We start from the raw sequence: 72,089 nt of genomic DNA on the forward strand, positions 1-72,089 counted from the left end.
TTCCTTTGGAGCAATGTGGAAACCCAATAGGGAGCAGCTTACAAAACTCAGAACTAGCACTCGCCTTAATTTTAAAGCGCATGCATGTAAAATCTCAATATATCCAGTTTCTGACGTTCCATAACATATGACCAAAGAGAAATTATATTAGGCAGCACAGTGACGATTAAAAGAAATGCGGCTAGGAACACAAAGGAGAGCCCTGCTGGATGAAACCAGAGGCCTAGATTGGTGGCATCCGTCCATCTCAACAGACTGACCTAGATTGGTGGCATCCATCCATCTCAACAGAGTGTGCCTCTGGTTAAACTGCTGCATCAGCAGCACCAAAGTCAACTCCCCAGGGCGCAAGCCTGGGCAGTATGTATGGAGGTCCTGGGTGGCTCAGATAACAAGACACACACACCCCTCAGCCTCACTGATGTGGTCTGAAGGAAAACAGAGCAATATGTTTGGCACCAGCTTGGCTCCAGGAGTTGCCGGAAGGGTGCATACAAGGCATCATCCAGCTGTCTTAGGGCCTCCACTCTCAATTTCTTTGCCTTTTCTTCTCCTGAAGATGTCATGCAAGGCAGTGAAGGTTTAGGACCAGAGTTTTTCTTCTCCTAGGTGGGGTACCTTCCCAGGTTGACGAGCCTCATCTGCCCCTCACTTCCCTCTACTACAGCATGTGCACAAACCACCTTCTTGATGGTTGGACCCACTACTGGTCTTGCTCATTCGATCCACCAGACCCTGTCTTCCCATGCAGAGGATGCCCCTAACTTACTGAGCGTTTGAGACCGATGGACAACCATCACCTGATTTAGCTGGCCAGTTGAAGTCATTCCCAAGGTGTGGCTGCTGTTGCATGCAGACAGCTTCTAGGAGCCACAGGTGAGAGATAAGTGCAGGGTGGTGATCAAAGGTGGACAAACTACCCTAGAAGGAACACAGCATGTCCCCCACCAGAGGTTCTTATCAATTTGTCTCACCCATTTTAAAGCCATCTAAGATATTGTACCTCATCACATCTTTCGGCCGTGAGTTAGCACAATAGGAAGCTGCCTTACACTGGCCCATGATCCATCAGCTTAGCATGATCTGCACTGACTGGTAGAGGCTCTCCAGGATTTCAGATAGGAGACCTTCTCATCCTTCCCTGGAAATGCCAGGGATTGAACCTTCTACTACTGAATAATAATAGCTGACGATTTGTTGTGTTGGCTTGTAACCAATGCAGTGCTAAGTAAACATTGCATCAACACAAGGATTCCCAGTTCTGCAGTAGGAGAACTAACAATTACTCTGGCTCTTTTATGTATATGGCTGAAAACTTGATTTCTTGCTGGCTAAGACCACAAGGGACACCACACCAGAAAGCCCCTGAGATTCATTAGCAATCCAGGTAGACAACGCTGGGCTTGATCAACTATTAATCCAACTGCATCAGGCCACTCCTTATGCACTCTCTTCAGCAAGTTGCTCAATGGCATTTGTTCCTTTCCAACATGATAGAATTCTCCAATTCTTTGAAGCTATCCTTCCTCATCCTATGGGAGCAAGCCCTTTTTGAATGCCAACTGCCCCGGGGCAAGAGGCAAAGCTGTAAGCATCATTAATCTTCAAGCAGTTCGCCCATAGGCTAAATTCATCCTGGCTTGAAAGAACAGGGAGGTCATTCAAGCCGCTCTTCATCCTGCTTTGACAAGGGCAAGAAGCAGGAAGACTGAACTCTAACCTGCCTGAAGTTTGATGCTCAAAAACCATACCAAGGAGCCAAGTTGGAGCTGTGAAGCATCTCCATGTGGAATCTCTTTTGGCTTCCTTCAAAAACCCGCTGGTTTTATTTCTGTCCAAAGCATTTATATCCCACTTCTTTTTTTATTGTCTGCAGCAGCTCATTAAGTGTTTACTTGTGCCATTTCTTTCCTCCACTGAACTTTGGAAGGGATGTAGCTCGCTGGCTTTGCATGCAAGAAGTCCCAAGTTCAATCCCCAACATCTCCAGGCAGGCCTGGGAGAAACCCCTGCCAATGTTGGCTGGTGCTTATTGGGACTCACTGGGAAGAAGGCAGGGAAAGCTACAGTAGAGGGAGGCAGAATGATGACAAGCAGAGCCACCCACTGATTGTTGTTGTTTAGTCGTTTAGTCGTTTCCGACTCTTCATGACCCCATGGACCAGAGCACGCCAGGCACTCCTGTCTTCCACTGCCTCCTGCAGTTTGGTCAAACTCATGCTGGTAGCTTTGAGAACACTGTCCAACCATCTTGTCCTCTGTTGTCCCCTTCTCCTTGTGCCCTCAATCTTTCCCAGCATCAGGATCTGTTCCAGGGAGTCTTCTCTTCTCATGAGGTGGCCAAAGTATTGGAGCCTCAGCTTCAGGATCTGTCTTCCAGTGAGCACTCAGGGCTGAATTCCTTCAGAATGGAGAGGTTTGATCTTCTTGCAGTCCATGGGACTCTCAAGAGTCTCCTCCAGCACCATAATTCAAACGCATCCATTCTTCGGCGATCAGCCTTCTTTATGGTCCAGCTCTCACTTCCATACATCACTACTGGGAAAACCATAGCTTTAACTATACGGACCTTTGTTGGCAAGGTGATGTCTCTGCTTTTTAGGATGCTGTCCCACTGATCGGTTATAGGTAAAAAAAAGTAGGTGGGACCTGGCTAAGATTCTGGAGGCCTTTCATCTGAATGGACCAGCCTCCTCTGCCTCCAACACTACAGCTCCCATTATCCCTGACTATTGGCTGTGCTAGGTGGAACTAATGGGAGTTGGAGTCCAACCATATCCTGTGTGGAAATCTGGGCTAGACACCTTAGCGTAGGGCATTCTGTTCATAACTCCAACTGCTGCTCTCCCAAAATTATTTCTGAGATCTGTTTACAGCTTAGCCCATTGTGTGTTTTGTTTTGTTCGATTATTACATTTATATACCTTCTTTTCCTCCAACGAGCTCCTGTGAGGTACAAAAAGCCTGAGAAACAGCAAGTAGTCCAAAGTCAGCTAGCGAGCTTCATGGCCAGGTAGGGATTCGAACCCTGATCTCTCAGGTCACATTTCAACACTCTAACCTAATAGGCTCTCTGGCTTACAGTGGTGCCTCGCAAGACGAAAAGAATCCGTTCTGTGATTCTCTTCGTCTAGCGGTTTTTTCGTCTTGCGAAGCAAGCCCATTGACGGATTAGCGGATTAGCGCTATTAGCGCTATTAGCGGCTTTTATCGGCTTATCTGCTGATCGGATCAGCTGATAAGCGGCTTAGCGGCTTAGAAAAAGGGGGGAAGGAAAAAAAACAGCAGGAACTCGCAAGACATTGTCATCTTGCGAAGCAAGCCCATAGGAGATTCGTTTTGCGAAGCACCTCCAAAACGGAAAACTCTTTCATCTAGCGAGTTTTCCATCTTGCGAGGCATTCGTCTTGCGGGGCACCACTGTATTCTGCTGCATTTATTAAAATAAATAAACAAGCAACTGTTTAATACCAGTAGAGTTAGCCAAACCCCATTGGCGTTAAGGGGATAATGGCTGTTGTTTTTAACCTGCATAAAGTTACACCGTTTACAATACAGGCACTCAATATAGCTGAAGTGTCAAAGTCAGGCCTTCCGTGGCCACCAAAATGAATGCCAATAGCGCTAGGAGCTTCAAACAAGCACCCAGAGTGTGAAGAAAGGTGCATCTCGTCTTGCTCCACAAAATCTCCATTGAACCTTTTGACTCCTCACTTTCGATTGATGCTGTGCCGTTGGCAGCATAAAAATGGAGGTCATCCCGATTTCACTGGAGCTTCTTGACATTTCAGCTCATGGCGGGGTGTCTTACTTTCAAACTCACTCCCCCCACCCTCTCTCTCTCTCTCTTTCTTTTGCATCACACACAAATCTCTTTTTACATAATGTAGAAGTACAAAGAAATCGAAGCTTGAAATGGATAGAAGGCAGGGTGCTGATCTCTGCACGGTGACAGTTTGGATACAGGCTGGCTTAGACATTGCCCACCAAGCCACTTAGTGATGGCTGAACGCTCCTCCGCTGGGTTCAGAATCGGCTCAGTAATTCCAAACTTTTTCAGAGAACCTTCAGAATAAGAAGGGAAAATTCTGTTTTCAGAGAGTTCCCTCCCAACTCGCAACGTTCATCATCCAGTGCTTTTCCAGCTGCACTGGCTCCCAGTGATGTACAGGGTCAGGTTTAAGGTGCTGGTTTTGACCTTTAAAGCCCTATGTGGCCTAGGACCCACGTACCTACGGGACCGCCTCTCCTGGTATGCCCCGTGGAGGACCTTAAGGTCCACAAATGACAACATTTTTTAGGTCCCAGGTTGCAAGGTGGTTAGATTGGTCTCAACTAGGGCCAGGGCCTTTTCAGTACTGGCCCCGACTTGGTGGAACGCTCTGTCACAAGAGACTAGGGCCCTGCAGTATTTGCCATCTTTCTGCAGGGCCTGCAAGACAGAGCTGTTCCGCCTGGCCTTTGGTTTGGACTCAGTCTGACCCTTATGTTTTCCCTCCCCTTATGGTTTTGATCTATGGGCTACTTTTAAAAAGAGGCTGCATTTTCAATTACATTTTAACCTGTATTTTAAATTGGTTGGGTTTTTTCCCCTATTATGATTTTACTGTAATTTTACTGGTGTTAGCCGCCCTGAGCCCAGCTCTGGCTGGAAAGGGTGGGATATAAATAAAAATTATTATTAGCCTTTGGCCGGGGAGGGCGGGATATAAATAAAAATTATTATTATTATTATTATTATTATTATTATTATTATTATTATTATTATTATTATTAACGTTGGAGCCTGCGTCCTGCTGGTGCTGCGTGCAGGTGTCTTACCCTGTTGCCTTCTGGGAAATCTAGTTTCCAGTACCAGTATCACCTGTAGTCTGATGAGCTGTCGGAGAACCCAAGTAGTCAGGACTGAAGAGTAAGGCTGCTTCCAAACCTAGACTGTTTAGACCTGCCCTCTCATTGGTCTCATACGGTGAGCTGCGTAATTTTCTGCACTCAGCAGATAAATAGAAACATAGCATTGCAAAGTTGAAAGGGACCCAAAAGATAATCTGGTCCAACTCCCTGCAGTGCAGAAATCAACACATTCTCCTCTCCTGTGATACCAATTTTCACTCACTTTTTATGGGGCAAAGAGTGGGGTTTTCACCTTACCTCATTGGTGCCAAGGGTGTATATGTTGAGAATTCCATTCCACCTTGAGAGACAGACGTGTGGAATTGTTGCATGTCACATGTCTGTTTACATTCCAGCACAGCTTGCTGGGAACTTCCGTTTGTGTATAGTTTGCTGTCTTTGCTTTGGACACGAAGGAGATCAGACATGTTTTCCTTTTGTCCTAATCTACGCTGAATAAACCTGCTTGTCAATATGCTCACACAACCTCTCGTGCCACTTCTGTTTGCGCAGTGTTTTCTCTGCTGAATAGCGCGCTCAGTCTTCCGAAGCCTGGGCCGCAGATTTATGCTGCACCCAGGACAGTGGGCTGGAGCCAGCTGGGGGCCTGCCACTTGCTCCCATTTCCTTGGGTAGATGCCAACAGTATATGCATGCATGTTGCAATGACATCTGTAAGCCGCCCAGAGTAGCTGGGGAAACTCAGCCAGGTGGGTGGGGTATATATATTAAAATTATGATTATTATCATCATCACAGCACATGGTGCAAAATGTATTTGTGCATGTGTAGTAAGGTCTACTGCATCTAGAATGAGAATTCAACAATGTGGGGCCCCGGTGCATTTTTGTGTACTGTGGTTCAGTTCTTACATGGATGGACTCACATCTTCATCACCATATCCTACCTCTGCTGGATTTTCTCTGGACAGATACATTTAGAGCACATCCAACATCCATGACTCCCCCTCCCTCAAGAACTCTGGGACTGCTGTTTCCTATCATAGAGCTACAACTACCAGCACCCTTCACAAACTACAGTTCCCAGGATTCTAGGGGGGAAGCAATGTGCTTTAAATGTGCATGAGATGTGTTTAAATGTGTAGGGGGATCTACCATCTGACAGCAATAATGATAAGTGAGGCTAAGATTTGCTCCGGCATCATGAAGAATGTTTGGTTTTTTCCTATTATGCTTTGACACTACATAAATTCCTTTGAAACAAACATTATTTCGATATTTACAGCGTGCCAGCTTAGATAAGATTGCAGTCGGCTCACGCAAGCCATTTTCGCCACAAACCTGAACGCAACTTCAAAAACACACACACAAAAAGGGGAGATGACAATAGCTTGAGGAGCCTTCATTCACCTATAAATTTAATGTATAGGATGAATCGTTTTTTTAGGTCCGTTTAAAAGCTGCAAAATTGAAAGCAGGTTTCCTGAATTTTTAGATCAAATGATAGCTTTGAGGCAACCCTTAAACTGGTGGGGAATAAGTAAATAATTACAGTGAAAGAGGTATCGAAAATGGTGTGTGGGACAGTGCTTGGATAGGAATGGACCATTTGCTGAAACAATAGCACAGGCCATAATCTAGAACATGGGTAGGCAAACTAAGACCCGGGGGCCGGATCCAGCCCAATCGCCTTCTAAATCCAGCCCGCGGACGGTCGGGGAATCAGTGTGTTTTTACATGAGTCAAATGTGTCCTTTTATTTTATAATGCATCTCTGGGTTATTTGTGGGGCCTGCCTGGTGTTTTTACGTGAATAGAATGTGTCATTTTATTTAAACTGCATCTCTGGGTTATTTGTGGGGCATAGGAATTCATTCATATATTTTTTCCAAAATATAGTCCAGCCCCCCACAAAGGTCTGAGGGACAGTGGACCAACCCCCTGCTGAAAAAGTTTGTGACCCCTGATCTAGAGAATTGCATTAGCACTCTGCACTCAGGTGGGCTTTGGGGCTCATGTTTCTCAGAAACAACAATGTGGTGAGCTCTTCAAATCCAACCTGAAATGTCTCGTTTCCTGAAACACTTCCCAAAGTCCTTCTGAGCGCTTTCCTCCATCCAGGGGAAAGTAAATGGCTCCAGCGGATGAGGTTCTAGAGATGTTGCTCGCTGCAGCCCACTGCAACTCAACCATCAATCCAGGGGAATTCTGGAAATTTTTAGCTCTGTGAAGGAAAAAGGGGGTCTTCTAACAATTCTCCAGCCCCTTATCGAACCACAGTCTCCAGGATTCTTTGGGGGGAGCCATCATTGTTCAAAGTGGTATGATACTTCTTTAAATTGTACAGCGCACACAGGGACTAAGCCTCTTCTAAAGCTACCCAAATGGGTGAACCAGCAATCCTTAGGGAGGCATCCATCTACACCGATCTCCCCTGGGTCATTAGTATTGGGCATTCGAAACATGCCACAGAGTGCGTGCAGAGTAGACCACACAGATGGAATCACTGAAGAGAGGCAAAGTGATCTTTTCAAGGTTTAATTAAAAAAACTCCTCTAACATACATCTTTGTTGTTGTTGTTTAGTCGTTTAGTCGTGTCCGACTCTTCATGACCCCCTGGACCAGAGCACGCCAGGCACTCCTGTCTTCCACTGCCTCCCACAGTTTGGTCAGACTCATGCTGGTAGCTTCAAGAACATTGTCCATCCATCTTGTCCTCTGTCATCCCCTTGTGCCCTCCATCTTTCCCAACATCAGAGTCTTTTCCAGGGAGTCTTCTGTTCTCATGAGGTGGCCAAAGTACTGGAGCCTCAGCTTCACGATCTGTCCTTCCAGTGAGCACTCAGGGCTGATTTCCTTAAGAATGGAGAGGTTTGATCTTCTTGCAGTCCATGGGACTCTCAAGAATCTCCTCCAGCACCATAATTCAAAAGCATCAATTCTTTGCCTTCTTTATGGTCCAGCTCTCACTTCCATACATCACTACTGGGAAAACCATAGCTTTAACTATATAGACCTTTGTTGGCAAGGTGATGTCTCTGCTTTTTAAGATGCTGTCTAGGTTTGTCATTGCTTTTCTCCCAAGAAGCAGGCGTCTTTTAATTTCGTGACTGCTGTCACCATCTGCAGTGATCATGGAGCCCAAGAAAGCCCAAGAAACACACATCTTACATAGTGTCTATAATCATCACCCACCCATCCATCCATGGGGGGGGGGGCAGAGTAAGGTACATACAGCACATTATATACCATTCACAATTGCTGACGCAGCTAATCACAGTGACCTATCAGCACCTGTTACACCGCCACACCCCTGCAAAAACTAGGTCAGGATATGCACTCTGGCCCTTAAAGTGGCAGACACCCAGTGAAACAATAATGAGCCCTACCTTTAAACAAAACTATTCAACAATTAGATCTGCAGGAGAGACCCCATTCTGTTGGGTATAAGCAACCTTGCATGACTCCAGCCCTCAGAGGGCAGGGTTGGGACTACCAGAGAGTCAGTGTGTGGTTTTCCTGCCATGCCCCCAAGCTCCACCCCTTCCTCTTCTTCCCCCCTGCTCTCTCTCCTGCATGATACATCCATGAGACACTTGCCCTCACTATGTAGGCTTAGGATCTGAAGCCATCCTTGTAAATATGAAGAAACTCTAAAGAACCGGGGTTTCTTGCCCTTTACCAATGGGACCTCTGTGTGATATATTTACTTTTGAAAGCAAATGCTAGTGGTGTATGAATGAGACAGAACACATTGTGGTGGGTAGTTTCAGTTTCCAAGCTTTTAAACTCTGCTGTATAAACCATTTCCCCCCCAAAACCCCAAATGTTTCACACTTTTAAATGGCTAAAGCCTACAGGGGTTGGGGTCTGTCTTCTTCTACAACAGCATCCTCCTCCCCAGGGTGCTCTGGCTGCTACCTTCATTCTTCTTCTTCTTTGGCAATCACTCGTAGCAGAGTAAGATTGTCTTCTATAAACACAGTTTTAGCAATGAGTCTGTAATGACTGTGGAGGCCAATTCTGGATCCACATATCCTTCCACAGTGGGGACATTGGTTTCTGGGCAGGAACTGATCACAGTGAGGGTTTGCCAAGCGTGCCTTCCTCTTAGCACGTTTCTCCCTTTCGTCTTGAGTTTGAGCATCTTCAGAGACCATGACACCTTTGGTAAAGGCTGTTCTCCAATTGGAGTGCCTGCAGGCCAGTGTTTCCCAGTTGTTGGTGACCATCAGCATTACGCTTTCCATTTTTAAGTTCAGAATAGAGTACAGTGGTACCTCGGGTTAAGAACTTAATTCGTTCTGGAGGTCCGTTCTTAACCTGAAACTGTTCTTAACCTGAGGTACCACTTTAGCTAATGGGGCCTCTCGCTGCCACCGTGCCACTGCCATACGATTTCTGTTCTCATCCTGAAGCAAAGTTCTTAATCTGAGGTACTATTTCCGGGTTAGCAGAGTCTGTAACTTGAAGCCTCTGTAACCTGAAGGGTATGTAACCCAAGGTACCAGTGTAGTTACTTCAGAAGGTGATCATCAGGCATCCGAACAACATGACCAATCCAACGAAGTTGATGTTGAAGAATAACTGCTTCAACACTGATGATCTTTGCTTCTTCTGGCATTAGCTTGCCTGTTTTCCCAAGTGATGGGTAAGATTTCATTTTACACCTTTAGGCGCCAGGCAAAATTGTTTCTTTTGTTGTTTCTTTGGCAGATTACCATGCCTTTAAAATATGCTTGTGGGGGGGTTACTGGTTTGTGGATTTTTGTTCTTGTTTTTATTGTGTGTTTTGTGTTCTACACAAACACAATTTTTTCACTTCTCCACAGCCTGATTCACATTGCTTGTGTACCTATGTGCTAATAGAATGAGCAAACACTTCAAAAAAGGTTTGAGTAGCCCAGAGCTAATGTTTCACAAACAGTTCTAATCAAAGCATTTCCTCTAGTGCTTTACTAAAGTCAGATTTTATTTCTTTGTCCCAAAACAATAATCAAACAATACGCAAGGAAGTAGGAATGGATGGTTCTGCCCATTTGAGTTCTCGCAGTTCCTCGTTTTCCTATATCAAATTCAGTCTTCCGGATTTCCACAGGAATTGGAGATTTTTTTTAAAAAATGCCTCATGAAAATTCATCAGCACCTCAGTGCAAATTTCTTCTAATAAACATGTTTTTGTATGCAATTTTTCCAAATGCATACACTCTTGCAAACAACTTCCATTCACTTGGTACATTTTTGTACTCATTGCTTAGCTGGAGAACAACAACTGCATTGCAAAATTCAGAGATGTGCAGATTTTTTTTTTTAAAAAAACGACTTTTTTGGGTCGCGTTATTTTTCAGGAAGTGCAAATTAGGTAAGTCCGGGGGTGGGGTTTCAGCCGGAACTCTCTGGAACTCAGTTCCAGCACCTCTCAAGTGGGCACCATTGCCATTATGAGAACATTGTAAATTATGGCACCTCTTTTTCTAGAAAAATAACACTGGGTAAGTTAACCTTTAAATCTGAAGGAAACAGAATTTCTCCCTCCATCCATGGTCCTGTGTACACAAACATTCATTCTAATCTCTCAACTTCCCAGGCTGATATCATGTTTCCCTTTCAGAATGACTGCCTCACCTTGCTCCGCTAGCAATATGTAGCAGAGCACATGGCTGTGATTAAGCTTTTGGCAGGCTGCTAAAAAGTCGCAGCAAAGAAGGGTCTCTTCTGGGAGGCTTGCCTTCGCGTTCTCTCTCGAAATTAAGCATGCATTTATTCAGGAAAGAGATTTGGATCAACTTGATTGACAGCAGCTCTCAGACATCAGCAAAAAGTTCCTTTGCTTTCCACCTCAGTGCTCACCTCAAAAAGCAAATTCCCATCATGCTTTGTTCTCGGTTATCCTGCACGTTCTGGGTACTCCTCTCTCTCCGATCCCTGGGCATTTGTCTTTTTCACAGCTGCTTGTTCTTGGCTCTCCTTGAGGCGCTGACCCTGAGTGTCCCATCTACATCACGGCTGACCTGTTTCTTGCTCCTGCCACCAATATATTGGCTTCTGCTGTCAAGTGAGGCGTTGCAGTCACCATTCACATACAGTCCATAAGAACGTGAGAAGAGCTTGCCAAATCAGGCCAATGGTCCATCTTACTCGAGCACCCTGTCCTCACAGGGACCAATCAGATGGCTGCAGTTGAGAGACGGGGAGGTGATTGAGAGAGGAGACCCAAGGGAGAGCTGGGAAATAAGGCTACCATGAAGGGACGCTGGTGTCTCTATGGTCTAAACCAGTGTTCCCCAACCTTGGGCCTCCAGCTGTTTTTGGACTACAACTCCCATCATCCCTCGCTAGCAAGACCAGTGGTCAAGGATGATGGGAATTGTAGTCCAAAAACAGCTGGAGGCCCAAGGTTGGGGAACACTGGTCTAAACCACTGAGCCTCTTGGGCTTGCATTGCTGTGTGTTCACCAGTAACTCTCGTGTTAACTGTGGTCACATGGGAGGCGTCTTATTACATTCTCCATTTTGTTTTGTGTGTGAGTGACTTGACTGTAATGGCTGCATCTCCATGAACACTGAAGGCAGTCTCTCAGCCTCACTCACCTCACAGAGTGTTTGTTGTGGAGGAGGAAGGGAAAGGAGAATGTTAGCCACTTTGAGACTCCTTAGGGTAGTGATAAAGCGGGATATCCAAACTTCTTCTTGTTGTTCTTGTTGTTCTTGTTGTTCTGCTTTGTTTAATTCTACATAGGGTTACTATGTAGTGGGCCACTTTGAGCACCATTGTGGGAAAGAGACATAAAATAGCTCAGCTGGTTAAAGCATGGTGCTGAGAATGCCAAGGTTGCAAGTTTGATCCCTGGATGGGACAGCTGCGTGGTCCTGTATTGCAAGGGAGTTGGACTAGATGACCCTCGGGGTCCCCTCCAACTCTGCAATTCTATAATTCTATGAAATAAGCTGATGAATGAACAAAGAGAATTGATGGAAGTTGCTTTACTCTGGTTGTCAATCTGTTGCCTGGGGCTAGTGGGAGCTGTAACCCAAAACATTTGGAAGGCACCATAGCATCATAGAATCATAGAGTTGGAAGAGACCACAAGGGCCATCGAGTCCAACCCCCTGCCAAGCAGGAAACACCATCAGAGCACTCCTGACATATGGTTGTCAAGCCTCTGCTTAAAGACCTCCAAAGAAGGAGACTCCACCACACTCCTTGGCAGCAAATTCCACTGTCAAACAGCTCTTACTGTCAGGAAGTTCTTCCTAATGTTTAGGTGGAATCTTCTTTCTTGTAGTTTGGATCCATTGCTCCGTGTCCGCTTCTCTGGAGCAGCAGAAAACAACCTTTCTCCCTCCTCTATATGACATCCTTTTATATATTTGAACATGGCTATCATATCACCCCTTAACCTCCTCTTCTCCAGGCTATACCAGCTTGGCAAAGGCTGGTATATGACGTAAAATTAAATCCAAAGGTCTGGGGGGGAGGAACCCCGCTTATTTCGTTTTGTTTTTTTACATGTTCTCCGAGTTACAGCATAAACAATGTTGTTTATCTTTGGGTACACCTTGTTCATCACGGGCTATTATTATCCTTAAGACGTATGGGGGAAAATAGACCAGTCATTATATTCAAGGAGTTTGTAATTAATTTTTCTATGACACTTGACTTTCACATAGCTCGCACAAACTCATCCATAATTCCATCCCTTTTTACATGAGTCATTTGTTGAAGGAACATGTTCATTTATTAGCACGCAAAAGCTTCTGAACTTAAAGAGTAAGCATTCTGATTAAGAGCATGTGCATTTCTGATGCTAACAGTTCATATGAGTGGGCAAATACTGAGCCAGCAGAGGACAGATAAATGGACCAGCTTCCTGCACTGCTGTGGTGAAGTGGCCATTGTTTGAACAGAGCACTATCTGAGATCCAGGTGCCTCCACGTCAGCCCATTCCATTGCTCAAAAGAGGACTGCAATTGTGCAGCAGAGGACAACAATAGCTCCAGTTCATGGGAGAATGTGAACAATGTCTTCTTCTTCTTCTTGCAAGCCACGCAAATATTTTGGGAGATTCTCATTTCATTAGCAAGTTATGCAAATGCAATAGGATTGCCAGCTTTCTCAGAAACAAGTGATATTTGGTATTTGGTACTTCAATAAAACCTTAACTGGATAGACTATAATCCGCTAACTCAATAGCCCGGGATAGTTCAGGCTATTGTTCTATAGTGGAGGATATTTAATTTTGGTATTCATTTGGTCTGCTTCCCCACCCTCAGGCTAATGGAAGTAGAATTAATCAACCTTGAAATGAGCTAACCATCACAGGCCAATGCAAATATATGAGCATAGTGCATTCCGAGATACGATGATGGATACAAATACTGTTCAAGTTGCTTCTTGCTGTTGCTTCTTGCTGTTTGACCCTCTTCAAGCGACATAAAATGCAGCCAATGTGTTGGGGCGGAGAGAGCCTTGGATTCAGGTGTCCTGAGTTCAAATCTCTCTGCACTTCAATCTCAATAGCACTAAAATCCTGACAACCAGATTGAGTAGAAATCTGACGGTCAACCAGGATGATCAAAAGGCTGGAGTCCCACCACTATGAGAGAAGGTTGAAATTGGAGTGGGTAGGACAGGCTATTTGGTTTAAGGAAAAGCAGAGGAGGGGTGCATATATAAAGTGAAGCATGTTGTGGAGAAACTGGAGAGATGTTTCCTCCCCTCTCTCATAATTCTAGACTGGTTTCAGGAGAGACAAAAGGAAGTGTTTTCCCCACAGTACCTAATTAAGCAATGGTATCCACTGTTAGAATTCATGCTCTGTGATTGCAGTCATGGGATTGTTGTCTTTCACATGACAGTATATGTTTTGACTCCATAGTGGGAAGTGACGGAGACAGGATGTTTGTGTTACTGTGTTCCGTGAAGTGGGACTGTTGTCCTTTGTTTTTTCTTTTTTGCTGTCTGATGCTAGAGAGGGGGGGAGCCAAGTTGCAGTGCTCCGTGTGTGTTTATATGTAAATAAAGTAGATTAGCCAAAATGCTGAGTTGCTGAGGTCTGTCACGCGAACTGCAAAGACTCTGTGGATCCCTAAGTGTGCCGATGTCTGTTGGCATCGGTCGCTGTGATGTTCGGGCTGAAGAAAGCTTTTGAAGCTCCCGAACGATCAACCAGGAAGGAGAGAACATGCCAGTCAGGCATGTGTCTCTGCCAGGGTCCTACTCCAGTGTAGGACGAGCTCCTGACATCCACTACCAAAGTATGTAGAGATACCGCTACCAACTTGGACAACTTAAAAAGAGATTCAACTAAGGCAATCAATGGCTACTCATGATGGCTGTGTACTACCTCTGGTACTGGAGACCATCTTGGAGTTGCTGGGAATCAGAATCAGGTCTTGCTTGTGGGCTTCCTATAGGCGTCTTGGTAGGCCACAGGGTGAATAGGATGCTGGACTAGATTGGGCTTTGGCCTGATCCAGCAGGCTCTTCATATGTTCTTATACCCATAGCAGAGGCCGTTGCCCGGGTGCAAAATTGTTAAGGGCGCAAAATTTCAACACGTGCTGCCTCGATACAACTGTGTGCTTCTGTTGTCGGGCTCTGTTGAAAATGGCTTCTTTGTGTGAACCAAGAAGTGACCTCTCCAGACAATAGAATGACTTTTCTTATCTCTGCAGATGCGATCTCCTGGGTGACGCAGATGCTGCTGAATGCATGTGGATACGCCATCCCTTTCCTTCTCTTCCTCCCATCCCCTCCATGTGGCCCTGGGCTCTGGCAACTCACGCTATGCCACTGCCCATGGGGGAAGTCTTGGTATGTATTCTGGGGAAGCTTCTATAGCTATTTCCTTGATCAAAGGAAACCCATATGACAATGATTAATAACCACAGTTAATTTCTGGCAGGCCACCGATTTCAAGAGACATGCCAAAACAAACAACAGCAACAACCAACCATCAGATTTGGAAAATAGCTGTTAGACCCAAAGTAAACACTTCAGAAAAATCTGATTCTTAATGTTTCTGTTCTTGCCAGCAGATGTTAAGGGCCAGCAAGGCAGCATTTTACTTTATTGGTTTTAATGAGAGCTTGTTGATTAGGGCTTGTCTGCTCTCTTTCTTATCTCTCTCTCTCACACACACACACACACATACACACACACACACACACACACACATACACACACACTCCCCCTGTTACATTTTCATTGTTTTTTCCGGGTTTTGGTTTTTTTGTTTTTGTTTTTTTTGTTTACTTCCTTTCTGCCAACTCTGTGTGGGCTTCTCAGCCTAGCTTTCTCCACGGATAATAGTGGTATCATTTCCCCATGATTACTGCATTTGTTTGTTTGGTGCGTGGGCTGTGGCAACGCTGCAGGAGATTCAGAAGAGGCTTGTTGCTTTCCTCCACGTTTGAAATTCCTCTTTAACTACCTTCTGAAGTCGCTGCTCGCTTCCTTGTGTCCAAATGTGCCTGTACTGAAGTTATAATGAATGTTCCGTTGCAATCAGTGGAACATCAGGTCGTGATCTTAGCATTTGCAGATAGGTGGCTGTCATTATCTTTCTTTTAGCCGGAAGCTGGTATAGTATGATGGCTATTTTTCTTCCAAAAGCTCAGGGATTATTATGAAGCCAATATTTTATCACAAGGCTCCACAAGACTCACAGAAAGTGGGTGAACTTTGTAACTGACAAGGGAGAAGGGTGAACCTGCAGAACAATGAGCCTGCAGCATGATCTATCTGAAGGAAGGAAACTCATGCAGGGAATAATAATAATAATAATAATTTTATTATTTGTACCCCGCCCATCTGGCTGGGTTTCCCCAGCCACTCTGGGCGGCTTCCACAGAAACCAAAAAAAACACTAAAATATCATACATGCAGGGAAGACGGGATCAAGGCATCTGTGACAAGAGGGCGCATGGGAGAGAGAGGCACGAGAGAGGGAAGCGGTGTCCGAATCTGAATGTGCTTGGTGCAGCCACCAAGTTATGCATGTCATCATCATCATCATCATCCTCCTCCTCATCATCATCATTTTATTTGTATGCTGCCTTTCCATAGTTGAAACTATGCTCAACACAGCTTGGACTACTGCAATGCACTCTATGTGGGGCTACCTTTGAAGGTGACCCGGAAACTACAACTAATCCAGAATGCGGCAGCTAGACTGGTGACTAGGAGTGGATGCCAACACCATATTTTTTTATATATTATATTTTTATTAATTTTCAAATACAAAAACAAATTTATACATTCCATACATCTTAATTACATCTTACTTCTCTTCTTTGACTTCCCTCAATTTGTCTGCCATTCCTTCCTATTGTTACTTTTTACACATTTCTGCCCTTTTAACCCTTACAGAGCTTCCTTAAAGCTTACAAATGTAATTTTATTATCACTCAGTTTTTGCATATATTGGATAAACTTTTCCCAACCTTCTGTAAATCTTTGGTCTCGTCGATTCCAGATCCTTCCTGTCATTCTGTCCAGTTCTGCATAATCCATCATTTTAGTTCTCCGTTCTTCTATCGTAGGTAATTCCTCCTGTTTCCATTTCTGGGCCATCAATATTCTTGCTGCTGTCACTGCATATAAAAATAACTTCTTCTCTTTCTTATTTATCTCATTACCTGTAATGCCTAGTAAAAATGCTTCTGGTTTCTTAACAAATGTATATTTCAACATTTTCTTCAATTCATTATAAATCATTTCCCAAAAGCATTTTACCTTCTTACAGTCCCACCACATATGAAAAAGGTACCTTCTTTTTCTTTACATTTCCAACATTTGTTACTTATCTTATACATTTTTGCTAACTTCACAGGTGTTACATACCATCGGTACATCATTTTCATAACATTTTCTTTTATAACTGTGCATGCAGTGAATCTTAAACCATCTTTCCAAAGTCTTTCCCAATCCTCCATTTGAATATTATGCCCTATATCTTTGGCCCAGTCGATCATAACTGATTTTACCTCCTCATCCTTCATACACCATTCCAGTAATATCTTATACATTTTTGCTAAATTCTTATAATCATTATTCAATATTTCTGTCTGAAATTTTGATTCTTTGTCAGCAAAATCCCTCTGATTTAAATCTTTTCTAAACATCTCATTAATTTGAAAATAATGCAGCCAGTCATTCACATAGTCCTTAACTTCTTCAAATGATCTCATTTTCCATTTTCCTACACTTTTACACATTAACTTCTCATATGTCACCCAACCCCCTGTCATATTGACTTTCTTCACACTTATCGCCTCCAACGGCGACAACCAATATGGAGTTTTTTGTTCCAACAAGTTTTTATATCTTTCCCACACTTCAATCAAAGACCTTCTTATAATGTGATTTTCAAAACCTTTATGTACTCGTCTCTTGTCATACCACAAATACGCGTGCCACCCAAATCTATTATCAAAACCTTCAAGATCTAACACATCCATGTCTTTTAATTTCATCCATTCCTTCAACCAACAGAGGCAAGATGCTTCGTAATACAATTTCAAGTCTGGCAGGGCGAAGCCTCCTCTTTCTTTTGCGTCCGTCAATATCTTAAATTTTATCCTCGGCTTCTTACCCTACCAGATATACCTTGAAATTTCTCGTTGCCAATTTTTAAAAATCGCTGCCCCTTTGATTACTGGAACTGTTTGAAACAAGAATAACATCTTCGGTAGCACATTCATTTTTATCGTTGCAATTCTTCCCCAAAATGACAATTTCATTCTTCCCCACACCTCTAAGTCTCTTTTTTTCTTATTCAGAATGAATCCTGCCAACTGACCAAACTGGTCCATTTCTTTCAACACTTCTGTTACCGTGTTCATGGGATCTTCCAAAGTTAATACTAAGTCATCCGCAAAGGCTTTAACCTTAAATTATTTTCTACCCACCGTTACCCCTTTTATCTGATCATTACTTCTAATTGCCCTTAAAAACACTTCCAGGACCGTGATAAATAACAGAGGTGATAAAGGACATCCTTGTCTTGTTCCCTTAGTTATCTTTATATTTTCCGTCGTCACATTATTAACTATTAATTTAGCTCTTTGATCCATATATACAGCCTTAATACCATTTAAAAACGAATGTCCCACCTCCATCATTTCAAAATTCTTTAACATAAATTCCCAAGAAATATTATCAAAGGCCTTCTCTGCATCCACAATTAACATCGCTTGTTTGTCATTCTTAGCATTCAGGTATTCCAAAATATTAATTATATTTCTAATATTGTCTTTCATTTGTCTACCTGGCAGGAAACCCGCCTGATCTTTATGTATTAATTCCTTCAGTACTTTTTTTAACCTGTTTGCTAGTATGTTTGCAAATAATTTATAATCATTGTTCAGAAGCGAGATCGGCCTAAACTTTTTAACCTGATTTAGATCAGAATCTTGCTTGGGTATCAGAGTGATGTATGCTTCTTTCCATGTTTCTGGTATTTCTCTGTTTAATAGAATGTTGTTCATAACTTCTTTTAATGGGACAAGTAGGATGTCCTTCAATTCTTTATAATATCTTGCACTTAGTCCGCCGAGTCCCGGTGTCTTCCCACTTTTTAATTCTTTTATTGCATTTCTAATCTCCTCTAATTCTATCTTTTCATTTAATTTTCCTCTTTCTTTTGTCGGAATTTTCTGCACCCCTTTTTCTATTAAGTATTCCTCTATTTTTTTTATATTGCTGCCAACACCATATAACACCAGTCCTGAAAGATCTTCGTTGGCTCCCAGTACATTTCCGAGCACAATTCAAAGTGTTGGTGCTGACCTTTAAAGCCCTAAACGGTTTCGGTCCAGTATACCTGAAGAAGCATCTCGGCCTCCATCGTTCTGCCCGGACACTGAGGTCCAGCGTCGAGGGCCTTCTGGCAGTTTCCTCGCTGCAAGAAGCCAAGTTACAGGGAACCAGGCAGAGGGCCTTCTTGGTAGTGGCACCCGCCCTGTAGAATGCCCTCCCACCAGATGTCAAAGAGAAAAATAACTACCAAACTTTTAGAAGACATCTGAAGGCAGCCCTGTTTTGGGAAGCTTTTAATGTTTAATAGGTTATTGTATTTTTGTGTTTTGTTTTAAGCCGCCCAGAGTGGCTGGGGAAACCCAGCCAGATGGGTAGGGTATAAATAATAAATTATTATTATTATTATTATTATTATTATTATAACATGACAAGATTTACATAATTAAAGATAACAGAAGTTATGAACAATAAATAAAACACATCAAAAAGTACACAATCAAATGGAAACCATTTCCACGTAAATCATGAGATCTAAAACTAAAGATACAGCAATAATATCAATAACAGCAACAGCTCACTCAGCGCCCCGAAAACAATACTCCAGCCCAAGAATCTGTTCAACAGCTTCAGCTTTTGTCGCTGGAGTCAGTCAGCACTCCAGGCCAGATGGGAAAAGGCCAGCAAGGCAGGGTGCAGGTCTCCCAGGGCTCACAGCCAAGGATGGCCTCGTTTAAAACAACACAGATAAAAATTAAAAACAATTCAAAAGCAGCTGCAGTCCTTGTGAAGCCTGTCGGACCCCACCCCTAGATGGCTCCCCATATCCAGAAACCTATATTTAGCCACATGTATTATGGCAGCCCTGATGTATGGAAGTGAGAGCTGGACCATGAAGAAGGCTGATCGCCGAAGAATTGATGCTTTTGAATTATGGTGCTGAAGGAGACTCTTGAGAGTCCCATGGGCTGCAAGAAGATCAAACCTCTCCATTCTGAAGGAAATTAGCCCTGAGTGCTCACTGGAAGGACAGTGTTCTTGAAGCTACCAGCATGAGTTTGACCAAACTGTGGGAGGCAGCGGAAGACAGAAGTGCCTGGCGTGCTCTGGTGCATGGAGTCACAAAGAGTCGGACACGACTAAACGACTAAACAACAACACTAGTTGGGAGGGCACCCCTTCATGGATCACTGCCTTGTTAGGATATTTCCGTTCCACCTTAAAGGGAGCAGGCTTTGGGGAGCAACAGAGTCTGCGCATGTCCTATTCACAGGATGTTTATGCTTGCTGTTTTTTCCTTTCGTTTTCTCAGTCGGCTCAGACACGCTGACAGAATGGACGTGTTTTCTTTTGTTCTGTTAAACGCTAAATAAAGTCTGTAAATTATGCTCTTCTGCTCTTCTGTGATGCAAGCTTTCGGCTGCGTTTCTGCTGATAAAGAGGGTGCACCAGCCTAGGAATGTGGCTAAGAATTTCCAAAGGCTTTGTGCCCCTAACTGTTGGATCTGCGTGAGTACGGGAGGCCGATGGACGTCCAGAACTCCGGCTTGGGGGCTCATGATGGACACTATCTCCCTGGCAGTTTCCCAACAACAAAGGTTATGGGCCCAGATTCACGGCACCTACAGGAGAGTAAAGCTGCAACAGACTGCGTAAGAGGTATGAAGGGGGGAAAAGCGAAAGGGACGGACGCTTTTTCTGTTATACCTCGGCAAAGAGCCTTTGAACTCCGGCAAGGCTTAATTGGCCTGGGAGCCGAGCCAAAGAGTTCGTGATTAATGAGCTGCCAAGATAAGGAGTCTTTCAAGTTAAAATAGACTCACGGCTACTGCCAAAAGCTGAAATGGAGTTTTTCCAAGCTTCTGGAGATGCTCAGTCCCTTAAGTTGGATGGGCAGAATTATGAACCCTGGGCAAAATGGTGTGAGAGTTTACTGCGTCAGTTTGGGGTGTGGCATGTTGTTTCTGAAACCCCCCCAGTTCCTCTGACAGAGAAATGGAGATCAGCTGATTCGAGAGCGATTGACATAATAGTCCTATCCGTATCTCTTGAGGAAATTAAGACGCTGGCTGGCAACACCACTGCACGTGCAATGTGGACTGCTTTGTTGAAAGCTCACAAACCAATAATCCCAGCCCAGAGTTTGACTGCATCGGAGGTCCTAGCTGTTTCCCAGAATGCGAATGAGTGCAGGGATGCTGAGGGCACCGGTTGCAAGCTGCAGGGGGAGCTGACCGTCACGTCATCCCAGGCAGCATTCCAGCCTCCAGGGGGAGCCAAGGAGTCGGCAGCTGAGAGCTCTGGTTCTCGTGAGAACCAAGGCCATCGCCTTTGCAGAGGCCGGAAAGGCAAAGGTAAACAGATGCCTACAGATGGCCAGGAGCAGAGGGAGGGTGAAGAGCCCGCGCAAGGGAAAAACAAAGCGTTGTTTACTGGCACAGCTTCACCAAAGGCTAAAGGCACGTCTGCAGATGGCCAGAAGCAGGGGGGCAAGCTGCAAAAGCCCACGCCAGTGGAAAGCAAGGTTTTGCTTGCTGGCACAGCTTCACCAAAGACTAAAGGCGCGTCTGCTGGCCAGGAGCAGCAGGGGGGCAAGCTGCAAAAGCCCACACCAGTGCAAAACAAGGGTTTGCTTGCTGTAAGGACTGCTCCAACAGCCAAAGGCAGGTTTATTGTGGACTCAGGTGCCAGCCGCCACGTTTCCAAGGACAGGCATCTCTTTATCTCCTTCAAGCCCCAGGAAGGTGAGATCCACCTGGCTGATGGAAGGACGTTGCAAATTGCTGGAGAAGGGACTGTGAAACTTGCAAGTTTGCACACAACCATCAGCGGTGTACTGTATGTTCCAGGAGCTGCGAGCAACTTGTTGAGCGTCCCACAGCTTACTGGGCGTGGTTTTCAGATTTCCTTCAAGAGGAGCGTCTGTGTCATCAGTAAAGGCGAAGAGGACTATTTGCATGCAAAGTTTATGGATGGTTTGTTCCATATAACTTATGATGACACTGTTGCTGTATCTAATGCTGATTCCTGTTGTGTTGCACAAACTAACAAAGTTCTTCATGCAGGTTGCATTCATGATGCGCATCGAAGGTTTTGTCACCTCTCTTGGAAGGCACTGGCCAAGATGCCAGAGGTGGTTGAAGGTTTGAACATCAAACCTTGTAAATTTCACATGAAATGTGTATCTTGTGCAGAGAACAAGGTGAAGGTTGCTCCAAAAGGCAAGGAGTCTAGCAGGCAGGCTTCCAAACCCTACCAGCTAGTGCATGCGGACCTGGTTGGGCCACTAGCGCCCTCTATAGGAGGAGCAAGGTACTTCATGATTCTGATTGATTCTTTTTCCAGGTACATTCATGTGTATTTGCTCGAACAGAAATCGCAAGCGTTTCCAAAGTTTAAGGAATTCTGTGCTTGGTTGGAAAATGTGCACGGTAAACGTATTTCTTGTTTTTTTACTGATCGGGGCGGGGAGTTTACTTCTCAGCAGTTTGAAGCTTTCCTGACTGAGAAGGGAATCCAGCATGACATGTCAACGCCCAGATCGCCATGGATGAATGGGCTTGCGGAGAGAGCAAATCAAACGTTGCTGCAAGGAATCAAAACCTTGTTGCATGATGCCAATCTCCCTGATAAGTTTTGGGGGGAAGCTTTGGGGAATTTGGTTTATACCGTTAATCGCAGATTGTCATCACCCATTGGTTGTACCCCCTATGAGAAGATGTTTGGCAAGAAACCCAACACCAAACACATGAGAATTTTTGGTTCGGACATGTGGGTACGCACACAACAAACCAACAAGCTTGGGAAGCGTGGGGCACATGGTTTGTTCATGGGGTACGAAAAAGGTGCATACAGGGTATGGATGACTGACTCTAAATCCATTAAGTTCACAAGGAGTGTTGAGTACAATCCTAAGTGGGGGGAAAATGTGGGAATTTTCCAGAGTTACCCAGAGGAGGATGAAGGTGATGTCAAGCAAGCAGCTAAAGCTGAGGAAGCTGCTGATGCTGATGAGGATGAGGATGATGATGATGATGATGATCAGAGTTCGGATTCCAGTTCAGTGGGCGGCGCGGCTGCTGGTGTCAGTGACAGTGATGACACAGCAGACTACCAGAGCGCAAAAGCCTCAGTCAGACCATCTGATGCGTCTGACAATGAACTGGAAGAACCACTGTTCACCATTGGTCACTTTTCTCCTAAGAAAGAGGAGATGAGTCCAGAAGATTTGCGTCTAGTACGCAGATCTGAAAGGGCGACCAAGGGCAGACCTCCAAAGAGGTATGCTGATGAGTTTGCTAAGACAGCAACTGCTGTTCTTAGTAGCTCAGAGAAGGTATGGGAACCTTCAAGCTTCAAAGAGGTTCAGGAGTTGACCTCTAAAGATGCTGAGCCTTGGCTTAATGCCATGAAGGCTGAAGTTGATTCCTTGAACAGGAACCAAACTTGGGAACTGGTACCAGTAGTCCCAGGAATGAGACTGGTTGGCAGCAAATGGGTCTTCAAGGCCAAGACAGACCAGAATGGCAAGGTAGTCAGACACAAAGCCAGATTGGTTGCCAGAGGTTTTTCACAGGTACCAGGACAGGATTACCACGAGACCTACTCACCCACAGTCAAATATGAGAGCATTCGACTGATGCTCAAGGTCGCTGCGGAGGAGAAACTGCATGTTTCCCACCACGACATTAATACAGCTTTTTTGTACGGGATTTTGAATGAACAGCTGTTCATGCTTCCACCTGATGGGATGGAGATACAGAAGGGTATGGTCTGTAGACTGCGGAAATCCTTATATGGTCTCAAGCAGAGTGCCAGGTGTTGGAACACAAAACTCACTGAGACATTGCTTTCTCTAGGTTTTCACCAGGGCAAAGCTGATCCATGTGTGTTTGTCAAGGAGGAGGGGCAAAACAAACTGTATTGTTTATGTTTTGTTGATGATCTTCTGATGTTTTGGAAGAATCAGGCTTTTTACCAAAGCACCCTAGCTCAGCTGAAGGAGCACTTTGACATGAAGGATCTTGGTGAGGTATCCAACTATCTTTCTCTGCAGGTGGAGAGAGACCAAGCAGGTAATTTTCTGGTACACCAAACACAGAAAATTGCTGATGTATTAACCAGGTTGAATTTGGTTGATGCAAACCCAGCAGACACACCGATGGTGACAGGTTACCAGGTAGACAGTACTGCTGAAGCGTTTTCAGACACAACGCTGTACAGATGCATTCTAGGCAAGCTGAATTTCATTGCCAGATGTTCAAGACCTGACATAGCTGTAAGCTGTAATCTGCTTAGCAGACATGCCAACAATCCTACGGTTCAGGATTGGAAAGCTCTGAAGCGCATAGCCCGCTATTTGAAAGGGACTATGCACTACAGGCTGAGGTTCACCAGTCAGAAGACTGGGGGTCTTGAAATCTTTGCTGATGCAAGTTTTGGAAGTGACACCATGGATGGTACAAGCACTTCTGGAGTATGCTACATGTACAACCACTGCCTGTTTGACTGGTTGTGCAAAAAGCAGACAACAGTGAGCCTAAGTTCCTGTGAAGCAGAACTCAATGCTCTGTCATTTTCACTCATGGATTGTGAATGGTTGATGCAACTGTTTAAGGACATCGGGGTTTCTGTGAAATGTCCTATACAAGTGTATCAAGACAATAGATCGTGTTTGGCTTTGCTGAACTCCGAGAGTTGCAAGCAGAGAACCAAGTACTTGCAAATTAAGCTACATCGTGCAAGAGAGTGTATTCAGAAAGGACTGATTCGGGTGTCCTACATGGCAGGAAATGAAATTCCTGCTGATCTGTTGTCTAAGGTTGTTAACAAAGAACAACTTAAGGTTTATGTACAAAGGTTGCAATTGAGTGAACCACAGGTACAACAGGTTACACGGAAAGGGGGAGGATGTTAGGATATTTCCGTTCCACCTTAAAGGGAGCAGGCTTTGGGGAGCAACAGAGTCTGCGCATGTCCTATTCACAGGATGTTTATGCTTGCTGTTTTTTCCTTTCGTTTTCTCAGTCGGCTCAGACACGCTGACAGAATGGACGTGTTTTCTTTTGTTCTGTTAAACGCTAAATAAAGTCTGTAAATTATGCTCTTCTGCTCTTCTGTGATGCAAGCTTTCGGCTGCGTTTCTGCTGATAAAGAGGGTGCACCAGCCTAGGAATGTGGCTAAGAATTTCCAAAGGCTTTGTGCCCCTAACTGTTGGATCTGCGTGAGTACGGGAGGCCGATGGACGTCCAGAACTCCGGCTTGGGGGCTCATGATGGACACTATCTCCCTGGCAGTTTCCCAACATGCCTTGCCGTGGCGAAGGGGCTTGAATAACTCAGAGAAGCTATGAACTATGCCGAGCAGGGCACCCAAGATGAACAGGTCATAGTGGAGAGTTTTGACCAAACATGATCCACCTGGAGGAGGAACCGGCAAGCCACTCCAGTATCCCTGCCAAGAAAACTCCATGGACAAAGACAACAGGCATATAAAAGTTATGATGCTGGAAGATGAGCCCCTCAGGTCGGAAGGCGTCCAACATGCTACTGAGGAAGAGTGGAGGACAAGTACAAGTAGATCCAGAGCTGATGAAGCGGCTGGGCCAAAGCAGAAAGGACGCTCAGTTGCGGATATGCCTGGAAGCGAAAGGAAAGTCCAATGCTGTAAAGAAAAAATATTGCATAGGAACCTGGAATGTAAGAACCATGAACCTGGGTAAGTTGGATGTGGTCAAAAATGAGATGGCAAGAATAAATATTGACATCCTGGGCACGACTAAATGACTAAACAACAACAACATTCTGGCAGAGACCTGAATAGGGCTAGAATTTGAAAGTAAACAGAGATAATTCACAATAGCATTTAGTGTGAATCTCCATTATGTGTGTGTAAAAGAGGAATCAGTGCTGAAGCCCTGCTACCCAGTAGCCATATAGTGTTCAATGGTAGACCTACGTCTTTGGGTGCCCCACAGCTTTTGGGAGCCCCTTCATAACCAGCAACGAGGTCTGGGTAACCTCTGTTATCAGTGGGGGTTTTCCATGATGGATCACCACGATTATTACATGAGTTTGTGTTTTCGGGTATCATCCCAAATACCTTCATGACCTCCTTATTATTCCTAGGGTCTTGACCTCTGTTAAAAAGGGAGGAGGTTTACATTAGCCACAGCAGAGCAACCAACTTAGCACAACACTCCACCTTTACAACATCTGTGCTACTGACTCTTAAACTTTGGGGTTGTTGAAATATATACAACAAATATGATCAATTTGAGCCATGCAACCCAAATTGAGTCTACTAGATCCAAACATTTTAAGCAACCCTTCTGGGATTGGGGCCCTGACACATAAGCTTCATTGGTTGATAGTAGTGTCATGGAATTCTATTCAGTATTGATCCAGAGGAGAACTCAAACATATAGTTAGCAGAGTAAAAACTTAAACACGTTGTACTATTCCCAAAAATAGACCAGAGGCAATTGTATTTCATCCAGCAGAGCTTTACTGCTACTGAAGGCAAATGAGCATAATGGTTACAATCCAATACATTCAGGATTGGCACTGTCCATAAGAAATCCAGTTGCAGCAGACTTAAACTTACAATAACTTATAATGTCTAAACCTTAACAATATACACCACACCACACCAGAATGAAAGAGAGATAGAAAGAGAAAGTGAGACCCAGTCTCCTTCTGGCCTCACTTTTATAGTCAGTATTACCTTGACAGAAGAGATAAGAGAACCAGCTTAAGCCAGCTGTACTCAGCTTCTCTGAAAGTATAACCCAAACAACAGGAACCTTCTGCTTGTTTCTTTCACACAGAGCAGCTTCCAGAATCCTCTTTCTGCACTAAGAAATGCAAACTGACAAGTAGATCTATCCCTGATGGTGCCCCTTCATTCATGTAATCGGTAGAAGGGGGTAAGGTAAAGTTGAAGAATGTCAGAAGAGCCAGCTGCTTCAGGCCAGTAGTTCACCAAGTCCATGTCATGGTCCGGTTTACGGGCAATCGAAGTCCTGGCTGAGGATGTCGGGGCTGGGGGCAATATGGCAGTCTGGGAGCAGTAACAAGAATCCAGAAGCCAGGAAGCCAAGAGTCACGAAGTCAAGGGTCTGAGGATCAGGAAAAAGGATTTACAAAGTCAACGGTCCAAGGATCAGGAAGCAAGGAGTTATGAAGCCCACGGCAGGAAGCAGGTTGCTGTGGCAAAGAGCCAAAGGGAAATGCTGACCTTATATCCCTTCCCGGCTCTTGCCACCAGGTGCTGTGAGTTACCAAACTGGCCTCACCTGTGTGGCCACGCCTTGCCTCTTCAGAACAAACTTAGGAAGGTCCCAGTCCTGCGAAGTCCTACTGGTCACAGGGCCTGGCTCCTGCATGCACTCCTGACAGTCCAGCATCATGTTCTCACAGTGAGAACCTGATGCCTGTGGGAAGCCCACAAAGAAGGCAGCTGGGTTAGGAGTCATTGATAGCCTTGACTTCTATGAATTTGTCTAATACTCTTTTCAAAGCCATCCTAGTTGGCGGCTATCACCAGTGGCGTAGCGTGGGGGGTGCAGGGGGGCCGGCCGCACCGGGCGCAACATCTGGGGGTTAGGGTTAGGGGGCGCAAATTACTTGCCTTGCCCCGGGTGCTGACAACCCACGCTACGCCACTGGCTATCACTGCAAATTCCATGGTTTATATATTGTGTGAATTGCATTTGTACTATACTGATTCCATGCATTTAATCAATCAGAACTCCTCTTCATTGGAGGTTTTCAAGGGGAGCTCGGGTGTCCATCTGTCATGGATGCTTCAGTTGTGATTCCTGCATTGCAGAGAGTTGGACTGTATGACCCTTTGGGTCCCGTCCAACTCAACAATTCTATCATTTTATGATAGGACGTTTCTTCGATATACCTCTAGCTCCCCAAAGAGTCACATTTCTAATTTCAGGTTCCAAATCTGTATTGCAAAATTTGACATTTCAGTTAATTTTGAGTTTGTTCACTGCCGTCCTAAAACAATATATATTTGAGTCTAGATCCTAAGCAGCTCTGCCAACTGCTGCTAAGCATGTGGCTGGCCTGCCAGGAGTTCAACATAATTGCATAACTGCATTGTGTTATAGGGTGCACAATTGTGTCAAATAAATGCAGCTAACCCCCAATTGCAACTAATACGCCGAAATGACGATGCCGGCATTTTTTCATGCGGCTCTAGAAGTGTATACAGGGAAATTAGGCTTTGACATGCCATCAGCTGTAAATTGCTTTAATGGGTTGTTTGTTCAACTGACACCTACAAAAGCTGTTTACTTCATTAATTTGCAGATTTATTAACGTATAAACATCAAAGCTATTTGAAGACTTGAGAAAATGTCATCCACTATAGCACTTATAAAGTAAGTGGAAACCCTGTAATGGCTTTCTGCTGTCTGCTGAGTGGAAAGACAGATGCTTGAGTTGGCCTGGATATTTTGTGTATGCATGTGCATGTTTGTATGTACGTAGATTCAGGGAGGTAGCCGTGTTGGTCTGACGAAGTCGAAATAATAATAATAATAAATTTAAAAATTGTCCAGTAGCACCTTAAAAAAGGTTAAGGACCCCTGGCAGTTAAGTCCAGTCGTGAACGACTCTGGGGTTGCAGCGCTCATCTCGCTTTACTGGCCAAGGGAGTCGGTGTTTGTCCGCAGACAGTTTTTCCGGGTCATGTGGCCAGCATAACTAAGCCGCTTCTGGTGAAACCAGAGCAGCGCACGGAAACGCCATTTACCTTCCCACCGGAGTGGTACCTATTTATCTGCTTGCACTTTGACGTGCTTTCGAACTACTAGGTTGGCAGGAGCAGGGACTGAGCAACGGGAGGTCACCTTGTCGCAGGGATTTGAACCACCCACCTTCTGATCAGCAAGCCCTAGGCTCTGTGGTTTAGACCACAGCGCCACCCACGCCCCTACTGAAATTATAACCACCATGCAAATGCAAATGAGGCAGAAAAAGCCTGTTTTACAGGAGATGAAAACTTCCCAGAAATTGGATTACAGGTTCTGGCCCAGCGCTAATATGCACACACTTTGCTTTTCCTCGTTGCTTAACATGTATGAGTACGCTAATATTATAGTCCTACATTTTTAGGATATTATAGCTTCCCTCCTGAGATGCGTCAGATCTGAGACAGGCAGGCAGGCACATCTGTATATGATGCAAATGTACGTCTTAGTGTGAGAGGGATGGAGCTTACCATTCTGGCTTTGCAATGTGCCATTTTCCACAAGGGAGACTGCACATGCCAGCCCTCAAGAGAAGCTAAAGCATCTGGTGAAACGACAGCAGTCAACAGAAGCTTACGCCACAATAAATTTCATAGCCTTTAAAGGTGCTGCAAAACTTCCTTTGTTGGTGTTGCCGCAAAAAGGCTGGCACAGTTATCCCTCTGAAAACAGCTAAAGCCTTAAGACACAGGCTCTCCATCTAGAACAGGTGAACTGGAGCTTTTATGGCCAGAGGGCTGGATCCTGAACTGGCCTACCTTATGTGGGCCATTTTGGTCAGATGGGTGGAGTCACCCACCTGTCAATCATCTGACATGATTTCAAAGCTGAAGCCAGGAGCAAGCAGAGGCTTATCCCTCACCTTAGCCCTGTGGTCCCACAGCACTAAGATCAAAGCCAAACCCCGGCCTGTTTTTTGAAGATGAAAGGCAGCTGTAATATCACAGCAGTAAGATGAGAGATAAGCCTCTTGCCTTCTGTCTTCTGCCTTTTAAAGAGCAGAAAGGGGTTCTTTTATGACTGGTGCCTTTTTCATGCCTTCCTGCTTTTATCTTGGGTCTTAGTGCTTTGGTACTTAACCCTAACATCTGAGATCCCTTATCTCCAATCTTAGTACTTAAATCAGAAATAACAGATCGCGCGCCTGGTGTCTTGTGATATCAGGTGACTAACAGGTGGGTATGATTTTCAAATTCATAGACAATGTCTTGCTTTCAAATTCAGAGACAAGGCAAGTCTAATTAGACCGACGAGCTTGAGTTTCCCCACTGCTGATCTAATATATCCAGTGTCGTTAGCTCCCGGGTTTTAATTTATTTCTTACATGCTGTAAGATGAGATTGACTTTCAAAAGTGTGGCGCTCTGTAGTGAATTCACATGCTCTGTTCTCCACAGAGCATCATTTTAGGTTGAAAGGAGGCCACCATGTAGAAAGTCTGATGTGAATTTGGCTCATTAAGTCTTTGATGCTAGGAATTTGACACCATTCCAAAAGCTCCGTATGAGGAATCCCATCATTTTGCATTATAAAACAGATCTTAGGCAGCAAAGCTGGAATCTTTTCACCTGACTAGGATAGCAGCACAGTCTCACAGCCACAAAGAAGGGAGGTAAGGAGGGCATTGAAACAGGACACTGAAAGAGATATATAGTGTGGGCATTGCTTTCGCTTTGTTGAATTATATATTTCATTTATTTCAACCATGTTTTAGTTACATTCCAGCAAACACAGAATGCTAACCATGACAAAAAGTATCTTACCTGAAAATTTGTCTCACCCCTTATATACCTGATCACTGTGCTCTGCAGATGGGGACCTCCTGCCGATATCATCTTATCTGGAGGTCCATTCTGCACAATACAGGAATCTGGCCTTGAGTGTTTCCACACCTTTGGAGTTCCCTGTCCTTAAATATTAGACAGGCACCATCTCTGCTGTCAGATCCTGAAGCTGAGGCTCCAATACTTTGGCCACCTCATGAGAAGAGAAGACTCCCTGGAAAAGACCCTGGTGTTGGGAAAGATGGAGGGCACAAGGAGAAGAGGACAACGGAGGATGAGGTGGTTGGACAGTGTTCTCAAAGCTACTAACATGAGTTTGACCAAACTGCGGGAGGCAGTGGAAGACAGGAGTGCCTGGCGTGCTCTGGTCCATGGGGTCACAAAGAGTTGGACATGACTAAACGACTAAACAACAACATCTCTGCTGTCTTTTTGAGGCCTGCTGAAGACCTTCCTCTTCTAACAAGCATATTGAGCAGAGATCTTTCCCAGTCTGCATCTGTTACTAGAATTGTACTTAGCTGTTTTATAATTTGTCTGTTTGCCACCCTGGGCTCCTTTGGAAACAACGTGGAATTTCTGCTAGGCTCATTATCAGTGAGTGCAGTGTCATGTACGCAAGAATGCAGCCTGTCCGAAAAACTGGTAAAAACCAGTTAAGGAGAAACCTTAGCTAAATGCTAAAGCGAAAAACAACTCCAGATAAGGTACAAGGAGGGTGCTAACGCATATAGTAAAAAAAATAAGGCTTGAGTAAGTGTTTCCAAGGACTGTGGTTGGATGGAAGATGGTGAGTTCCTGGAGTGACAGAAAGTGGTTGGGTAAAGGATGAACAGCTAAGAATGAAATACATTTCCTATATTGTGTGCGTCCTAATGAAAATCTCTTCCAGACTCTGTCCAATGATGCAGTCTGGCTGACTGGGAATTTGATGGGAGCCTTCATACTTGAGCCCCCAAGGTGAATTTCCCCCAAAGGGTGAAGGAAGAGATATAAATTTAATAAAGAATAGATTCTTGTTATTATTCTCAGTTCATAGAAGCAATGCCTTTAATGTGAGCGAATGGAGTTCTCAGGATTTCAAACACTGGGTTACCAAGGAATCCTTTGGCTTGGTACCCTTCCCTGGAGCCTGGCAACATCTTTTCTGCGGCACGAGCTCCTTATAATAAAAAAAGGAGATAGGGAAAAGGATAAAGTCCATCTCTTTCTATGTCAGCCAGCAGCGGTTATTTGTTAAGTCATAAATGGCTGCAATTCCCATCAGTACATCGTTATATACGTGACTATTTCTCAATGTGACATGGGGATGCTCAAGGGACAGCTGGATCTGAGCTGACCTTGCAAAAACCACTCCACTAAACTGTTTTTAAGGGGCTGGGGGCAGAAGGGAATTGTGGCTTTTACACGATTTTGTTGCTTAGGAGAAGGAGGAGAGAGACCTTGGATTGTGGATTCCTAATAAGGCTGAAATGACACAAGCCACGTCAAGCAGGGGAATTGGGATGCTGACCTTTGTTACTGTAAGCAAAGCATTAAAAAAAAATAAGCAAGGGCAAACAAGCAAAGAGGAATGTTGATTTTAAAATGCTGGACTAAATTTAAAGATTTCTGTCCTTAACACCAGGCCTTTCACATCTCCTTCTCTTCTTAGGTCAAATTCAAAGATGGAGAGATGGGGAAGGCTTGCTTAATTTCACACTAGGGGTGTGAGCCAATCTTTGATCTCCAGGGGCTCAAAATTGGTCCACAAGGTTCCATAAGAGTTCTACTGAGAGCAGGTGTACAATGTACTGTGTGTGGCTGTTTAAAAGCCCTTTTGCAAAGATCCCCATGCTGCTCTTTGGGGAACCACCATCTTCCATTTACATTGGTCAAAACTGTATATAAAATGTGTTCTCTATGAGAATGTTATAATGTTGTGATGCCAGCAATTTATCCGTTTTAATGACTTCTAATTGGATTTGTTGAGTAGTAACAAGGAAGCGCTTTGTGCGATTATAAATCTTTCCCAGCCAGGGAAGGTAGCATATTTTTCCAGAAAGAAAGAAAGAAAGAAAGAAAGAAAGAAAGAAAGAAAGAAAGAAAGAAAGAAAGAAAGAAAGAAAGAAAGAAAGAACTTTTGATCGAAGAGTGTAATAAAAGTCCACCAGTTCCTTGCTATATACCATTAGAGCTTTCTAGGGGGGAAAGGTCCTTCCCAAAAAAGACATATTGCAAGCACCGAAAAATCACTGGCACTCAGTCACCAGCTTGAGAGACCATCAGACAGGTTTTAAGCATTAGCAAAGGACCTAACTTTCCCTGGTGTGCTAAGGTGGAGGGGGAAGTGTGTGTGCAGAAGCAGGAGAGAAAGAGAAATGCTATATACTATAGTGGGTAGGGAGAGAGAATAGGATATTATACAATCCACAAAACACAACTAAGATCAGAAAGGCTACACAGGCAGAGAATCCAATAGGCCAAGATTGCACCACAGGTGAGAACATGGATTTATTTTTTTCCCATCACTTGACCGTAACCACTAAGGATGAGCAAGAAATCCAATTCAGTCCACATTGAGAGGTGAACGTACTTCATATTTGCATTACAAGAACCAAAACACAGCGGTTCTTTGAAATTCACACTTCTTTGAATTTTGCAATGCAGTTCTTGGGCCAAAATGCGTAAACTGCAGTAAAGTGTGCATTTAAGTGCATGTATTAGCGAAAAGGACATAAAATGCATGATGTCGTGGAGAAATCGCTTTGCAGAAATGCATGCATTGGGGAAAACTGCATGCAACACTCAAAAATGCGTTACATTTAGGGACTGTTGTATACCAAAAAAAAAAAGTATCTTGGGAGAAAACCACATTAATATGCCAGTAAATTTGCATGATTACTTTTCACACACCCCGAATTGGTTGTAAGTAGAAGGCAGGCAGTGGGCCAGTACTTTTTTCTGTCACATGCATTCACACAGAAACGTTAGCAAACCTCTTCTTTATTTCTTTTAGAGAGAGAATTATCTGTCTTCTTCAGTGGTCATAGAGATGCAGCCATTATAGTCAAGTCACTCACACACAAAACAAAACTGAGAATGTAATAAGATGCCTCCCATGTGACCAGAGTTAACCAATCACACAAGAGTTACTGGGGAACATTCCAGAATTAAACACACAGTAATGCATTTAAGCACTCCCAGTCTCAGTGAATTAGCTTATTTGCTCAAGTCTGATGTGCCATTGAATCTAATGCGCACCTCAGTTTTCAGAACCTTGAAACCAAAAAAAAAGTATTTGCTGGCAAATGTAAATGTGCCACTGAATTTAATGTGCACCTTAATTTTCGCAATGTAATTTGACCAAAAAAGGTGAGCATTAGATTCGAGTAAATACGGTAAATCACTATACTTAACAAAAGTTATAAAGAAAAGTATTAAAAGAAGCGATGGGACAATACTGCAAGACACAAACAGCAGATCATAAACTCATATAATCAAAATAGTTGCCACATGAAATGGAATTTGCCATCTGTATGGCTGTGTCATTAAATAAGGTACAAAAAGACACTAGACGGCCTCAGAGTCCAATGGGTTAACTTCCCCTCTGAGAACCTGGGCCTGGTGGGTCAATTTTTCTGATGTGGTTATAAATAAGGCTTCTAAAAATCAGTTTGTAATGGAGTACAGTGAACCCTCTGGATACGAATTTAATTCATTCCGTGCGCACCCCCAAAAAATCCGTATCCAGAGGCACCGCTTCTGTGCACGCACGTGGCACGATAGAGCACTTCTGTGCATGTGCACAGCACGATAGAGCGCTTCCGTGCATGCATGCACGCAGCACAACAGAGCACTTCTGCTCACGCACAAGCGGCGAAACCCAGAAAAATGCTTCCAGGTTTGCCGTTTTTGCAACCTGAAGTTTACGTTACTCAAGAGTAATGTAACCCCAGGGTCTAAAAGGTAAAGGTAAAGGGACCCTGACCATTAGGTCCAGTCGTGGCCGACTCTGGGGTTGCGGCACCCATCTCGCTTTACTGGCCGAGGGAGCTGGCGTACAGCTTCCGGGTCATGTGGCCAGCATGACTAAGCTGCTTCTGGAGAACCAGAGCAGCACACGGAAATGCTGTTTACCTTCCCGCTGGAGCAGTACCTATTTATCTACTGGCACTTTGACGTGCTTTCAAACTGCTAGGTTGGCAGGAGCAGGGACCGAGCAACAGGAGCTCACCCTGTCGCGCGGATTCGAACCGCCGACCTTCTAACCGGCAAGTCCTAGGCTCTGTGGTTTAACCCACAGCGCCACCCGCGTCCCAACCCAAGGGTCTACTGTACGTCAAAGTGTTCTTCCAACCCTGGGCCTCAAGCTACAACTAAACGGACAGCTGTTAGCAAATGAGTTATCAGTATCTTGCTATATAAATTGGAGTAGATCTTTTGCCTGGTAATGGTGTTGCTTGGGAATCTTTGAGCTATTGCTGTAACCATCTCTGCTAGGCGGTGCTGAATCAAGGTCTTGGCGTCCAAAGGGAAGCTGTTTGTTTGTTTGTTGCTGCTGTTGTTTGCTGCTGCCGAGTTGTTAAATAATTAGGAGATTTTTAAAAAAATAAAAAAAGCCAAGTGGAAATTAACTTCTCCACCATCAGCCAATATCGTCCCACAGTTAGATCTGGAACATTGTCACACGCTGATAAATGAATGCTCGGAAATTCTGGTAAGCTGGAATTTGGGGAGAGCTAAAAACCTTAATTAGATTTATTCAGCATGTGTCCCACATTAGTTTTGCCTTCTCTAACAAACACACACACACACACACAGAAGGGGCAGGGAGGCTGACAGCTGCCATGCCGATAGCACAATTTTGACATATGCCTCTCGGAATTAATGAGAGTCCTCGCCAGCAACCCATTTAGATAGTAAAATTGTGATAAAAAGTCAAACTGTCAACAGCAATAAGAGGAGGGGGGACACAAAAACCATCTGACAGGCTGCATAAGCAGTTATTTTACTGGTCCTGGGCAGGCTTGTTCATTTCCTTCTTCACTGCCTCCACCCTGCCCCGTGCTTCTAATATACAGAGGCTGAACGGTCTTCTCTGATGAAACCAAGCAATTTTCTTAATCGGGGGGAGTGGATGATCAAAGCAATTTCAGGGATGGCGCTGGGAGAAAAATGTGGTCATCCCTATCGCTATCTCCCTCTCTTGGGCTCGTTCTTGAAAGCTGAGACATTTGAATGCTCATATAAGCTGTGCCCAGGGTGCACTGAGCAATGACTAAGTTCTTTCAGATGAAAACTAAGGAGATTAGAAAGGGCTAATACCTGTTCTGCAAAATTACTTTGCTTCTGGATTTCAGGACACGGAGCGCAAGACATTAAGAGTCCATCTCACACACAGATCTTCCAAATGATCTTCCTGCCCACAGTCCTTCCCCCTTAAAAGCAGGCCTACAAAGTAGAGAGAATGTGTGTCTGGTTACCTCGGTCAGTTTGTTCGTCCTGTGTAAGACATACCCTCCAACATTTCGCCGATGAAAACAGGGATATCCTATTTTACATTGCAAAGCTTCTCCCTCATTTGATCTCGCTGAACACATAGACATCATATACACATCTACATCAGTCACCTTCAGCCAATTACAACCTCTCCACTGAACCTACCTCATAGGAGATAATAAGAATAATCAGTGCTTTTTTCTGGGGTACCCCTAAACATTTTGTGAATCTAAGTTTGGCCTCATTGAGGGGCAGTATTTCAATGAGTAGGAAAATGAGAGTACCCCTAAACATTTTTTAGAAGAAGAAAAAAGCACTGAGGAGGAGGAGGGGGGGAAGAGGAGGAGGAAGAAGAGGAGGAGGAGGAGGAGGAGGAAGAAGAAGAAGAAGAAGAAGAAGAAGAAGAAGAAGAAGAAGAAGAAGAAGAAGAAGAAGGCGGCAGTGATGGCCACCAAGTTGGAAGACTTTAAAAAAAGGATTAGACAAATTCATTGGGAGGAGGCTATCAACGTCTACTAGCCATGATGACTATATCTGGCTAAGTTTGGACTGATAACAGTAATTCCCCCAGTAAGTGTGGTGGGCCCATTTGTATGCCTGCCCTCAGAATCTGATGCAACCTGATGTGTTCCTGAATGTTCTAGGGTATTTTCCAATTGAGAAAGTTAAAGGTCTCATCGTGGAACAAATGGGCGAATGTTGGTGTAACTAGGCTGCCATGAGAATGAGAAGTCATGAAATCACCGCTTATCACCTCCTGGAATTCCTCTGAAATGTGACAGCCAGTTTTTACATGGTGGTTGCAGCATATTGCTACCGAAGAACCAAAACATTTGCTATTCGACAGCTGCTATTTGACAACATTTGATAGCAAGCATGCACAGTTTTTGCATTTGATAGCCAGCTACAGAACACAATAGCAGTTAATATTTGGCTAAATTTGTCAGTTGGCATGCAATGATATTTAGTAGTTGACAGTATCCAATAGCTGTCAAGACATGGAATTTAATAGATAGCAGTCCTGAATAGTTGACAAATTATGAAATGTGACTGGCTCTTGATTAAAAAAGAACAAAGGGCCATATCCAGTGTTAGTCATACTCAGAGCAGGCTCATTGAAATTAAGGAGCCGGACTAAAGTTCGTTATTTTCATTGGGTCTTCTCTGAGTGGAACTGGGTTGGATACAACCCAGAGATACCAATAAACATAGATGTGGTCCACTTTTAAAGTTTGTGTTAAACTATTCCATTGAAACCTAAAATTAAGAAATGTAGGCTGCAATTTGAACCCCACCTACCTAGGAGCAAGCCCCACTGAATTCAGTAGAACTTACTTCTGAGTAGACACGGTTTGGATTTCACTGTTAGATGGCAACGTTCAAAACGTTAACCACATTTCGGATCTCCACAATTCCTTATCTCAGCTCAACATCTTCATGCCAGGCCATTGATCATCCCTGAATCCAAACACTTTTTCATTTAAATGGTCATAGATAAGACTGTATTTCAGGCAGCTCTACGTCTTTCATCAGCTCAGTGAATTGGGGGACAATGCAGAATACTTCAAGTATTCACCTCCTCTCAACCTTCGCTGTGCAGGCATGACAAGGACTTCCCTAATGAACGCAGACTATGAAAGAAAGAAAAATCAACTGTATTCACATTTCCAAAAGAAGGTGTTCTGCTGAAGCATTTTAACACCATTTTTATTTTATTGCACACAGAGCGGGAGGTTTTCTTAAGTGATATCTGAATGCTATTTTCTTTGCCTGAGTCCTCAAATGCTCTTGTGTATAAGCGTCTCAGACCTTCCCCCACCCAACTCTTCAAATTCCTAGTACAGTATATATGTGAGGACTAAAGAGAGGAATTGTCTGGAGGGACAAAATTGTTCCCTCAATTATATCACTCCTGGATACATTAAACTTGGAGACTGAAAGCTGAAATAGAGAGGTCTTTTTGGATTCTATCCAGACATAACAATTAAGGTTTGTTTTCCTTGACTATGGTTAAGCGTTATAATCTGGATACCTAAACCATGGCTAAGGATTTCAAACCAGGGTTTGAAATCATTGTGAAGTGGAGGGCTGCAAACCATGGTTTGCATTAACCAGGGCCACTGGCATTATTTGACACCTGCCAAAGCCCAAGGCTGGCCCAAGACATTTTGCTGTCTGAGATGCTGTGTGTACAGAAGCTCATCAGCCTGTCAGATGAAACTTAATATAGGCCATCCTCAAATATACACTGCTCTGCCTTCCAAGTACCTTGCCACCGCTTCTTAGCCCCCAGCAGCTTTCACCTGAGGCATTCGCCTCACTTTGCCCAATAGTTGGGCTGGTCCTATCCACACCAATTTAGGGGACCTGCCACTGACTTCTAAGCCTCTTTGCCTGTTGCTGACACTGTTCCTCCTTGCCTGCCATTGTCTGTTCACTTGACTGCTCCAAACATGTAAATGCTAGGAAGTGGCCCAGAACCTTCCATTTGCCTTGCTGGGAAGTTGTCCAGATTGGGGCCAGAGGAAGAGGGCATGAGCATGGGAAGGGTGAAGAGGAAGGGCATTCAGAGAGAGGAGGCCCCATGGATGGTATATTGCTCAAGGACCCCTCCCAAACATGGAACTGGCACTGGCATTAACCATGGTTAAGTGCCACAGGCGAGATGTCTCCACCTCCTCCATCTCAATGCTTGCACTTGTACATGTTGGCTAGGGTCAGGGCTTAGCTTGGCAAAGTCAGGGGTCTTGACCAGGGTTATGGCAACAAACCATAGTTAGCGCCAACCATAATTAAGTGTTATGGCATTATACAGTGGTGCCTCGCAAGACGAAAAGAATCCGTTCTGCGATTCTCTTCATCTAGTGGTTTTTTTTCGTCTTGCGGAGCAAGCCCATTGAAGGATTAGTGGATTAGCGCTATTAGCGGCTTTTAGAGGCTTTTAGCGGCTTATCTGCTGATCGGATCAGCTGATAAGCAGCTTAGGGCTATTAGCGGCTTTTAGGGGCTTTTAGCGGCTTATCTGCTGATCGGATCAGCTGATAAGCGGCTTAGCGGCTTAGAAAGGGGGGGGGAGAAAAACCAGCAGGAACTCGCAAGACATTGTCGTCTTGCGAAGCAAGCCCATAGGAGATTCATTTTGCGAAGCACCTCCAAAACGGAAAACTCTTTCGTCTAGCGAGTTTTCCGTCTTGTGAGGCATTCGTCTTGCGGGGCACCACTGTAGTTGCAAGGATACAAAGGTTCCCTGCATACAGTAAGTAGAAGCAAAGGTGTATGTGTATTAGGAAGCTGTTGTGTACCTTGAGTATAAAAGCCACATCAGATCTCACAGGTAGAAGGCATTAGGCAAAAACAACATTTTTATGAACTGACCCCTCTGCATGAGGGGTATTTGCAAGATTTCAGTCACCCCAAATGCACAGATCATAGAGTAAATGTAGCTGGTCCAGAAAAATGGTGTCCCTGTGGACACACGTTCCGTATCTCCCACATCTCTGAAAGGGCTACCAGCCAACTATCACCAAGAAGATAAAGGACCTCTGATTTTTGGAACATGGAGCTGTTTTTGACAATCATGCTAGTGCTAAAGAAAGAAAAAGGGTGATGTCCAGTGTAGTCATACTTGGAAGAGACCCACTGAAATGTAATAATAAGAATAAGAATAGGAATAAGAATAATATTTAAATTTATATCCCGCCCAGCTTGCTGGATTTCCCCAGCCACTCTGGGCAGCTTACAACATTTATAAAAACACAACAAAGCATCAAACATTAAAAAACAAAATATCCTAAAAGAGCAACAAGCAAACTATAATAATAATAATAATAATAATAATAATAATAATAATAATAATAATAATAACAACAACAACAACAATAGCAAATAATAAACAGTTTACAGTTATACCTGAATTAAAATAACCACCAACTCCAACTAAACATTTAACCAACATCCACCCGACAAAAACAAAACAGAGGAACAAAAATTAGAACCATTTAAAACATTTTAGCCAGTTGCGCCAACCCAAGAGTTGTTCCTGTTAGGATATTTCCGTTCCACCTTAAAGGGAGCAGGCTTTGTAAGCAACAGAGTCTGCGCATGTCCTGATCACAGGATGTTTTCGTTCTGATATTCCTTTCGATTTCAGTCGGCTCAGACACGCTGACAGAATGGACGTGTTTTCTTTTGTTCTGTTAAACGCTAAATAAAGTCTGTAAATTATGCTCTTCTGTGATGCAAGCTTTTGGCTGTGTTTCTGCTGATAAAGAGGGTGCACCAAGCCCTGGAATGTGGCTAGGAATTTCTAAGGCTTCGTGTCCCTAACTGTTGGATCTGCGCGACTACGGGAGGCCGATGGATGTCCAGAACTCCGGCTTGGGGGCCATGATGGACGTTATCTCCCTGGCAGTTTCCCAACAACAAGGTTTCGGGCCCAGATTCACGGCACCTACAGGAGAGTAAAGCTGCAACAGACTGCGTTTGAGGTATGTTGTGGGAAAAGCGAAAGAAAGAAGGGACGCTTTTCTTTGATCTCCGGCAGATTAATTGGCCTGGGAGCTGCGCCAAAAAGGCTTCGTGATTAAGGAGCTGCCAAGATAAGGAGTCTTTCAAGTTAAAATAGACTCACGGCTACTGCCAAAAGCTGGAATGGAGTATTTCCACGCTTTTGAAGCTTCAGAGGCCACTCAGTGCCCTAAGTTGGATGGGCAGAATTATGAAACCTGGGCAAAATGGTGTGAATCTTTGTTGCGTCAGTTTGGGGTATGGCATGTCGTGAGTGAGCCCCCCCCAGTTCCTCTGACAGAGAGATGGAAATCGCATGATTCGAGAGCGATGGACGTAATAGTCCTATCCGTATCTCTTGAGGAAATTAAGACGCTGGCTGGCAACACCACTGCACGTGGAATGTGGTCTGCTTTAAAAAAAGCTCACAAAGCAAAAATCCCAGCCCAGAGTTTGACTGCATCGGAGGTCCTAGCTGTTTCCCAGAATGCGAATGAGTGCAGGGATGCTGAGGGCACCGGTTGCAAGCTGCAGGGGGAGCTGACCGTCACGTCATCCCAGGCAGCATTCCAGCCTCCAGGGGGAGCCAAGGAGTCGGCAGCTGAGAGCTCTGGTTCTCGTGAGAACCAAGGCCATCGCCTTTGCAGAGGCCGGAAAGGCAAAGGTAAACAGATGCCTACAGATGGCCAGGAGCAGAGGGAGGGTGAAGAGCCCGCGGCGCCAGGGAAAAACAAAGCGTTGTTTACTGGCACAGCTTCACCAAAGGCTAAAGGCACGTCTGCTGGCCAGGAGCAGCAGGGGGGCAAGCTGCAAAAGCCCACACCAGTGCAAAACAAGGGTTTGCTTGCTGTAAGGACTGCTCCAACAGCCAAAGGCAGGTTTATTGTGGACTCAGGTGCCAGCCGCCACGTTTCCAAGGACAGGCATCTCTTTATCTCCTTCAAGCCTCAGGAAGGTGAGATCCACCTGGCTGATGGAAGGACGTTGAAAATTGCAGGAGAAGGGACTGTGAAACTTGCAAGTCTGCACACTACCATCAGTGGTGTACTATATGTTCCAGGCGCTGCAAGCAACTTGTTGAGTGTCCCACAGCTTACTGGGCGTGGTTTTCAGATTTCCTTCAAGAGGAGCGTCTGTGTCATCAGTAAAGGCAAAGAGGACTATTTGCATGCAAAGTTTATGGATGGTTTGTTCCATATAACTTATGATGACACTGTAGCTGTATCAAATGCTGATTCTTGTTGTGTTGCACAAACTAACAAAGTTCTTCATGCAGGTTGCATTCATGATGCGCATCGAAGGTTTTGTCACCTCTCTTGGAAGGCATTGGCCAAGATGCCAGAGGTGGTTGAAGGTTTGAACATCAAACCTTGTAAATTTCACATGAAATGTGTATCTTGTGCAGAGAACAAGGTGAAGGTTGCTCCCAAAGGCAAGGAGTCTAGCAGGCAGGCTTCCAAACCCTACCAGCTAGTGCATGCAGACCTGGTTGGGCCACTTGCGCCCTCTTTAGGAGGAGCAAGGTACTTCATGATTCTGATTGATTCCTTTTCCAGGTACATTCATGTGTATTTGCTCGAACAGAAATCGCAAGCGTTTCCGAAGTTTAAGGAATTCTGTGCTTGGTTGGAAAATGTGCACGGTAAACGTATTTCTTGTTTTTTTACTGATCGGGGCGGGGAGTTTACTTCTCAGCAGTTTGAAGCTTTCCTGACTGAGAAGGGAATCCAGCATGACATGTCAACGCCCAGATCGCCATGGATGAATGGGCTTGCGGAGAGAGCAAATCAAACATTGCTGCAAGGAATCAAGACCTTGTTGCATGATGCCAATCTCCCTGATAAGTTTTGGGGGGAGGCTTTGGGGAATTTGGTTTACAGTTATAATCGCAGATTGTCATCACCCATTGGTTGTACCCCCTATGAGAAGATGTTTGGCAAGAAACCCAACACCAAACACATGAGAATATTTGGTTCGGACATGTGGGTACGCACACAACAAACCAACAAGCTTGGGAAGCGTGGGGCACATGGTTTGTTCATGGGGTACGAAAAAGGTGCATACAGGGTATGGATGACTGACTCTAAGTCCATTAAGTTCACAAGGAGTGTTGAGTACAATCCTAAGTGGGGGGAAAATGTGGGAATTTTCCAGAGTTACCCAGAGGAGGATGAAGGTGATGTCAAGCAAGCAGCTAAAGATGAGAAAGCTGCTGCTGATGAGGATGAGGATGATGATGATGATGATGATGATCAGAGTTCGGATTCCAGTTCAGTGGGCGGCGCTGCTGCTGCTGGTGTCAGTGACAGTGACGACACAGCAGACTACCAGAGCGCAAAAGCCTCAGTCAGACCATCTGATGCGTCTGACAATGAACTGGAAGAACCACTGTTCACCATTGGTCATTTTTCTCCTAAGAAAGAGGAGATGAGTCCAGAAGACTTGCGTCTAGTACGCAGATCTGAAAGGGCGACCAAAGGCAGACCTCCAAAGAGGTATGCTGATGAGTTTGCTAAGACAGCAACTGCTGTTCTTAGTAGCTCAGAGAAGGTATGGGAACCTTCAAGCTTCAAAGAGGTTCAGGAGTTAACCTCTAAAGATGCTGAGCCTTGGCTTAATGCCATGAAGGCTGAAGTTGATTCCTTGAACAGGAACCAAACTTGGGAATTGGTACCGGTAGTCCCAGGAATGAGACTGGTTGGCAGCAAATGGGTCTTCAAGGCCAAGACAGACCAGAATGGCAAGGTAGTCAGACACAAAGCCAGATTGGTTGCCAGAGGTTTTTCACAGGTACCAGGACAGGATTACCACGAGACCTACTCACCCACAGTCAAATATGAGAGCATTCGGCTGATGCTCAAGGTCGCTGCGGAGGAGAAACTGCATGTTTCCCACCACGACATTAATACAGCTTTTTTGTACGGGATTTTGAATGAACAGCTGTTCATGCTTCCACCTGATGGGATGGAGATTCAGAAGGGTATGGTCTGTAAACTGCGGAAATCCTTATATGGTCTCAAGCAGAGTGCCAGGTGTTGGAACACAAAACTCACTGAGACATTGCTTTCTCTAGGTTTTCACCAGGGCAAAGCTGATCCATGTGTGTTTGTCAAGGAGGAGGGGCAAAACAAACTGTATTGTTTATGTTTTGTTGATGATCTTCTGATGTTTTGGAAGAATCAGGCTTTTTACCAAAGCACCCTAGCTCAGCTGAAGGAGCACTTTGACATGAAGGATCTTGGTGAGGTATCCAACTATCTTTCTATGCAGGTGGAGAGGGACCAAGCAGGTAATTTTCTGGTACACCAAACACAGAAAATTGCTGATGTATTAACCAGGTTGAATTTGGTTGATGCAAACCCAGCAGACACACCGATGGTGACAGGTTACCAGGTAGACAGTACTGCTGAAGCGTTTTCTGACACAACGCTATACAGATGCATTCTAGGCAAGCTGAATTTCATTGCCAGATGTTCAAGACCTGACATAGCTGTAAGCTGTAATCTGCTTAGCAGACATGCCAACAATCCTACGGTTCAGGATTGGAAAGCTCTGAAGCGCATAGCCCGCTATTTGAAAGGGACTATGCACTACAGGCTGAGGTTCACCAGTCAGAAGACTGGAGGTCTTGAAATCTTTGCAGATGCAAGTTTTGGAAGTGACACCACGGATGGTACAAGCACTTCTGGAGTATGCTACATGTACAACCACTGCCTGTTTGACTGGTTGTGCAAGAAGCAGACGACAGTGAGCCTAAGTTCCTGTGAAGCAGAACTCAATGCTCTGTCATTTTCACTCATGGATTGTGAATGGTTGATGCAACTGTTTAAGGACATCAGGGTATCTGTGAAATGTCCTATACAAGTGTATCAAGACAATAGATCGTGTTTGGCTTTGCTGAACTCCGAGAGTTGCAAGCAGAGAACCAAGTACTTGCAGATTAAGTTACATCGTGCAAGAGAGTGTATCCAGAAAGGACTGATTCAGGTGTCCTACATGGCAGGAAATGAAATTCCTGCTGATCTGTTGTCTAAGGTTGTTAACAAAGAACAACTAAAGGTTTATGTACAAAGGTTGCAATTGGGTGAACCACAGGTACAACAGGTTACACGGAAAGGGGGAGGATGTTAGGATATTTCCGTTCCACCTTAAAGGGAGCAGGCTTTGTAAGCAACAGAGTCTGCGCATGTCCTGATCACAGGATGTTTTCGTTCTGATATTCCTTTCGATTTCAGTCGGCTCAGACACGCTGACAGAATGGACGTGTTTTCTTTTGTTCTGTTAAACGCTAAATAAAGTCTGTAAATTATGCTCTTCTGTGATGCAAGCTTTTGGCTGTGTTTCTGCTGATAAAGAGGGTGCACCAAGCCCTGGAATGTGGCTAGGAATTTCTAAGGCTTCGTGTCCCTAACTGTTGGATCTGCGCGACTACGGGAGGCCGATGGATGTCCAGAACTCCGGCTTGGGGGCCATGATGGACGTTATCTCCCTGGCAGTTTCCCAACAGTTCCGGCAACATCCCTCTGGCCTCCCAGGAGCCTCTTTTAGGAAGGACACAAAGTGGCTTCAAATCAGTGTGAAGGTAAGTACAAATATGTATCCATGAATACAAGGGAATAATACAAAAATGAAATTAAAACAACAGTGACAATGTCGTTTCTTAAAAAAATCTACTCATGCACGGTAGAGGTTTGTCCATCGGTTTCAATGGGCTCTACGTAGACTATGACTACACTCAATGTTTCACCCAATGCAACTGAATTTTTCTTCATGTTGAATCCAGAAGGGAAGGGAATGTTTGTTCTAACAATGCAAAACAAACCAATGCAAATTTATTGATTGGCCACTGAGTTCCCCAGGAATCTTCAAGTCGTCCCCACCAAAAAAAAAAGAAAAAAAAGATCGAGAACCACTGGGATAGAGGCATCCCCACATTCGCCAGGAACATTGGGGAGGGGGGAAGGAAATTAATGAAATTGGATGAGAAAGCTAAGTAGTACCTTAGCACTCTGCATAATAATTAGGTGGTAATAGTAGGAATGGTGGGTGGCTAATTTTCATATTTCTGACAGCTTTTTCAGAGTGTATGTGCCTGGGCTTACTTCGGACTTGACAAAAATTAAATTAGATGATGCTGCGCAGCTTTTTCTTTTTAATGAAACCTCTGAGTATATATTGAACTTGAAATATCTCAAAAAGGAGAAAGGGGAAAAAAGAATTGTTTAAATATGTGTTATTCCACAGCAATTTGTGTGAATTTTCTTCCGGGGAGATTATGACGGCATTGGTTGATCCGTTGAGTCATTTCATGTGACAATGACACGCTAAAGTGGATATGAGTTCATGGTAAGTAAGGCTATCCATGGCTCAGCTAGGGCCAGGGCCTTTTCAGTACTGGCCCCGACTTGGTGGAACGCTCTGTCACAAGAGACCAGGGCCCTGTGGGACTTGACATCTTTCTGCAGGGACTGCAAGACAGAGCTGTTCCACCTGGCCTTTGGTTTGGACTCTGTCTGACCCTTATGTTTCCCTCCCCTTATGGTTTTGATCTATGAGCTACTTTTAAAATGAGGCTGCATTTTAAATTGCATTTTAACCTGTATTTTAAATTGGTTATTTTTTCCCCTATTATGTTTTTACTGTAATTTTACTGGTGTTAGTTGCCCTGATCCCAGCTCTGGCTGGGGAGGGCAGGGAATAAATGAAATGTATTATTATTATTATTATTATTATTATTATTATTATTATTATGCACCTGGCTATTGGCCACTTGCGACCAAATGAGGATGCTTGGGAGCCCGGATGTTGCCTGACGTCTCCACCATCTGGAGTTGTATGCCTTGGGACAATTGGATCTTGACTGTTTACACACACTAGCGACACATCCTGTAGAATTCTATCTGCTATACAGTGGTGCCCCGCAAGACGAATGCCTCGCAAGACGGAAAACCCACTAGACGAAAGGGTTTTCCGTTTTGGAGGTGCTTCGCAAAACGAATTTCCTATGGGCTTGCTTCGCAAGACGAAAATGTCTTGCGAGTTCCTGCAGGGTTTTTTTTCCTCCCCCCCCCTTTTTCCCAAGCCGCTAAGCCGCTTATCAGCTGATCTGCTAAGCCGCTTAACAGCTGATCCGCTAAGCCGCTTATCAGCTGATCCGCTAAGCCACTAAGCCGCTAAGCCGCTTATCAGCTGATCCGCTAAGCCCGCTAAGCCGCTAATAGCGCTAATCCGCTAAGCCGCTAATGGGCTTGCTTCGCAAGACGAAAAAACCGCAAGATGAAGAGACTCGCGGAACGGATTCTTTTCGTCTTGCGAGGCACCACTGTATTTTATCTGCATAATCAGAATGAATTTCAGGAACCAAAAAGTCCTATTGAAAAACATGACTTTTGAGTCATCTGGGCCAAAAATGGCAACTAGGCATTCCATTTTGGTGACTTATAACCCTGGTTTAGCATCTTAAAAAGCAGAGACATCACCTTGCCAACAAAGGTCCATATAGTTAAAGCCATGGTTTTCCCAGTAGTGATGTATGGAAGTGAGAGCTGGACCATAAAGAAGGCTGATCACCGAAGAATTGATGCTTTTGAATTCTGGTGCTGGAGGAGACTCTTGAGAGTCCCATGGACTGCAAGAAGATCAAACCTATCCATTCTGAAGGAAATCAGCCCTGAGTGCTTACTGGAAGGCAGATCCTGAAGTTGAGGCTCCAATACTTTGGCCACCTCATGAGAAGAGAAGACTCCCTGGAAAAGACCCTGTTGGGAAAGATGGAGGGCACAAGAAGAAGAGGATGAGATGGTGGGACAGTGTTGTCGAAGCTACCAACATGAGTTTAACCAAACTGCGGGAGGCAGTGGAAGACAGGAGTGCCTGGCGTGCTCTGGTCCATGGGGTCACGAAGAGTCGGACATGACTAAATGACTAAACAACAACAAACCCTGGTTTAAGGAGTCATTTGGTACCTAGCTTACATATCTGAGTTTCTAACAGTGCCAGAGCGTAGGTAGTGATAAGTATAGATTTCATACTGAGTTGAGCCAAGAAAACTATGATGACCACTCTCGCCTGTTGACAGAGGCCTACAGTACATCTGGGCGCCCCTCGCATACAGTTTCTCCTCCTCTACTTTCAAAGCATACGCTGATTAGCATATCAAATAATATCCCTCCAATGTTCATTTACCCATCACTATGCTTCTCGTGCAATTCAGCTCCATTCAACATTTTAAAGCGACAATGAATAAAATTAAACATTCCAAACATGAAAAGGCAGTTCTCATTTAAATGATATATGGCAGCATGATTATGTGCTTGGCAATTAAATGACAATCACATCAAGTTTATTTAATGTTTTTGCAGCCGCTGACATCTGTCCATGGGTTTGGTGGTTCTGATTTGAGAGTTTGCTTGCTCACTTTTGGAAGTACACCAATTAGGCCTTAATATACGTATGTCCGGGTCTTTCCTTCAGATATGATAATCTAAATAAAGTTAGTGGCGCAGCTAGTGTTCTGCCTGGACACTGAGGTCCAGCGCTGAGGGCCTTCTGGCAGTTCCTTCATTGCGAGAAGCAAAGCTACAGGAAACCAGGCACAGGGCCTTCTCGGTAGTGGCGCCCGCCCTGTGGAACGCCCTCCCATCAGATGTCAAAGAGATAAACAACTACCTGACATTCAGAAGACATCTGAAGGCAGCCCTGTTCAGGGAAATTTTTAATGTGTGACATCTTAGTGTATTTATGGTCTTTGTGGAAGCCGCCCAGAGTGGCTGGGGAAACCCAACCAGATGGGCGGGGTACAAATAATAAATTATTATTATTATTATTATTATTATTATTATTATTATTATTATTATTGAAGAGCCTGGCCTTCAGGCCCTACCATGTGTTTTAAGTTGGAAAGCTCTTCTCTTCTCCTTTCCCTGCCTCAATATTCTATGCTTTACAACTACTCTTACATCCTTGATATGCTAGATGAGTGTTTCCCAAACATGGGTCTCCAGCTGTTTTTGGACTACAACTCCCATCATCGCTAGCTAGCAGGACCAGTGGTCAGGAATGATGGGAACTGTAGTCCAGAAACAGCTGGAGACCCAGGTTTGGGAAACACTGTGCTTGCCAATGCTGATTTTAAAAAGGAAGAGATTTGAGCATGTGCAGTTTTGCATTTTAAGAACTCTCCAAAAGGCTCATCTCTACTTCCTTTTATCTTGATTTCTTACATTCTCCCTGTGATTTGTAAGCGTGTCTCTGAGAGGTTTTTTCATTTGTTCCACCTCTTTCCCCGGGAAAACCCGCTGTTTACCTCTGCATTGAAAGAAGAAAAACCGCAATTGACGTTTGTTCTGATTCAGCAGTGAACCATGGGTTTTCCTGGGGAAAGCAGTGGGACAAAGCAAAAACCTCTCAGACCTGGAAAATCACAGATCCCAAATCAGAGTTTGGGGACCTCAGGCTTTCCGGTAAGCCCAATGAAAGGAGCATGACTGTGGCTTGCTGATGGAGTCCGGCACGCTTTCCTGCGCCACACTGGACTCCCGTGCGTAGGTCACTGTCAGCATCCTTCAGCAGAGTCTCCGCAGCGGTAGAAAACTGTTGCAATGTGTGTGTAATAAATCAGACTGCACGCAGGCTTTCTTGCTTATCTCCAACAGTCTTTAATCGTGTAGAAAAACATCATAAATCAGCCCGGCGAAAGAGTGCACATCTTTCGCCTCTCGGTCAAAACCGAAAGAGAACTCACACACAGAGAACGTTCCCGTATGTGAACATAACCACACCTCAGAATGTGAGACGTCACTCAGAACTGTTTAACCCTGTAAGTTCTGATTCTCTCCACAATGACTAGGTAAAATTGTCAACTGCTGTATTGATTATTTTGTTCGTGATTTGTTGTTGTTGTAATATGTTGGAGAACTTCATTGTAAACCACCTTCAGTGTGCCCCGCTAGGTGGGCTAGGAATTATTTGAATAAATAAATAACTGTAGTGTAACAGCAACAGAATACACTGGTACCTCTGATTAAGAACTTAATTTGTTCTGGAGGCAGCAGGAGGAAGAATCATAGAATCATAGAGTTGGAATAGACCACAAGGGCCATCGAGTCCAACCCCCTGCCAAGCAGGAAACACCATCAGAGCACTCCTGACATATGGTTGTCAAGCCTCTGCTTAAAGACCTCCAAATAAGGAGACTCCACCACACTCCTTGGCAGCAAATTCCACTGTCAAACAGCTCTTACTGTCAGGAAGTTCTTCCTAATGTTTAGGTGGAATCTTCTTTCTTGTAGTTTGGATCCATTGCTCCGTATCCGCTTCTCTGGAGCAGTAGAAAACAACCTTTCTCCCTCCTCTATATGACATCCTTTTATATATTTGAACATGGCTATCATATCACCCCTTAGCCTCCTCTTCTCCAGGCTAAACATGCCCAGCTCCCTTAGCCGTTCCTCATAAGGCATCGTTTCCAGGCCTTTGACCATTTTGGTTGCCCTCCTCTGGACACGTTCCAGTTTGTCAGTGTCCTTCTTGAACTGTGGTGCCCAGAACTGGACACAGTACTCCAGGTGAGGTCTGACCAGAGCAGAATACAGTGGCACTATTACTTCCCTTGATCTAGATGCTATACTCCTATTGATGCAGCCCAGAATTGCATTGGCTTTTTTAGCTGCCGCGTCACACTGTTGGCTCATGTCAAGTTTGTGGTCAACCAAGACTCCTAGATCCTTTTCACATGTACTGCTCTCAAGCCAGGTGTCACCCATCTTGTATATGTGCCTCTCATTTTTTTTGCCCAAGTGCAATACTTTACATTTCTCCCTGTTAAAGTTCATCTTGTTTGTTTTGGCCCAGTTCTCTAATCTGTCAAGGTCATTTTGAAGTGTGATCCTGTCCTCTGGGGTGTTAGCCACCCCTCCCAGTTTGGTGTCATCTGCAAATTTGATCAGGATGCCCTTGAGTCCATCATCCAAGTCGTTAATAAAGATATTGAATAAGACCGGGCCCCAGACAGAACCCTGTGGCACCCCACTAGTCACTCTCCTCCAGGATGAAGAGGAAAGGAGGAGGAGCCGGCCACTGAAGCCATGCCTTGCTCAGCTCCACACTCTTCTCTGTCCCCTGATTTCTTGGGACATTGTGGGGCTTGGCCCCCTCTCAAAAAATATTGGGAGAGCCCAAAAAGTCTCAGCCCCCATGCATTGACACCCCTGACTCCAAGCTGCAGCGGCAGGGAGCAGGGATCATTGTTCTTAATCCTTGTATACATTTTATACAAGTAGAAGGTTAGCTCAGCAGGAGGAGAGAATAAGAAGATGAATGTTAAGTTGTGGGTGAACATATCAGACAACACAACGATTTTTCAAACAGTTCTTGTTTATTCATAGGCCCAGAACAGAACTGAACTGAAGGGTTCAGCCAACCTGCTTATATAGAGCTCCACTAGAACGCAACAATAACAACTTTCTGTAACTATCCAGTCACCAAACATCACTTTCAATTCCTTATTTGCATATGTGGACCTGAGTGAAAACCATCTACAGTATTCCCCTGCTGGCCCAGGGTGAGAACTTCAGTACATGACAAAGAAGAAGAAGAAGAAGAGGAGGAGGAGGAGGAGGAGGAGGAGGAGGAGGAGGAGGAGGAGGAGGAATTTGGATTTGATATCCCCCCTTTCACTTCCCTTAAGGAGTTTCAAAGTGGCTAACATTCTCCTTTCCCTTCCTCCCCCACAACAACACTCTGTGAGGTGAGTGGGGCTGAGAGACTTCAGAGAAGTGTGACTGGCCCAAGGTCACCCAGCAGCTGCATGTGGAGGAGCGGAGACGCGAACCCAGTTCCTCAGATTACGAGTCTACCGCTCTTAACCACTACACCACACTGGCTCTATAATCTTTAGCCTGAACTGTTCCTTTTCAATCTACAGGAAGATTTGCAGTTTTTATGGTGAGTGGAAAGGTAATATCCCCCCAATCTGCAGTTGTGCAAACCATCTCAGCCCCAAACCAAACAACTAATTAAGAGGCACATGTGGGTCTGGCATGGGGCTGAGCTGAAGCAAAGGGGGCTTATGGCTTACTAAGCTGGGTTTTTGAAGGGCACCAAAGGACTGCAGTAGAACTGTCCCCGTCCCCCAACCTTGTGCCATCCAGATGTTGTTGGACTCCAACTCCCATCAGCCTGAGCCAGCACAGCCAGTGGACAAGGATGATGGGAGCTACCTCCCAAAGTCTCTGGAGGGTTACCTGGTTGGAGACACGTTATAGTGGAAGAGGAGCCGAGACGCTCCGATGTGTCTAACCTGCACCAGAGTTCTGCTACCCAAACTTCCGTGAGCTTTTGCAGGAGCAACTTGGGAGGTTCTGCTAGATGTTAATTTACTTCCATCAGATCTATCCCAGTGACCGTTATCCGTGAGGCCTTTCTTCACCCCCACCCCCACCCCCAAAACATCTGTTCTCCCAGACTGAGTGATTGCTTTAATAAGCTACGACGAGAAATATTTTTACAGTTCTGGCTGTGCAAGAAGAAATATGACACTAACAAAAGCGGATGGAGGTCACACTTCACTGACGGCTCAATGCCTCTCTGCACAACATGCATATAAATAGGAGATTTGCTTTGTGTGTGCCTGCGTTCTCCTCCCCTCCTTTTCTTTAGCTAACGTCTACTTCCCTTGAACCATCTAAACAAAGAGCATAGATCATCTTTCCGTTAGAACCTTCATTTTTATGGCAGTTCTTGCGGCACGCAGCATCTGTTGGCACCCTTCGCCGTGCAAGCGTGGGAGCTCGTCACATCATCCCAGTTAATGAAATGCTTGCATTTTAAAGTTAATGAAGCATTTTAAAGCAGGCTCCTAATGGCAGCTTTTGCCAAATGCTACCATCAAGTCTAGTGGCAGCTCAGTCGTAAGGATGCTACCTTCTGCCGCGGGAGAAGTCTGTGACAGCTACGGCCATTTCTGGACCAGGAAAGCTTGGCCACAGTGGTTAGTGCATCGGTGACTTCAAGGCTGGATTACTGCAATGCACTCTTCGTGGGGCTTCCCTGGCTCTTGAGCCAGGAGCTGCAGTTCATGCAGAATGCTGCAGCACAATTGCTAGCAGGAGCAAGACCCTGCCAGCATATAGCGTCTCGGCTCAGAGACCTCCACTGTTTGCCAACGGGTTACCAGGCCTAGTTCAAGGTGTAGCCATCATGTCCGGGTATGGTCAGCCCAGGGACCTGGGGATATTAAACCAGGGGTTGCCAACCCAGTGCATGCCCAACAGTACCTCATATGGTGCCAGAGAATGTATATATCCCCTCAAAAGCTTGCAATGCACATGAGAGACTGTTTGCTCTTCCTGCTCAGTTCCAGTTAGCAGTGGCTCCAACACAGAACATGGCCACGTGTTTTTTTTTGGATGCCAGAAATGAAACCCCATCTGTTCTGAATGGAGAGGTGCAAAGAGCTTCTCTCTTCGGGCAGGATTCTATCTAACTACTGTTGTCTGTGCTCTCGTAACCTCAAGGTTAGGTTACTGCAATGTGTTACAGGCAGAAGTGCCTCTGGAGACAGTGCAGAATACAGCAGTCAGTTTGCCAGTGTGGTGTAGTGGTTATGAGTGGTAGACTCATAATCTGGGGAACCGGGTTCGCTTCCCTGCTCCTCCACATGCAGCTGCTGGGTGACCTTGGGCTAGTCACACTTCTCTGAAGTCTCTCAGCCCCACTCACCTCACAGAGTGTTTGTTGTTGGGGAAAGGAGGTGGTATTGCAGTAGCAAGGGACAACTGGAGAAAACGGGCTTCCACCTGGCTTGCTCTGGAACTGCCCATCACAGCCTATGGTACCCCGGACGCCTCTTCCCACCTCTTCAGGACTTCCCAGCACCTTTTGCACAGCTACCCAACACCCAGCACTCATATGAGTAGACAACCTCCTGCAGACGTGAATGCCCTGCCTTGGAATCGTGACATTTCGAAAAAGCTGTTTTGTCTAAGCCTGAAGCGATAAGAAGACTGAGCTGGCTACATGACTCCCGCGAAGCCATTTTGTTATCCTGCCATCCCCTTCTTTTTACTTGTGGCACCCTGATGCTATTGCACACATCACAGACAAGGTACTCTGATGTCGGAGAGCCCCAGATGATCGTCTCAACAATTGTTTATAAGATTTCATTGTCATTTGTACTGTTGGTTTTTGAAAGTGTAATCCTTGCCGACATCTCCCACTGAGCAGGGATTATAAAGAAGCAGTCTGTGAAAGGATATCAGCCTTGAGTGAAGGGGGGTGGGTATAAAAACCTCAGAATAAGTTTGCAGGAGAGAGAGAGAGAGAGAGAGAGAGAGAGAGAGAGAGAGCGCGCGCCTGTCTGGAGCTAAATATAAATGTGCCAGCATTCACTGCACAATGTCGTTTGGCTCTGAACCAAAACGTCCTCGTGTTTGCCATCTTCCTTGCTAATAGATGCAGGGAGTAACTCTTTCTTATGCACAATGGCAGCTTCAGTTGTCTAATAAAGTAATTCCCCAAGGAAGGCACTATTGATCAAATCTTAGACCTGCAAATCCATATATTGTTTCGTTGGCCGGTCTGTTGGTCGGTGGTCATGGTGGTGGTGGGGAAAGGAGCTCCCCAAATGGAGTTTGTCGATTGGAAAGCAAAACACATCGCCGTCCTCTCTTGTTTTTAATTATTCAAAAGCCATTTTGCAGTAAAACAAGAGTCACGAGTTAGCGACTGCTCAACCAAAGCAGCGCGGGTTTATGCGTGCGACGCCAGGATTGAATTTATTTATTTTTTTTGATGCTATGCATGCGATCTTGAGAACAGGGAGCTTCTGCAAAGAATGCTGTCACCCCATATTGTGCATCCATTTCCCATTTTGGAAACCAATTAACAGCTATGCTGAGTATGCTAAAGATCAGGGGTTGGGAACCTTTGCTCCCTCCCCCCGACACTTCTTCACTACGCCTCCCATCATCCCCAGCAAGAATGGCCAATGGTCAGGGATGCTGGGAACTGTAGTCCAACAACATGTGGATAGCCAAAGGTCGCCCACACCTGCTGAAGACTGAGAGCTGGCTCATATGTTCGTGACATTACCATACCCTCCAACATCTTGAGTCCCCAAACTGGGAGGCATGTCTTCCTGACCATGCTCCCATGCGAGTCACATAATCCGTGCGAGATCACAAAGCCCCAAAGGCACACTTTTCAGAGCTGTGCTCAAAAACACAGATTTTGGGGTGCCACACGAGATCGCTCCCCCCAAAAAAGTGCAAGTTCTAGGCAGGAAATAGCGGAACCCCAAATGACTGCCACAGTCTCACACAAGAAAATTAGATGTTGAGTTTTTTCTGGGACACTTACAGGGTATGCATTCCCAAAGTTTGGAGCTGGTTGTAATGGTGGACCGAAGCATTCACTCGTTATGCCACACACTGGCACATTGCAAGCTCATTCAAATAAATTGCAAAATTGATAATAGTTTTATTATCCTTTTCCTCCCTGTTTTAGGAAAGAGTGGAAAACAGAGAGCTCTCCCAGGTACACCAAGATTCCAAGATGTGTGTGTGTGTGTGTGTGTGTGTGTGTGTGTGTGTGTGTGTAAAAAGGTTGTGTCTTTCTGATTTCTCTGAGAAAGCTAATTATGAGGAGAGGGGAGTTTACCCATCATCACTAATTACCAGAGAGATATGGGAGCCATCTCCCAGTCGTCTGATCCTTAACTACTCTGGAAATATCTGAGAGAAGGAACCATGAAAGCTGGCTCCATTATTGCCAGCCCTCAGGGCTAATTATCTTTCCGATGCGTCCTCAGGAAAAGAGAGAAAGGTAAAAAGGAAGGCATGTTCCTTCTAGCAGTGGTACTTGGGGCGATAGAGGAGAATGCACCTCCAGGGTTTCTTTTATCAGAGCAGGAGCAATTACATCATCTGCTGAAGTGCCAGGGTAATTGACCAACCAAAATCCCTGCTTTGGAAAGTGAAAAGAGGTGATAATGAGTTTGGTTCTGATAAGATTAGCCAAAAAGACAGTCAGAGAATGCAGAAGATGGATGAATAGAGGTTAGGTGCTTCTTCCCTTTTCTTTGATGGGGTTCTTGCTTCATGCTTGAAGCTAAAATCTTCTCTGCAAGATTGTTGCATTTTGAATTCAATGGAATTAAAAGCTCAGAGTTACATTTCAGCTGGCTAAGAATCTTTTGTTAAGCATGATATGTACACCCTCCCATCAGATGTCAGGGAGATGAAGAACTTTTAGAAGACATCTGAAGGCAGCCCTGTATCAGGAAGTTTTTTAATGTTTGACTTTTTATTATGTTTTTGTGTGTGTTGGAAGCCACCCAGAGTGGCTGGGGCAACCCAGCCAGATGGACGGGGTATAAATAATAAAATTATTAAGTTGAGCCAATGTAGTCAGAAGTAAGCACCACTGAGTTCATTTGAGCTTAATCCTAGGAGACTACACACTGGATTGCAGTCTTGTTGCTCCTAACCAATTGGGTATTTTGCTATGTGTTTAGGGTGTGTGAGAGCGTATATATGTGTTATGTACCAAGCTTGGATCCTAGAACAATAGGCATGTAGGATCCTAGAACGCAACAACTGATTGGCTTGCAGGAGAAGTCCAATCAGGCTCCAGGAGGAAGTTAATCAGCCTATTAGGCTGGTAGGATCAAAGAATGCAACAACTGACTGGCCTGCAGGAGAAGACCAATCAGGCTTCAGGAGGGAAGCAGAATCAGCCAATCAGACGGGACTCATTGTGTAAATAATGTATATAAAAGCCTGAGGTGGGGGGGGGGGGTTTCAATCACTATTTTACAAGCCACAATAAAGAGAATGAAATCATGCAGGACTCCGAGTATATTTCAATATGGATCTCATTGGGGACAGGTCTATGGGGTGGTCATGATCTGAGTTCCTGCCCGTCAAGAGTCGCCTCCATCCCATTTTCTCCCAGGAACTAGTGGAACACAAGATTAGCCTGGCCTAAAAACAAGAAAGGAAAAGCCACAGTTTATGGGACACTACAGCCAGTTTGGCCACAAACAGAGTATACTGGGAGACAGTGGTTTCCTGTCTGCTCCGTGGCAGGATATGGCATTGCACCATGATTTTCCAGAGTTCTGTTCAACACACAAGCCACTCCTGAGTTAGGCTAGAAGACGGGCCACTTGCTTGAGCTTCACAGCTATGCAAGGATGTGAAGCTGAATCAATACAACACCCTCGCCAATACCATATCATACTGCCTCCCCAGAAACAAGTCAACATTAAGGCTGATGGAAAGCCTCAGACAGCCATGATGTTAGGCTTCCCCTCCAAATCATTGCAAAAGGGCAACAGATGAGCAGCCAGGGAGTTGAACAGCAACTACAAAACCCTTAATGTTCCTTAACAACTGGATGGTTGCTGCTGGAGGAAGAGGACAGGGCAGCCTTGAAATCTCACCAGCGCCCCTGACTTTGCAATTTGACATCGTCTCAGGGCATAGGAAAGAGGCAGAGGAAAGAGTTTCTAACACACCATTGCCAGCTCAAATAATTCATTGTTGGAATTGTGCAATGGGTTTTTTGTGTGTGAGAGAGAGAGATTTGCTTTAAAATAGTTTCCTGTTAATAAGGCGAGAAGATGGGCTGGTCTGATAAATTGTCTAAGAGGTTTATGATCCCTTGAAAGCCATTTATGCATTTTTCTCCAGGTTATTAACTCTGGGGATGGAATTTTAGACACACTCAAAACTACACAGTGAGAGAAAGCACACAGGCAAGAGCTCTATTTCCGAACAAGCCAAACACCCCATATATTGTTCAGCAAACTTAAAACCAGACTTCCCTGGAGCAACCCATAAAAGCACCCATCTCTTGCCTACGTCCTTGCGATAGGGTAATTGATCCTCTTTTATGAAAATGACCCTTCTTGTACCGCCATTTAGAAAGAGCATAGAGAAGAAGGAAGATAAGTTGGTGCCGTCTGTTGGACCAACTCCAGTAGACCATTGGTCAATGAAGTCTTCATAATGCATGGCATCTTCTATACTTTGTTAGAAGGCACTAATGAGGCCCCAGAAATTACACTTCCAAGAATTATTCCCCCCATGCCAAACAATTACTGGACAACAAGACTTCGATCTTAATTCGCTGATGGGTTGATCCAGGAAGAGCATTTGGCTCGCAAGGAGCTTACCGGGGGTTCAGTGGCCCTCATCCAGCCCACCACTGCCTCCAAGCATTGGTGCAAGATCAGCACAGTCTCACCTGACAAACATGATGCAAACAGCATGTTCCAAAACATCTTCTAACTCTTCAAGCCTAATCAGAAAAGAATATATCTGAAAATGCTTCAGAAGAGAAGGGGGGTAAAGACCTTCAGTTTAATTTGCTGGAGCTGAACGAGCAGTGCTTTAAAAGAAGTCTAAAAGTTTTGCCACTTAATTAAGCTGTCTGAAATGCCACATTAACTCAAGAGAAAAAACACCTTAAGTATTGAGAAGCTGAATGTGCAAAGTCGTCCCTCTAATTTCACAACCAATACCCTACAGTAGATCGACTTCTGAAAAAGAAGCAAGGGTTTAAAAGGAATATTTAACAGGGGTGTCATGTGCTCTCTCTCTCTCTCTATATATATATATTATACAACATACTGCTTGGTCCATGGCAATAAGCCCTTCATAAGGAACATCAAATTACCAAGATGGTTTATGCAGAAATAAAAGGGAAACAAGTAGGCAAAGTCCCAAGATGCTTCATTCCGATCACTAAGACAAAGATCAAACCTGAAGTGTTCCCTTCTTCTTTTATTGCACTCTTTGCAAAAGGAATATTTTAAGAGCACAAACTTGATTCTTAACATCCATTTTAACTGCTCCTGTATCATACACAGAGCTGGAGGTCCAGAGAGCCACTACAGAGCATCGTATCTTAAAACTTGGACTGAAAAGATTTAATAATAATAATAATAATAATAATAATAATAATAATAATAATAATAATTTTATTTATACCCCACCCGCCCCAGCCAGAGTCGGGCTCAGGGCAGCTAACACCAGTAAAATTACAATAAAAACATAATAGGGGGTGGAAAGAAAAAATAAAAAACAATTTAAAATATGGGTTAAAATACGGGTTAAAATGCAGCCTCATTTAATAGTAGCCCATAGATCAAAACCATAAGGGGAGGGAAACATAAGGGTCAGACTGAGTCCAAACCAAAGGCCAGGCAGAACAGCTCTGTCTTGCAGGCCCTGCGGAAAGATGTCAAGTCCCGCAGGGCCTTAGTCTCTTGTGACAGAGTGTTCCACCAAGTCGGGGCCAGTACTGAAAAGGCCCTGGCCCTAGTTGAGACCAATCTAACCACCTTGCGACTTGGGACCTCCAAAGTGTTGTCATTTGTGGACCTTAAGGTCCTCCACGGGGCATACCAGGAGAGGTGGTCCCGTAGGTACGTGGGTCCTAGGTCAAATCTCTGAACCTGAAGCTCATCAGGTAACCTTAGCCCAGCCACTGTCCCACAATCTCTTGCTTGCCTGTTTGCAGCACAGGGAGGGGTGTTGTGAGCTTGTGTGGAAGCCAGCCTAGGACATAAGAATGTGGGAATGTAAGAAACCTGAATCAGGCCCATGACCCAACTAGTCCAGCATCCTGGTCCAACCAGTTGCCTGTGGAAAACCGCAAGAAGAACGTGAGCACAAGGGGGCACCATATTCTGGGGCAGACCTTGGTAATGTGACACTCTGTGCTAGGCCAAAATTTGACACCCCAGCCCAAATCTGCCTTCCCAAAGCCAAGAAAGAGAGGAGCAGGGCTTTGGGAAGGAGGTGTGAGGGCTCTGCCAGGGTCCTAGAGTCCTCCCTTCTCTTTCCCAAAGCCTAGTTAGTGCTTTCCCAGCTTTTGGAAGGAGACAGGAGGGCTGTAGGACCCTGCCAGACGCTGGTGTCTCCTCCCCAAAGCCTTGGCATTTTGCTTACTAGGCTTTGTGAAGGAGGCAAGAAGGTGCCCCCTCGACTCAGTGCCCTGTGCTGGGTCACGCGGCCCTAATTCCACTTCTGCCGTAATCTTTTCAGTGCTTAGGGTCTCTAAAGGTCTTAATCCAGCCTTGACACAGGTTCCCCCCAACTACTGTGCACTTTTCTGTATAACATGCATTTTGACCCTCGTCTTAGACCGCGGCTGTAACCTTCTCTGGTGAAAAGTCGAGTTGTGATCCACCGAGTCCAAATAGCTGAATTATTTACAGCAGCAGAGAGAGGATAATGGCTGTGGATTTTCATTCTTTAGCAGTCATTCTCTAGTGCATCCCATTTTCAAAGTCTGCACACACACAGCCTGCCAGTCGCACATTAGGCCCCCGCACATGGCTAATACCCGCTTGCCATGAAATATACATTCCATCCACTGTCCAAGGAACTGAAATATTCAGTTCACCCCTCCATGTTCAAGTCATGGATTAACCCAGTTTCCTAGCATGCTCCTGGGCCACGAAGTGCTGCTGTAGTAAGCAGACTGGAGGATTTGAGAGAGAGCACCTGAAATACCATAAAAACAACTTCTGATTATTTAATGAATCTTTCGATGAAGGCAAGGCATCCCTTTGCTCCCTTCACAACAACTTAAGGCTTGCTTCTGCAGCTACCTCATCTACACTTTTTAATAATGATCTCAGCACTGCTCAATTCCAAATCCCATCTGAGCAGACAGGATTGCCTAATTAAAAAAAATATATTGAGCTATATATCGGAAGAGGGAAAATATCATCAAAACTGATGGAACTACCTTCCCCTTTATGGTGAGAGAAGAAAGACTGTGTTGCCAGTCTTGAGTCCTATTTAACACCAGAAAACCCTCCAAGCATCCGTATTTTCCAGGGAACGGCTCGGATATACAGAATCTCCCCATTTTCATTGGAGAAATGTTGAAGGGTATGTAGTTATGTGACCCCCCCGCCAAGCCGAGATAAGTAACTATAAAACCTTTAGAAGGCAGCCATGTATAGAGAAGTTTTTAAATGTTTAATGTTTTGTTATGTTTTTATATATGTTGAATAATAATAATAATAATAATAATAATAATAATAATGGAATAGGACATCCCTATTTTCATCGAGGAAATATTAGAGGGTGTGCACCAGTAACAGAAGTAGCAATGACCAAGAACTTTGGTTTTGCATATTTCACAGTAAATGGCTGAAATTTGCTGGACCAGAATGCAAGACCCTTGTGAAGGCTGACAAATCCCTTCACAAATGCAGCAAACAACTGAGAAGTTTAAGAAAAAGCAATGAATGTAGGAATGTGGGAAGGGGAATGTTGTGATGTCACATTTGTGAGCATTGCGTCTTCCTCCCTCAGTTGGGAAGAAGCTTCCCAGCTTTGAGAGCCAGTGTGGTGTAGTGGTTAAGAGCGGTGGTCACGTAATCTGGTGAACTGAGTTCGTGTCTCCACTCCTCCACATGCAGCTGCTGGGTGACTGTCAGGGAACTGACATCGGATCTAGAGGCGGAGGGAAGGCTCTCAAATGATGCTGGAGAAGGGCCCAGCAGGGAGAGAGGCAGCTCCGCAGATGGGGAAGCTAATCAGCGCAACACCAGGGATATAGAGGGGCTGATGGGGGAATCGGCGAGAGGGCTCCAGGACTCTTCACCGGACACCAGCGGGGAGAGCACGGGTCCTCCGCTACCCACGCCCACCCTGCGCAGAAGACTTCCATGCAGAGAGAGTAGGAGGAGACTGGGTGTCAAACAACCTTTATGTTGGAAAAGATTTAAGAAACGCCGACTGACGGATTCTGCTAGCGACTGAGGCAGCCACAAAGTGAAGGGCTGCCCAGACTGAAAGGTTTAGCAAGGCAACAAAGGCTGGAGAGGCGGCAACTTACGCACGAGCAACCCCATACACATTACAGTGACCTTGGGCCAGTCACACTTCTTTGAAGTCTCTCAGCCCCACTCACCTCACAGAGTGTTTGTTGTGGGGGAGGAAGGGAAAGGAGATTGTTAGCCGCTTTGAGACTCCTGAAGGGATATCAAATCCCAACTCTTCTTCCTCTTCTTCTTCTTCTTCTTTGGGAAGAAGGCACCAGGGAAACATTGTACATAGTCATTGTACATAGTGTGGAAGTTGCCCCTGGTTACCTGACCCTTTTTAATAGTTCTCTTTTCTCCTAGAAAAACCAGGCAACCCTTGCTTTTAAAGTTTAAACATAACATATGACTTTTACTTGCTGTGCTTGCTCTTGTCAGATTGAATGTACAAGAGTCGCAGGTGATACTTACATTACTGAAACATATTTACATGAATTTGTATCTGAGACTGACGGATATTTACAGACTGGCTCTGAGGGAAGTAGCAGCATAGTGCAGAACACTTGCTGCTCTCACCGTCAAAACTCTCACGCAGTTGATAACTGAACTAACTGAAAGAAAACAGCCTCAGTATGTCTATGACATCACATGATTCAATGCTCCAGCATTAGCCCTTTGCAACGTATTTTGGATGCACCATTCTGTGGTCTAAACCACTGTGCCTCTTGGACTCAGAAGGTCGGTAGTTCAAATCCCAACGATGGGGAGAGCTCCCGTTGCTCTGTCCCAGCTTCTGCCAACCTAACAGTTCAAAAGCACACCAGTGCAAGTAGATAAATAGGTTCCACTGCAGCAAAGTGTGTTTCCATGCTCTTTGGTTTCCGTCACGGTGTGATGGTTTTTCCATGCGCCAGAAGTGGTTTAGTTATGCTGGCCACATGACCCGGAAAGCTGCCCGTGGACAAACGCTGGCTCCCTCAGCCTGAAAGCAAGATGAGTGCCACAACTCCATAGTCACTGAAGTGAAGGCATGAGGCAGGAGTTGGTAATGCAGGTGAGCTGTGCATAAGCAAGCTGCCAGCTAGCTCTGTCAAGGCTCTTTTTATTAGCGCAATATGCAAAAGCAGTCAAATACATTTTGGACTGTCACCTTTACACATCTTCCAATCCCGAGATTGTGGGTTGGTACAAAGTTATTTTGGCACCTCTTTCCACCGCATCACTTTCCCCTTGCACAATGTATGATGAAGGAGACAAAGGTCACAGACAGGGCACGGCAGACCACTGAGAAAGCCAAAGGTTAGATAGAGGGCATGATGTTCAGACAACTGAGGTTGTCTGTGGGTGGAAGTGTGCTCCACACCCGACGGTCATTCCCTCAGTCCCCTTTGACTTGACTTAACCATCCAGGGGTCCTTTACCTTACATTTTTACCTAGTCCTCTTAGTCCACTGACCGCATACCACTGATTCCAAGGACTGAATGCCAATAACAGGCAGGACCAAAGGCAAAAGTGAGTGGAGCAGCAAATCTTAAACCCACCTCCATACAAAAGGGCTAGTTTCTACATACACTCATGCCCCATGGTCTCCATCCTTCCATCAAGGCAAGCAAGAAGCAGGATCCGAGTTCAGTGACATGTTCCAGTCAGGCACACACACTCAAGGAGGATGCAAAGCTGAATCAGTGAGTGAAGTAGCTTATAGGGAGAGGGCTCTGGCCAGGGAGGGGGGCATCCTGGGGAGAGCCTTAGAGAGACTTGGACTGAAACCTAGATTGAAGCCAATGGAAGAAGTACGGAGCCAAATTATGAATTGGTTACAGTATCATCAAATATATGATATGTTTGAATTAGATTTTAAACATGGGTTTCCGGATCAAAGCTCACAGTATGAAAGATAATTATTATGGAATAAGGATAAATCATTGTCAAAAATGTATAACTTATTATTTGAATGGGAAACGAGTTAGTCAAAGCATCAATGACACACTGGGCAACAGATATAGGGCATAACATAGACCTAAAGCTGTGGGAGAAACTTTGGAGGAATGATTTGAAATTTACCGCATGTTATACTTTGAAAGTATGAAAATGATGCATAGATGGTATTTAACCCCAAGTAGGTTGGTCAAGACGTACAAAGTTGGATCAGATCTGTGTTGGAAATGCAGAGAAATGGAAGGGACATTTTTTCACATGTGGTGGACATGTAAAAAGGTTAAAGATTATTGGGGAATGATCTACAATGAGTTTTTAAAAATGCTTAAAATAACACCCCCCAAAAAAAAATCTGAGACCATTTTGCTAGAAATAGTGCAGTCTGAAGTTCCCAGTTGTCAGAAAAAATTATTTATCTACACAACTACGGCAGTTCAAATTTTGCTAGCCCAAAGATGGAAAGTGAGCGAGATCTCTAGTAAGGAAGATTGGCAACTTAAGATGGTAGTATTTGCAGAAGCAGCAAGTTTAATTTACAGAATAAGAGAGCAAGAAGAATCTTTATTCAAAGAGGAGTGGAAAATATTTGCTGAATGTTTAGAAAATAACTGTGTACAATTGAAAACGCTGGTAGCATTTAGATAAATTCAACAATATGGTAAATATGTGAAGGATGTAAAATGGAGAAACGATTAGATTGGCTATGGTGAAATATGCAGGAATGATAGATAAGTAAAATGAACCATGAAAGGAGGAGGGAAGTCAATTGTTACATGGTATTAAGTAAAATGTTTATTCTGAGATGTATAAACTGAAAAATTAAGTAAAATTGTTATAAAAAAGATTTGGGAGGCCACATTTGGCCCCTAGACTTGAAGTTCTCTGCCCTTCAATGCTTCTTTCATTTTCAGGATTTGCTCCCCTCCCCCCAAAAAAAACTTTTGGGGGGTTTTGTTTTTACATTTGAAGTACAATTTAATAAAGGCATAATGATTAACTTTATATGAGGTGTTCAGAAAGGTATGCGATTAACCTCAAGGCATTCTCTGAGCTTCCTGCAAAACACGTTGATTTTTCAAAACAAAGTTTCTGATGTGAAGACAGCTATTTCTGGTCATTTCCACAGTGCTGATTATCTCAGAGACGCGGGTGACGCAGAGAGGAGACTTAACAGTAGCCTGAGTGCTTGACTCAGTTTGTAACAATGTAGGTATGTAATTATACTAGAAGATATTTTATTTTTTATTATTTTTGAGAGAGAGAGAGAGAGAATGAGAGAAAGAGAGCAGTTGTCCCATGTAATTTTCCAATCTTTGCCAAGATATTACAGTACCAGCGTAGGCTCTCTACCAAAGTGGTATTCAGCAGAACCATTTATACAGACAAAGAACTGGTATTGCACAAGGAAATGACAAGAGCTCGTGGAAAATGCAAGGAGGGCGGAGAAAATTGGACCCCGAAATCCTTCAACATGTAAAACACATTCTTTAGATGTATGGAGAAATGTAGAACGATGATATTTGAGTTATATCTTATGAATATCGTATCTGAGGTGTCTGGAGAGTGAAATTCAGGAGGCACTAGCTGGGGTGGGCTCCAAGAAGCAACTGGAAATGTATTTGTTTAGACAGACTCTCCCTAATACTTGAGAGAATAGAACTGTCCTGGTTCACCCTTCATGATAAACCAGTTTGTTTTAAACCATAGTGTGGCGTTTGCCTCCTAGGTGGGTCATAAGGAAAGGGTTAAATGAGTGTGATGTGATTGGCCAGTGGGAACCAAGGGGAGGAGTTAGAGTTAGAGTTGGTGTTGTGTGGAAGTCAGTTGAGAGTTGGGAGTTGGAGAAGGAAGAGGGAGGAATAAGTCTGTGGGTTGGTCGAGTTGTGTGGTGAGAGAGTGAGAGGAACTGTTAGGTGGAGTCAGATAGATAGTTGGGATAATCAGTTTGAAGTTGTTAGGAACCTATAGGACAGTTAAGGAACTAAGATTAAGAAACTGACAAGAAAAATTAACTGAAACCATAACCTTGTTCATGCTTATAAAAATAAACTTGATTATTTGTTAATGTTAACAACTGTCTGGACTTCGTGTGTACCTGAGAGAAACGGGTAACTAGCGTAATTTGTTGATTACAGTTGCTCTTCAAATAGTTCGTATATTTCTTCCAGTCTTCTGTGAATCTCTGGTCCCGCAGGTTTCGAATCCTTCCTGTCATCTTACCCAATTCTGCATAGTCCATTAATTTTGACTGCCATTCTTCTTGGAATAACAGGTTTGGAATTGCCCAAGATAGATGTTAAATTATTTTTGTATGCCACAACTGCCGCTCGAATTTTACTAGCTAAAAAGTGGAAAATGCAAGAATTACCAACTGTGGAAGAATGGCAGATGAAGATGATGGATTTTTCGGAGCTAGCCAACCTGACCGGAAGAGTCCGTGACCAGAAGGAGGAGGAGTATCAGGAAGAATGGACAAAATGTAATGATTATTTAGTTAAGTTAAACTAATTAGAAATCGCTTGCAGGTATTAGATTGGTTTAGGATTTCATATAAGTTAAGTGATGAATTAATATATTTAATCTTGAATTGAAAAGGTATAAGGATGTTAAATGATTAAGTTAAGTTTATGAGAACTCTGATTTGGAAATCCGTTCAAGGATATGCATTGAAATTCAACTACAGTGGTGCCCCGCAAGACAAATGCCTCGCAAGACAGAAAACTTGCTAGACGAAAGAGTTTTCCGTTTTGGAGGTGCTTCGCAAAACGAATTTCCTATGGGCTTGCTTCGCAAGACGACAATGCCTTGCGAGTTCCTGCGGGGTTTTTTTCCTCCCCCCCCTTTTTCTAAGCCGCTAAGACGCTTATCAGGTGATCTGATCAGCAGATAAGCCGCTAAAAGCCGCTAATAGCACTAATCCGCTAATCCGTCAATGGGCTTGCTTCTCAAGACGAAAAAACCGCTAGACGAAGAGAATCACAGAACGGATTCTTTTCGTCTTGCAAGGCACCACTGTAAGGGGAAGCGAGGAAGCCACTTAACAATGTTATTTTAATAAGGTTATGATTTTTGTTTGTTTGTTTGTTTGTTTGTTTGTTTGTTTGTTTGTCTGTTTGTTTGTTTATAATTTTGTGAAAATCAATTAAAAAATTGGGGGGGGGGAGAACTGGAGACAGCGCTGCCCAAGAGCTCGCTCTTCAAGGCCATGGGCAGCTGTGCCTGAGCATGCCCCCCCCCCCCCGATGAAGCCAGACTCCTGCCTGCATCACCACCGAGATGGGCTGCTCATTCACGCACCCTCCACCCTTCTCTGAGTGTTTCTCGCCCTGGGGAAGCGCAGACTATGGTGGAAGCCCTTCTCAGTTGCAAGTAGATGCCAGGACAAACAATGGGGGCATGTGAGAAAGCCTACCCCTTACTTTTGTGCCTTAGACAGGGAGACAGCTCCCACCAACAGCCCCCAACAACTTTGGCTGGGGGGGGGGGAGGAAGCTCAACAACTCTTTCCAAATTTTCACTTTTTGAAATATGGCAACCCTAGTTTTAACTACTAGATGCTTATCAAATTCCAGGGAAGACCAGCTAGAAAACAAACCAAGCTCTGGACAGACAAGCCACGGTTTGTTTGATTCTCTGTCAAGCAAACCGTGGCTTGCTTGTTGTGCACAAATCAAGCCACTGCTTCCTGTAAAACGATCAACCGCTCTTGTCTTATGTTGTCCGCTTTTAAAACGTACAGAGCTACTGAACAGTGCCTTGCCAACTGCCCTGTACTTTGCCCGTGGGTACCTTGCCTTTGCCTGAACTACTGCTTCCATGCAACTAGGTCGTGGACTGCCTTTTGAACTTGTCTTTGCCTTGGCCCTTGCCTGAATTGCAGCCTCTGGGTGCCAATTCTGTGGGCTGCTTGAGGTCTTGCTGTGGAATCTCACGAGCCTGGGCCTGCCATGAAAAAGGGCATATGTACATGGGTGGCGCTGTGGGTTAAACCACAGAGCCTAGGACTTGCCGATCAGAAGGTCAGTGGTTCGAATCCCCGCAATGGGGTGAGCTCCGGTTGCTCGGTCCCTGCTCCTGCCAACCTAGCAGCTCGAAAGCATGTCAAAGTGCAAGTAGATAAATAGGTACCGCTCCGGCGGGAAGGTAAACGGCGTTTCCGTGCGCTGCTCTGGTTCGCCAGAAGCAGCTTAGTCATGATGGCCACATGACCCGGAAACTGTACGCCGGCTCCCTCGGCCAATAAAGTGAGATGAGTGCCGCAACCCCAGAGTTGGTCACGACTGGACCCAATGGTCAGGGGTCCCCTTACCTTTACCTTTACACATATAGTTCGGGCCTTGGAGCGCTGCATAACAGCAGCAAACAAAGATAAAATACAGACCCTGGATTTAAAGATACAATTAGCTCGGTAAATTAAAAATTACTGTGAAAATGATTCTCCTGTGGCAACTGCCGTAGAAACACCATGGCTACTCATATTAAATTATCCTCTGGGCTTGTAAAATGTCATCGGCCGTGGAAGGATTTGAAGGCTCCCTTCAGTTGTGTGCAAATATGCTTGTCTTTCCAGTGGATTGCCCCACCGAAGCGCTAGAGGGCTGTTCTTCCAGAAGAAATATAATTACCACTCTGTTTTAAATTCATGAGGAATTATGGGGCTTAAGGTGGGATGCATTCAGAAGCAGCTTTGGAGATTCCAAGATAAGAAGACTGTGTGAAGCTCAGCCTCGCAGACACCCTCATGGGGTTCTCCGGTTAGGGAATAAATTTGTTCTTAATCCAAATGCCTTTGAATATTTGATACTGGGAGACCAGGCTAGCTGGAAGAATGTAAACTGTATATTGCACAGGCTCTCATATTGAGCTGCTTTGTACAGGGGAAACGCGAAGGATGTAGACCAAGCACCATGATTTTTCCCAGGATAGGGACATGAAGGCCTCATTCTCCACCACTGCCATCATGCCAATGAGACTTCAAGCCAAGGAATTCCTAACATTTTGTTGCGATTCAAGCGGGGGTGGGGGTCATTATGTGTCAGGTGTTGAGCTCTATGTAAAATAGATTCACTCTCCTATTTGAAAGGAAACATATTCGTTCTAAAATACATGGCCCGTCTATTGGAGCAGTGCCAATTTTCTCGGACTTCTTTATATTTTAGGGATGGGAGGAGTCTTCCATTCTTAATGGGCCTGAGGCCCCATGACACCACTCTAAACAGTCATGGCTTCCCCCAAAGAATTCTGGGAACTGACATTTGTTAAGGCTGCTGAGTGTTGTTAAGAGGTCCCCTATTCCCTTCACAGAGCTACAGTTTCCAAAGCAGTTGAACCAGCAATCCCTCTTCTTTTTCCCCGATATCGTTATTGTCATTGTCCCATACAGAACAATGAAATTGAAAAATCTACGTAAGACATTCAAAAACCCCTAAAAACTCTGAAACCCCATTTTAAAATACAATATACTATAGAGACTCCTTATACTGCGTTTAGAACCAGAATTGCATTCTGGGAACTCTAGAAATTGGGAAACTGGGAAACTTCATGGGGAACTCTAGAAATTGTAGCTCTGTGAGGGGAATAGGGGCTTCCTAAAAATTTGCAGCAAAACCATCAAAGGTACCACAAGTGATGTCAGCCATCATCTTACTCACTTGGAATGGCATTTACTGCCTGGTCTACAAGCAACCACCACTTCATAATACACACTGTACCACTGTAGTGGTAAAGAGAATGAGCTGTGAGCTAAGAACAGAAAAGCTCTACTGGATCATGCTAAATGGAGTTTGGAGTTTGGATTTGATATCCCGCTTTATCACTACCCAAAGGAGTCTCAAAGCAGCTAACATTCTCCTTTCCCTTCCTCCCCCACAACAAACACTCTGTGAGGTGAGTGGGACTGAGAGACTTCAGAGAAGGGTGACCAGCCCAAGGTCACCCAGCAGCTGCATGTGGAGGAGTGGAGATGTGAACCCGGTTCACCAGATTACGAATCTACCGCTCTTAACCACTACACCACACTGGCTCTCTGGATATAATGTTCATTATATCCAGCTTCCCGCTTGTCCATAGTGGGCAACTTTACACCTTGCATGTTTTGTCATCCATCTGTCTTGAGAGACAATGGAAAAGTGTGCCATTGGGGGTAAAGTCAAGCCATTGAACCCCAAACCAGGAATTAAGGAATTCTGCAGCTGTCGGTCCCCCACATTTTGTCTGATTTCCCAGAAATCCCAAAGTTTACCTAGGATGTCATAGTTGCATACTGAACACCAGATCCTGCACTGAGAAAGAGGTTGCACTAGACAAATTCCATCAACATTCTATTACAGTAGTACCTTGCTTCTCAAACTTAATCCGTTCCGGAAGTCCGTTCCAAAACCAAAGCGTTCCAAAACCAAGGCTCGCTTTCCCATTGAAAGTAATGCAAAACGGATTAATCCATTCCAGACTTTTAAAAACAACCCCTAAAACAGCAATTTAACATAAATTTTACTATCTAACGAGGCCACTGATCCCTAAAATGAGAGCAATAATCAATGTACTGTACTATAAAATAAATAAGACAGTATTGTAGATGATAAAAATAAAAATAAAAATTATTTCTTACCTTCACTGATGATAGTCATTGTTTGGATGGGGGGGCTTTTATCCATTTCCGCAGTCACACAGTCAGTCAATCCATCAGTATCTGAACTGGGTTCCACACAGTCACAAAAACAAATTAACCGAAAAAGCCTCAGAAACAAAAACACCAAAGAAATAGCTAAAACAAAAGTGCCAGACTTAATCTGTTCCAGAAGTCCGTTTGACTTCCGAAATGTTCAGAAACCAAGACGCAGCTTCTGATCGGTGCAGATGCCCTGGAAACAATAGCCAACATCCGCATTGGATGTTTGGCTTCCGAAAAATGTTCGAAAACTGAAACCCCTATTTCTGGGTTTTCGGTGTTTGAGAACCAAGGTACCACCGTATTCCAAAGTAGAACCAAATTAGAAACTGGTGAATTAGAAGCGGAGCTGTAATGGACTCTGGCAAATTAGGAATGGAGCCACCACAGATTCCGGTAAATCAGTAGTTGACCCAGGCTGGAATCTACAGAATAGTAAGTGGCACCAGGCAGATACTGGCATTTAGTCAGAGTACAGTGTACTAGTTACCTGGCACAATACATTTTTTATTGCCTTGTGAAGTACTGGAAGAGATCGCACTTGTCTTCTGATGGCATTGCCTTTTCGACTGGACAATTACTCACCAGGAGCGAGAGAGAGAAGAATTAAGGTGGGAAAACAAAATAACCAGCTTGAGAGTCTACTTTCCTTTTAAGTATTTATAGAGCGCTTATCGGAGATGCCCAACTGACTCCATGCATAAATTATTTTGAAAGCATATAAGAAAAAGAGCTCTCCTGCATGCACCTGAGAGCATCTAATTAAAATTAGTTTACATTGAACACTTAATAGCCCTTAACTAGTGTTTCCAGGTAGTTTGACAACTGTTATTTGGTGACTGTTAATTAGTCTACAAGTTCCGTTCCCTGCTCACAGACAAATCATTTGCTTTTTCTAAGACAGGAAATGCAGCTGGAGCAAGCCAACTGCCAGTACAGTGGTACCTCGGATTAAGAACTTAATTCGTTCTGGAGGTCCGTTCTTAACCTGAAACTGTTCTTAACCTGAGGTACCACTTTAGCTAATGGGGCCTCCCACTGCTGCCGCACAATTTCTGTTCTCATCCTGAAGCAAAGTTCTTAACCCAAGATACTATTTCTGGGTTAGCAGAGTCTGTAACCTGAAGCGTATGTAACCTGAAGCATCTGTAACCCGAGGTAGCACTGTACAGTGGAACTGTGTACAGTTAGGGCACAGCCAAAATCTTCCAACTCACTCTTCTTCTCACCCCATCTGGCTGCGAGGCAGCAGCGGAGCAAGCCGATAGGGTGCTTGCGGTGGCAGGCGTGCCCTGCACCTGAGGCCAGGACCAGCCAGCCACGGGGCAGGGAGAGCCAGTGCAGGACGCTCTGCAGGGCCTCTGAGGTGTCTGTCTGCCTCCTCTCACTCAGCCGCTCTATAGCTGAGGGGGAGGCGGCGGGCGGACCGTTTGGGGCAGCGCAGAGCCCGTGGGCACCCAAGCCACTGTGTCACTCCCTGGAGAGACGTGTGGCTTGGGCGTGCTGCAGGCCCCGAGGTGAGTGCCGCCCGCCATTTTGTCACCCCCCTCAGTGGTGACACCTGTGGCAGACCGCCCCCACCGCAACCTCCTTCCTCCGCCGCTGCTGTGAGGCAAAGCTTGGATATCATTAGAAAGGAGTCCAGAGAAGCGGACACGGAGCAATGGATCCAAACTACAAGAAAGAAGATTCCACCTAAACATTAGGAAGAACTTCCTGACAGTAAGAGCTGTTCGACAGCGGAATTTGCTGCCAAGGAGTGTGGTGGAGTCTCCTTCTTTGCAGGTCTTTAAGCAGAGGCTTGACAACCATATGTCAGGAGTGCTCTGATGGTGTTTCCTGCTTGGCAGGGGGTTGGACTCGATGGCCCTTGTGGTCTCTTCCAACTCTATGATTCTATGATTCTATGATTCTATGAGTCCTTAAAATTAAAAGTTAGTTCAGGTATGCATATCTATTGGACAAACCATATATTTCAAAATACAATAGGTACTGGGCAACTTTATTCTTCTTGATCTAGGAAGGTTAGAAAGCTTCACCAGTCTGAAGCTAAGGGGTAGAAATCTGGTTTGAGCACTCAAAACCCCACCAAGAATAATTATTTTTCAGAATCTGAGGCACTTCCTACTCACCGCACAGAAAAAAATAAATCTGTATAATTTGCTGGAAGTATGAAGAATGACTGGCATGCGGTTCTCCATAACTATCCTGTTGGAGGGAAAGAAGGCTGTATCCCATTGCTCCTGCTGCTTTTATTTATTCATTTAAGCTCTCCAGCTATGCATGAATGAAATGCAAACTTCCCCTTAGCTGATCGTCTCTCAATACATAAGCCAAAATATACCTCCTATTGTTCTGTCATTCAGAAGCATAAAATTCTGGTTATGGGATAATGGTTTCTGTAAATACTCAAGATGCTGTTGAGGGCTTCAGAGACAACTGTGTGCCGACAGACTCAGTTGTTTCTCTTCTCCTTATTGTGAGCGCACAAACCGACAGACACACAGGTACCATTCGTGTAATACTCTCCGATTAG

This window comes from Podarcis liolepis, assembly GCF_965112155.1.
Source record: "Podarcis liolepis genome assembly, chromosome: 3".
NCBI lineage: Eukaryota > Metazoa > Chordata > Lepidosauria > Squamata > Lacertidae > Podarcis > Podarcis liolepis.